The sequence below is a fragment of the Sciurus vulgaris genome (genome assembly GCF_902686455.1).
Source record: "Sciurus vulgaris genome assembly, chromosome: 12".
Lineage (NCBI taxonomy): Eukaryota > Metazoa > Chordata > Mammalia > Rodentia > Sciuridae > Sciurus > Sciurus vulgaris.
In genome coordinates, this window is record NC_136473.1 from 33,376,654 (window position 1) to 33,434,898 (window position 58,245).

Genomic DNA, 58,245 nt, shown 5'->3' on the forward strand with positions numbered 1-58,245 from the left:
CTCTCGAGCCAGTGGGATTACAGGCATTAGTCTTGCAAGAAGAAAAAAGACCCAAGTTAGCTTGTTTGCTGTCTTACCATGTGTTATTGCCCTCTGCCATGTTATGATGTGGCATGATGCTGGTGCCATGCTCTTGGATTTCTAGAATTTTGAGAAATAATTTTTTGGTCTTTATGAAGTACCTAGTTCTTAGATATTTTGTTACAGCAATTGAAAATGAGCTAAAGTACACTCAAACAAAGTTCAGACATACAATGAATATTCATTGTTTAAATGAAGCTTTCCACAGTGGGAGAATGGTATAGCTGTAATTTTATTGATGACATATTTTGATGCAAGATTTAAAGTAGCTATTTGTGAGCTACCTCATGAACCAAACCACTACTTACAGTATCATATGATTGTATTTTTTTTAATCATGATTGTGGAATGTCTCCTTCAAAACGACTCCCTCTTATTTGTCTGAAAATGTTTCAGAAAAGAATATCATTATAATGTCATAGGAGTCAATGTTAGAAAAGAAAAATGATCCAGTTGATATGTCAAGGATATATATTAGGTAGCAGGAACATGAGACAGGCTTCAAGTTTGTACCTTCCACAAATTACTATTGCTCTCCTGCTATCATATCCTTCTATTAGGTTGTAGAACAAAAGCTAGAAAATTCCAGCTTCTGCATTCAGAAAGTTCACATGAGAGACAGACAAATGAATATAAATCATAAAATAGTGTGATGGGTGTTCCTCTAGTGGGTACTAAGTAATGGCTGCATGGCAGTGGTATTTTAGAGAACATGAAGCATTTAGAATCTATAAATAGTTCTGGACAACTGCTAAGGCAAAAGATAAACAATCAGAAATCAGCTACCTTTGAGTCACAGAAGAAGAGATCTCTGGAGATCAAAGAAAAAAGTCAGCCAAGGACAGATCCTGCAGAGGAATCGCAAGTCAAAGAGGAGGAGGTGGGAGGTAGAAGAGAAGCCAGAGGAGAAGAGGCCAGAGATAGATGATGTCATGATGCACCAGGAAGGCCCTTCCCAGATGCCAGTGCATCTGGAGGACTTCTCAGCCTCCAGAAGCAAATTTATTTTTAAAAAATAAATTTAAATACCAAAATAAAAATAAATATCAGTCTTGGGTATTTTGAGAAAAAGGGACACTTTTAATTTTCAAGGATAAAAGGGAAGAACAAAGAGAATTTTGATACAGAAAAAAAAAAATTAGAAATTTCATGTTTATGACCTTGACTCTGTGAATAAATTTGGAGATGAGATCATCTCCCCAAAGTGAGGAGGTTTAGAGCAGATGATGAAAAAGGAAGAATGGAAAAGCTTTTGAAGAACCATGTGAGGAATGCAACAATCACCCAGAAGAAAAGGGACTATAATTAAACAGGAATGAGCCAGGCAAGGACAATAAAGTGGGGAGGGGTCCTGCAGTGGGGAAAGATGGGGGAGGGATCAAGTTATGAAAATAAGGTACAATGAAGACAGAGAGCAAGTTTAGAGAAGCTGCAGTGAAGACAAGGAGGAAAAACAATGCATCTCCTAAATATCTTAAAAAAGATTGCCACCAGCATACTGGACACGGTTCACCGAAGTCCCCATGGCCCAGCTTGCCTCTTTGGCAGGACCATGGTCACATGACATGGCAGCTCCCTCCCTCCTCTACAATGCCCTTCCACAGGTGGCTTTCTCAGTGCCAGACTTTTTTATTTATCACATGCTCAATCTTGTTTCATTGGCGAATCATTTTCTGACCCAAAGACCATTTTCCAACCACATTTCCTCAGTAGCAGTTACCACTTGCCATTGTGATTTTACATTTATTTTTGTGAATCTCTGATGAATGTCTTTCCCACAGACAGACTGAAAGTTCTGTGGGGCAGAGGGATTATCTAAATCCTATCATCTTAGCCTAGTGATGGCACACCTAAGAAGGACCAGAGAAATTTTGCACCTGAACTCATTCAGCAAGCACCAGATTAAAACAGTATCAGAGAAACACAAAATCTCAGTTGCAGGTGCGGGGGGGATAACAGAATGAATAAAAATCTATTACCCTAGGTAAATGTATGATCACAAAAGCAGTATTCCTCTACTTCATGTACAAACAGAAAAACAAGATGTATCCCATTTGTTTACAATAAAAATGAATAAGAAAAATAAATATGTGAAATGCCCCACCTGTTTCAATCTCTTTCCGAGAAGATTAAACATAAAGCACTGTGATTAATTTTTTATATTTTATTGCTTCAAATGCTTCAAACTATGGGAAATCTTTGGCAAAAAAAAGACAATAAAGGAGGTTTCACAATAACTTTACACAAAGCATTGCACAACAATGTTCTTCAGTACACGTGAAATAACATAGGAATGTTCAGAATCCTCAGTGAGGAAATTAACTGTACAATATTCATAGTTCATTGTAAAACAAAACCGTTTCATAAATATTTAAAATATTTCCTAGGGTCTCATCACATATTAACATTTGTACTGCAATCAGTATTGTTGAACTTTTGAAGTATTTTTATTACTTAAAAATTAATAAACAGGTTTTTTAAGATTTCTGTTGTCTACCACAGCATCAAGACCCCTCCCCCCAATTCTGCTTATTTCACATAAAACTAGAGGGAGGTAACTAAAATAAAAATCAATATGGTTCTCAGTCAAGCCCTCTGTGGAAAAGAGGAAAACGTTTCATGTCTATTATTACAGACATTTCTCTGGTGGTTTATTTGTGCAGTCTCAAACTTGAGCAGCTTTAAGTTGATCTAAATGAGTTCTCAGCTCAGGACACAGTTCAATTAGCAGCAACTCCATCAGCACCTAAACAAACAAACAAACAAACAAAAAAAAAAAACTCAGTTGCAAAGAACCACAAGGCCGTTTTCTTTAGCAGTTCTCCATTTTTTGGAGTCAGGATGCTTTCACTTCTAAAAACTATGTAAGATTCCAAGGAATTTTGGGGACTTGTGGATTATATTTTTCATTATTTACCATGTTAGGTATTAAAACTGAGAAAAGTGTAAAATATCTAATTTATTCAAATAATCATAAAAACCTATTACATATTACTGTAAATAACATACATAATTTTTAAAAATTATACTTTAAGGGAATAGCAATGTTTTACAATTGTTTAGTATCTGGTCTAATATCTGGGACTTTTATCTGATTTTGCATTCCATTTCTTGTGACTTGTCATTTGAAAGAAGCTTAGAAAGAAAATCCAGCTTCACGCAGGCAGGTAGTTAAAAGGGTGAATGTTACTTAAGTTTTGTTTGCTACATTAAGTTCCTTGAAATGTGGAATATAAAACTGTTGTCAATTAATATTTTATACTGTGTTACATAAAAATGTATTCTCTCCTACAATTGGAATGATCATTTGCAAAATGTTGGTTTGCTGAGAAACATACAGAGGCTCCAAAGTTTTAAAATACAATAAACAAAATCAGTTCTTTTAAAATATCACCTCTAATATCATCAAGCCTTACATAATAAAGAAACTGTCAATCTCACGGAGGGGAAACATAAGATTTCAAAACATCTAATTTTTGCTTCAGAACTTGAATTTTATCTTTGGCAACAAATACTGTGTTTTTTTTTTTGTTTTTGTTTTTGTTTTCCCCCTCTTGAAGTAACAATTACTTTGTTCAAGAAAATGTCTGGCAAACATCAAGGCACGCATAACCACAGTTTAATAGTCATGTTTTCAAATACAAATGGTATTTATTGAAGACAATGTAAGTTTGAATAACAACTTTAACACGTGCTTTTATATAAAAACAGCTATTGTATTTTGCTATTTGTAAAAACACTTCATATGTACTGTCCACGTTGTTACAGAGAATATTACAAAAATGCACTCAAGTGTGGAGTTTTCATAAAATGAGTAATTCTGATGGGCCCTTCACAGAAACTGGCTTTTTCCCTGTGAGTGAACAGCAGTGAAGAATTACAATGACAACTTGATTTGGAGTTATCACTTTGATTTATGTTGAGGTGCCAGGCGTTTAACCTACCATTGCCATGTTAGTCAGTTTTCCATTACTATCACCAAAACCTGAGATAATCAACTTACAAAGAAAAAAGGTTTATTTTGGATCACTGTTTTAGAGGTTATCTATGACTGATTGGCTCCACTATTTGAGGCCTGTGGCGGCACATGATGGCAAAGTACGTAGTCGAGCAAAACCACTCACTTCATGGATAGGAAACAAAGCAGAGTGAGGAAGGAGTCAGTCTTACAATCCTCCTCAAGGGCATGCCCCCATGACCTTAGGACCTTCCACTAGGCCCCATTTTTCAAGGCTCCATCACCATTTTCCAAAAGTACAACTTTGGGAACCAAACCATTTACTCATAAGCCTTGGGGAGAGAGTCAAGACTCACGGCTTTTCTACAATCAGTGCAAATGTCTTTACCACTTAAGAGTCAAACAAGATCTCAGTGTTGTTATGAGAATGGATTTGACCTTGCTGCTCTCATGGAAAAGACTACAGTAATCCCTGGGTATCCATGGAGCAGACTCTGAAAAAGCAGGGTCTGGCATAATTTTCCTATCTAGCTTACAATTCAATTCTCCTCCACCACCCTCACCCTTAAGTGCTTTGGGTGGCAAGTTTCAGACTGTTTACTGCATCTTTAAAGAACACTGTCCAAAATCAAAATCAAAATGAATTTTAAAAAATATGAAACAAAAAGCCAAGTGTGGAGGCACATACCTATAATCCCAGCACTTGAGAAGCTGAGCTATGAGGATTGCAAGTTCAAAGTCAGCCTCATCAACTTTGCAAGGCTCTGAAGCAACACAGTGAGACCCTGTCTCAAAGTAAAATATAAAAAAGGGCTGGGGAATCTTCACGCTGCTTTCCAGAGTGGCTGCACCAATTTGCAACACCACCAGTAATGTAAAAGTGTGCCCTTTTCCCCACATTCATGCCAACATCTGTTATTATTTGTGTTCTTGATTATAGTCATTCTAATTGGAGTAAGATGAAATCATAGAGTTGTTTTAATTTGCATTTCTTTAATTACTAGATGTTGAACCCTTTTTCATATATTTATTAATTGCCTGTATATCTTCTTCTGTAAAGTATCTGTCCAGTTCCTTGGCCCATTTATTGATTGGGTTCTTTGTATTTTTGGTGTAAAGTTTTGTAAGTTCTTCATAAATTTTGGAGATTAGTGCTGTATCTGAAGTGCATGTGGAAAAGATTTTCTCCCACTCTGTAGGCTCTCTTTTCACATTATTGATTGTATCCTTTGCTGAGAAAAAGCATTTTAGTTTGAATCCATTCCATTCACTGGTTCTTGCTTTGATATAAAAATAAGTAAATAGCTGGGAATTATCAAGAATACAGCAACAATAAATGTTGGTGAGGATGTGAGGGAAAAGGAATACTCACACATTGCTGGTGGGGCTGCAAATTGGTGCAATCACTATGGAAAGCACTACAGATATTTCTCAGAAAATTTGGAATGGAACCACCATTTGACCCAGCTATCCCCCTCCTCAGAATTTATCCAAAGGACTTAAAATCATCATACTACAGTGACTCAGTCACATCAATGTCTATAGTAGCTCAATTCACAATAGTTAAACTATGGAACCAACGTAGATGTCCTTCAACAGATGAATGGATAAAGAAAATGTGGTACATATGCACAATGGAATATAACTCAGCTATAAAGAAGAATGAAATTATGGCCTTTGCCAGTAAATAAATGAGTTGGAGAATATCATGCTAAGTGAAATAAGCCAATCACAATAAACCAAAAGTCAAATCTTTTCTCTGCTATACAGATGCTAATTCACAATAGAGGGCAGTGCTAGGAAAGAAGAGAGTTACTTTATATTAAGCAGAGGGGAGTGATGGGAGGGGAGGGGATATGGGGATAGGAATGATAGTAGAATGAAACAGACATTATCACCTTATGTACATATGTGACTACATGACTGATATGACACTACAACATGTATGAGACAAAGGAGAAATTGTAACCCATTTACGTATCAATGTGCATAAATCATTCTGTCAAGTATAACTAATTAGAAAAACTTAAGAATTAAAAAAAAAGAAAAAAAGGTTGGATGTATAGCTCAGTGGTAGAACTTGTGTACAGCATGAGTTCAGGTTACAGCAAGATTATGTTCTGGTTATGAAACAGAAAGTGCACCATTACCAGACATCAAAGAGTCCAGTGCCTTGATACTAAACTTCTGAGGATATCAAACTGTGAAATATAAATATCTATTGTTTATAAACCACCTAGTTTGTGGTATTCTGTTATACTAGTCCAAACAAAGAGTACATGTTCTTTCTTGGAGTATGATTATAAGAAGGTAGACAGTAGTGACAGCAACACAGCAAAAATAGGAGGTAGCCATCTTCACTAAATTCAATCAGCAACCATATACAAACAAGAACACCTTGATGAAAACACTCAAAATTGGGAATAAGTATGAGTCACTAGTGTGGTCCAAAGAATGGGTAACAAAAAATATACAAAAGATAAGAAAAATGGTCTCTGACCCTCTTCTCTCCCTCTCTCCCAGGTCAGCATAGTATCATATAGAGATGATTCCCTTGGGACTAGTTTCTACAGAGGGAAAACAACAAGAGGTGAACATCCAATTTCCCCAGCATTCCAAGATGCTTCCTAGGAATTCTACTCTGGTCTCATCACATGGGGAATGCAGGGGGAAAATGGCACAAACTAGATGAGATCAGGTATAAACAAAGCAAGGAGGCAGAGACCACAGCAACTAGAAGGCAGATCTTGGCAGTAACTCTTTGTACCTGACAGGGGAAGCACTCAAACAGAGGTATCTAACAGTACAGTTCTGCAAAGTTGTGCTGGTTGCCCCCAAAGTGGTAGAAGTTCACCTGGCTTGCCTCCAGAAGCAGCCTTGAACCCTAAATCTAAGTCTAAGAGAGGAAGACAACCACCGTAGTGAATTACAGCAAAGAGCAGTGGCTAGCTCTGCAGCACATGGGAGTTTAAAATGGGCCCAGTCAAGCCTCAGAATGTGCACCGAGGCCCAACTGAGGCATGGAAGCAAACCTCAACTATGTATTTCTACTGAACATAGCAGCTGGTCCCACTTATCCTGATCAGCCATTCCATCTAACACCAGGGCCCCTCATATAACCCTTTCTAATTGCTAAACAAAAGTAGTGGTGTCATCTGCCTAAGGAACATACCCTGTGGCCTGGTCCATCTGAAGTGACTGCAATGCACATCCAACAACCCACTTTGATTGGAAAGTCTAAACAGCTGCCTGAGCTTATCTGCGAGCAAAGGCAGCAACATAGCCATCTAGAAAGCTGAAAGCAAGCTCTGCCTGCCCAAGATCATTACCAGCTAGCCCATGAGAATCACAAGCTAGACTAAACAGTGAGGGTTTACCCCTGCTAAAGAACACTGTAAAAGTTGAAAAACGTGGCTGTCTCCTCAAATGCACAAACACCAATGCAAGGACACATATTGCAAAGACTCAGGAAAGTTTGACACCTTCGAGGAAAAAAAAAAAGAAAGAAAAACAGACTAAACAAATCTCCAACAATGCATCCTAAAGAAAGGAAAATCTATGAAATGATAGGCAAAATTTTCAGAATTATTTTCTTCCAGTGTAGTGAACTATAAGACAGATAAAAATTTAAATAAGATTTAGAAAACACAAAAACAAGACAGTATGAAAAAGAAATAGAAATTTATAAAGCAAATCCAAGAGGTGAACAATACAATGACTAAATTCTAAAATGCAATACAGAGCTACGCAGCAGGCTAAATTGAACTGAAGAATCAGTGAACTTGAAGACATTTTCAATCATCCAATCAGAGGAGCATAAAGAAGAAATCCCACAGGAGTTGTGAGACTCAATCAAGAGACTTAACCAATGAATAACAGGAATCCAAAAACATGAGAAAAGGGGAGAAAAAGCATACTTAAAGAAATAATTGGGAGGTGGGGCTAAGATAGTAAAGCAGCAATAGGCTTTATTTTACAGTTTCTCTATGGACATTGAAGTAGTTGGAGAACAGCTACTCAGGGAACAGTAGAGACTACAGTAAATACTGTGATGTAGTCCTGGCCAGTACCTACTATGAGGCTCAGAGCAGCCCATGTAAAATGTCAGTGAAAGAGGCACAGAGAAGACTATACAGAATGGAATCTGGGTCAGAGATGGGAGTACAGCTGCTTTCCCCTTGAGTCTGGTAACTCTGTGACTACCTGGAAAGGGTCAGGAAACTAAAACAATACATGACTGCATGTAGTAATTGAGCCCGAGAAGGCCATAGTCATGCGTGTGTGGTAGAGTAGATAGGAACCCCTCCACCCAGGGCAGTTGGTTACTCCATGCTATAAGTAGGATTCTCAGGAGGCACCAAACATCCAGATGGGCAGAAGAGACAGGTACTGGTCAGTTCCTACAGGTCAATATAATCTGGAGTATATTCCACCCAAGAACATTTCCATCACACTTGGCATCAGTTGCTCGAACATCCCGTTTAGAATTCCACCTTTAACCTGGGAGTGCACTGATATAATCTGTCCAAAGTAAACTCCAATAGATGGTACATCTCATTATTAGCTACTGTGCAGTAGTGAGCAAGGAATCTAAGAGTCATTTCAATCAACTTTGATCCCAGGCCACTCCAGCTGGCAGTCTGGTGAGCAAAATAAAAGGAAAAAGGGTTTAACAACCCTAAGGGGTACATAACCCAAGAAGAAATGGAAAGAAGTTGTTATAGATTGGATATGAGGTGTCTCCAAAAACTTCCTCTGTTAATGGAGAAATATCCAGAGGTAAAACGATCAGATTATGAAGGATACAACTTAATCAGTCCATCGCAGTTTGGAACTACAAGCAGGTGGATTATGGCTGGAGGAGGTGGATAACTGGGGGTGTACCCTAGAAGGGTTGCTCTTCCATGCAGTCCTTTCTCCTTTCTCTCTGTTTCTTGGCTGCCATGATCTTCTACTGCATGCTTCCACCATGATGTTCTCTCTCCCTTCAGTCCCAGAGCAAAGGAGTCAACCAATCCTGGACTGAACCTCCAAAATCATGAACCAAAATAAACTTTTCCTCCTCCAAGTTGTTCTTGTCAGGTATTTTGGTCATAGAGATATAAAAACCAAACACAGAAGTGTAGAATGGCATAGGTAGTAAATATTCATTCTTGTTCACAGTTTTGACCACATCAGTGAAGATAATTATTTCATTAAGATTATTATTATTTTTTTTTTTTTTTTTTGCTGATTGGTTCCTGCATATATATACACACACATTTTTTTTTTCCTTTTTCCTTTTCTTTTTGGTGATTACTTCTCTTTTTATTAGCCTTTTTATTTGGGGGGGGTTCGTGTATTTTGAAGGGTTTTCCATTTTTTTTGTGGTGTTTATTTTGGTTATTCTTTGTTTTCTTCTAATAGGCAAATTTTCTTGCTCTCTGTATGTATACATATTAAAATTTTATCTTATTCATTTTTCTTTCTACTTCTCTTCTGCTTTCTATTTTCACTCTAACTCCTCTAAACCTTCTTGTGCCTTCCCTTCCTAATTTCTTCTCTTTTAATTAAACTGGATATTTAATGTGCTTTAAAACTGTTTATACAATTTTGCTCCATATCATTCCTGTTGTGGTGGTTGCTAGTGCTTTGTATGTTACTGTTGGTACCTGGTGTTTACTCCGGGTATCTGATTCAGTGTAGTTTGTTGTCATTGCTGTTGTTCATTTGCCCTTTCCATGTGAGGTGCTACGGATCCAGCATGGCTTTTCAAGTTTCTGGGGTCAAGGATCTGTGGTTGAACTACACACCCAACCAAGCTAAGATACAGCACACACTGTACCACACAAAACCAACCCCACTTAAATTTCACCAATGCTTTTAACACAAAGAATACAGGAATCTGCTAGGCACAGCGGTGTATACTTGCAATTCCAGTGACTTGGGAGACTAAGGCAGGAGTATTGCAAATTCAAAGTCAGCCTCAGTAACTAAATGGGACCTTCAGCAACTTAAAAAGAATATGTCTCAAAATAAAAAATAAATAAATAAAAAAAAAAAAGAAATGGGAATGTATATTAGTGGTAAAGTGCCCCTGGATTTAATCTCCAGGACCAAAGCAAACAAATCAAAACAGAATAAGGCCTCAAAATCAAAACAAAAACAAACAAAAAAATCTTGGAAATCAAACAAAAAAAAAAAAAAGAGGTAAAATAAATCTACAATGAAAACTATGGAACATTAAAGAAAGAAATTAAATAAGACTTTAGAAAATGGAAAGGCCTCTCATGTTCTTGGATAGGGAGAATTAATATTGTTAAAATGGCCATACTATCAAAAGCACCAAGCAGAATTAATACAATTCCCATTAAAATTTCGATGATGTTATTCACAAACATAGAAAAAGCAGTCATGAAATTCATTTGGAAAAATAAGAAGTTCATAGTAGCCAAAGCAATCCTTAGTGATAAAAGTAATGCAAGAGGCATCACAATGCCAGACCTTAATTATATTACAGAACTAGAGTAACAAAAATCATGGTATTGGCATAAAAACAGAATTGAAGACCAATGGAACATAATGGAAGACACAATGACATACCCACATTAATACAGTTATCTCATACTAGACAAAGGTGCCATAAAAAATACGTTGAAGAAAAAGACAGCCTCTTAAACAAATGGTGCAAGGAAAACTGGAAATCCCTATGTAGTAGATTAAATTGAACCCCTATATCTTAGCCTGCACAAAACTCAACTCCAAGTGGATACTAGAAGGACCCTGGCATTAGGCCAGAGACTGGCTATTGTGAACTGAGCTGCTATAAACATTGATGTTGCTAAGTCACTGTTGTATGCTGATTTTAAGTTTTTTGGGTATAAACCAAGGAGTGGGATAGCTGGGTCAAACTACTAGAAGAAAAAATAGGCCAACTCTCCATCATATCAGCTCAGGAACAGACTTCCTCAATAAGACTCCTAAAGCAAAAAAAGTAAAATCAAGAATCAATAAATGGGATGGCATCAAACCCAAAAGCTTCTTCACAGCAAAGGAAACAATCAAGAGCATGAACAGAGAGCCTACAAAAAAGGAGAAAGTCTTTACTACCTTCACCTCAGATAGAGCATTAATCTCCAGGATATACGAAGAACTCAAGAAAACACCAAGAAACAAATAATCAATGAATGGGTAGAGGAACTGAACAGACACTTCACAGAAGAAATACAATCAATCAATCAACAAATATATGAAAAAATTTTTCAACATCTCTAGTAATTAGAGAAATGCAAACTAAAACTACACTGAGATTCCATCTCGCGCCAATAAGAAGGGCAATTATCAAGAATACAAGTAACAATAAATGTTGGTGAGGATGTGGGGAAAAGGTTCAATTATACATTTATGGTGTGACTGCAAACTGGTGAAACCAGTCTGGAAAGCAGTATGGAGATTCCTTAGACAACTTGGAATGGAACCACCATTTGACCCAGCTATCCTATTCCTTGGTTTATACTCAAGACTTAAAATCAGCATTCAACAGTGACTTAGCAACATCAATGTTTATAGCAGCTCAATTCACAACAGCCAAGCTATGGAACCAACCTAGGTGTCCTTCAACAGATGAATGGATAAGGAAAATGTGGTAAATATAGACAATGGAATATTACTCAGCTAAAGAATTAAATTTTGGCATTTGCTAGTAAATGATTGGAAATGGAGACTATCATGCTAAGTGAAGTAAGCCAGTAACCCAAAACCAAAGGTAGAATGCTCTCCAATGTGTGGGTGCTAACCCATAACAAAAAAGGGGAAGGAGAGGAAATATAGAAGTTCACTAGAGTAGACAAAGGGGAATGAAGGGAAGTGAGGGGGAATGGGAATAAGACAGTACAATGAATGAGACATAACTTTCCTATGCTTATATATGAAAACACTGCCAGTGTTACTCCACATCATGTTCAACCAAAAGAATGTGATCAAAATTGTAATGGGTTGCACCCATGTATGTACAGTACGTTAAAATAACACAGTACTACCCTCTATATCTTAAAAAATAAAAAAAGACAGACTTGCAGCCTGAATTTTTTTTAAAAGACCCAAGTGTATCTTTTCTGAAAGAAACATTTCATAAGTAAAAACATCTATAGGCTAAAAGTGAACAGAGGGAAAATGTTTCATGCAAAGACTATGAAAGTGAGCACATGACTATTCTCATATTCTTCGAAGCAGACTTCAAGTCAAAATTAAGTCAGAAGAAATAAAGAAGGTCAATATACATTGGGATAGTGAACAATCTAACAAGATAAAATGATATTATGTATTTATGCCCCAAACACTGCTGCATCCAATTTTATAAAACAAAAATAACAACACACACTTTCACTTGGAAAACTGTCTTTTGCAAATGAAGGAAAAATAACTAAGAAGTTGATAACCACTGACCTCCCCTACAGGAACTGTCAAAAGGACTTTGTTAAGATGAAATAAAATTGTGTTAATTAGTAACATAAATCATACAAAAATCAGAAAACTGAGAGATATAATACACAGCCATAATCAGAACCCTCCAAGTTTATAATGACAGTATGTAACTTTATCCATGGCATGATTATTAAAAGCTATAACTATTAATAACAATTATAGTTAACAAATTTGCAACAGATACATATTATGAAGTGATACAAATTCTGACATCAAGAACAGAGTATATATTAGCCAAAATATGGAAAGGAACTTTATAGAAAGAAAAAAAAAATCCAGCTAAAACAATGGTCAAGGGACCTTTTTCTCAAAAGACATACAAAAGGCCAGCAAAAAAAAAAAAATTGGGGGGGGGGGGGCAGGGGGGCGCTGGGGATTGAAACCAGGGCCTTGTGCTTGCAAGGCAAACACTCTACCAACTGAGCTATATCTCCAGTCCAAGGCCAGCAAATTTATCAAAACATCACTCATCATTAGAGAAATGCAAACTTAAACCACAATGTATATCATTTCACAGCTGTCAGAATGGTTACGAATTTAAAAACAAAAACGAAAAAAGCTGATGGTAAGGATGCAGAAAAAAGGGAACTCTTGTATACTGTTGGAGGGTATGTAAATTAGTACAACCATTGTGGAAAACTTGAATGGATGTTCCTCAATAAAACAAAAAATAGGGCTGATGGTGTCAATGGTGGAATGTTTGCCTAGCAAGTGCCCAGGTTGTGGTTTCAATCCCAAACACCACAAAACAGAAACAAAAGCAAAAAAAAAAAAAAAAAATAGAAATAGAATTACTGTATGATCCAGAAGTCCTACTTTTGTTTATATACCTAAAAGATTTGAAATCACCATGTTGAGGAGATATGTATATCCATGTCCATTGCAACTCTGTTCACAATAGCAAGGTAAAAGAATCAACCTAAATGCCCACCAAAGAATGGAAAAAGAAAATGTGGTACATATACACAATGAATACACAGTCTTCAAAGAATTTTTTTCATTTAAAACAACATGGATGGAACTGAACAACATTATGCTAAGTATATGAAATAAGCCAGGCACAAAAAGAAAAATACTGCATGTTTATTTTTTATTTGTGGAATCGCGGAACTCAAAAAAAGCAGAAAGAAGAATGGTAGTCACCAGGACAGAGTTGTAGGGATAATATGAAGAAGATGATCAGAGAGTACAAAGGCTCAGTTAAACAGGAGGAATAAGATCTTCTTAGAAACATTAAACAGTATGAAAAATATAGTAAATATATTGGACATTTAAAAATTGCTAAGAAGTAGCACATGCCTGGAATCCCAGCAGCTCGGATAGAGAGTTCAAAGCCAGTCTCAGCAACTCAGCAAGGCCCTAAGAAACTTAGTGAACCCCTGTCTCTAAATTAAATATAAAAAATGGCTTGGAGATGTGGCTCAGTAGTTAAGCACACCTGGGTTCGATCCCTGGTAACCGCCATACCCTTCCCCGCCAAAAAAAAAAAAAGAATATATAGAGAGAGTGAGTGCTAAGAGACTACATTTCTAATATTCTTACCACAAAAAAATTATTTGAGATCATGGCTATATTAATTAGCTTGATATAATTTTTTCTTCTTACATTCACAAATCGACATTATTTTTTACCTCACAAATATGTATAATTATAAATTGCCTCTTACAATAAAACTTAAAGAAATTGCACTGAACAAGTTGTTCTGAAGAACTTAGATGCACTAAGTAGCTATAGAGCTTGTCCCAAGTCAGAAATTTATATTTTGTGAAATTAAACTACTTTGAAATGCTAAAAACTACCAAATAAAATATTCTAAATCAGTATAAAAATATATTTATAAATATACTTGTCATCAATGTTCTCTTTTTCATATTTCTACACATAAGATATACCAGGTTTATATAAGACATTTATTCACCATAATATATATATGTATATGTAATGTATATGCAGGATAGACAAACACACACATTTTAGCTCATTATGATCTTCTATAGCAATTACTTTCAAATGGTATTTCCTCACTTTTTCCATATGGCCCACATGGGTGAGAAAGAGTTAGTATGAAAGACAAAAAAAATAGAAATTCTCTGTACCTCCAAACAAACAAGGATGATTACCCATGTAAAAGTATGAATTCTTATCATTGTACAGATATAGAACCAAATGCATATGCTCTAATCTTGGTTTTTTCCCCTCATCAATTTTGTGGCTTTAGGCAAATTACTGTTAACCTCCTATAAACCACTTCTCTGTATCAGTGAAATGTGAATTATAACAATTGTTTTAATGAATTATTGTGAGGATTACACAATATATAATACAGTAAAACTACTAATATATAATACAGTAAGTACTAATGTACTTACACAGTAGGTTGATAATTCTAGTTCCTTGTATCCACTTTATGGTCAGTCACTTAGGCTCCTGTGAAACATACATCATTTAAGAAACAAGCCAGTCCATTAAAAACAATTATAACAAGGAGTTAATGTTTCCAGAAGTTAGTCATGTTATTGTTGTGTTCTTAATCTTAACTGCTTCCAAAGATTATTACCTCTCAATTAATTTATCATATTTCCTGACTTCTAGACACCTCATTATCAAAGAAAGAATACTTATTTGATCTATTTCGCCCTTAAGTCTCTGTTTTTAAACCCCCCAGTCCACCAGATTTTCTTCTTATTGCAATATAATTTACCATAGTCCATAGCTCAAAGAAAACAGAAAATCGTGAAATAATTTTACACGAGCCAGGTGCAGTAACAAGTGCCTGTAATCCCAGCAACTCAGGAAGCTGAGGCAGAAGGATCCCAGGTTCAAGGCCAGTCTCAGTAATTCAGCAAGGTCCTAAGCAATTTAGCGAGACCCTGACTCAAAATTTTAAAAATCAATTAAAATAAAAAGGGATGGGGTCAGGTGACGTGAACCATGCCTTTATTGCCCAGCAGCCTGGGAGGCTGAGGCAGGAGAATTTCAAGTTTAAAGACAGCCTCGGGAACTTAGTGAGACTGTCTCTAAACAAAATATTAAAAAGGGCTGGGAATGTGGTTCAGAGATTAAGTGCCCCTGGTTCATCCCTGGTATGTATGTATAGATAGATGATAGATAGATGATAGATAGATAGATAGATAGATAGATAGATAGATAGATAGATAGATAGATAGATAGATAGATAATGTATCTTAGGGATAAAGTGACCCTGGATTCAGACCCCAGTTCCAAAAACAAATAATAAATAATTTTACATGAATGTGTATCTTAAGATATTATAACTATAATCTTAATATAGAGAACAGTGTTGTACATTTTATCATGGTTGTTATTACAGAATAGTTCTTGTCCAGGTTCTCTTTGGCAGTATGATATACAACAAATAATTCTGCCAAATATTCCTTCAACATAAAATTTAGAATAATTTAACATTTTCTTTCAGATAATAATTTAACCATGCCTGCCCTTAACACAAAAAGGCATTCTTTTTCTTAATTGTTATTGAATTTACTATTTCTCTTTTCCTTCTTTTTAGCTTTATCTGATTTACTGTTGGTTAGTCATTGTGGCTAATTAAATAAGCTAAGCCCTCCATGCCACTCCAAGTGCCCCTCGGGTGATGTAGGTCCCACCTATGACAAAAATGTAAGCTGAGAAAACTTCCTTTTTTTAACACTACCCTTAAGAGCAGATTTGCTTTTAATGATAATAGTCCATCTATTGCATTTTTGTGCAGCAACCAAGAAGTATTTTCTCAGTTAATGTTATGCCCCATTTCTCCACCAGGGGGTGCATGACATTCATGTATGGTGCAAGGCTTCTTTTTCAAGTGGGAAGTTAGTTTATGCTTTTTAAAATTTTTTTCTTTATTTTTTATTAGTCCACCTTGGTTACACATAACACTAGGATTCATTTTTAAAAATTATAAATACATGGAATATCATATCCATAATTATGAAAACAGGAATATCAGTCCCTAGTACTTGCCCTTAGCCTTACCCTCCTTCCTCCTATTCTCTTTTCTACTGATCTTTGTTATTTACTTACATTTATTTTATTTTTAATTTAGTGTCTTGTAGATATACATAATGTTGAGATTCACTGGGGTATTCATATATGTACGCAGGAAAGTTAGATCAGATTCATTCCACTATTTTTCCCTTATCCCATCCTTCCTCCCTCCCTCTCAATCCCCTTCCTTCCTCTACATATGTCATCACATACTAACCAGAAACAGATCTGGGTGTAGAACCCAGGTATGAGTCCTCTTTTTCTCTGCTAGACCACACTCAAGAGAACAGAACACACATTCCCTTTACTGTTGGTTTCTAACAGCACTAAGTTATTTCCAGAAGCATACTTGGACAAAAGTATAAATAAATTAAACAAAAGACTTTATATCCAAGCTGGGCACGGGGACACATGCCTGTAATCCCAGTGGCTCTGGAGGCTGAGACAGGAGGATTGAGAGTTCAAAGCCAGTCTCAGCAATAGTGAGGCGCTAAGCAACCCAGTGAGATTCTACCCCTAAATAAAATACAAAATAGAGCTGGGGATATGGCTCAGTGTTTGAGTGCCTCTGAGTTCAATCCCCAGTTACCCGCCCCAAAAAAAAGATTTTATATCCAAAATATCAATTGCTATCCACAATTATTGTTCCACAAAAACATTACCTTCCTGGACTTTTTTTTTTTTTTTTTTTAATAAGTCCATTTAAGCACAAGAAAGAAAAAAAAGAATTTTTAGCTGCTTCTGTAACAGAAAAAAGTCTCCATGGATTTAAACAGACACTATTGTTTTATCCACCAAAGCAATTTAAAAATCTTAGGGGCTGGGGATATAGCTCGTGGTAGATTGCTTACTTAGCACAGACAAGGACCTAAATTCCACTTCCAGCACCAGAGGAGGGGAAAAAGCCTTATTTGATTTTAGAAAGACTCTGAAATACTTTTTAAAGAAAGTATCCATGAAACTATTCAGCCAGGCCAATCTCAGCCCAGAAGTCTCCTACAACAAATATACAACAAATAGTTCAGTGGCCAGATTTTCTGCTGAAGACAGCTGTTGTTGGGTCCAGACCTTTGGCTGGATATAAAATGATGTAGCTTCTGAAAAGCTTGTACTCAGTTCCGCTTCAAGGCCAATTTCCATCTAAAATACAAATGGAAGAAAATATTCCCTTCTGCCTGACTGGTCCCCCTAAAGGTTTAGGGAAATAAGGGTAACTTAGCCAGTAGGGCAGATTGGAAGATAAATCACACAGCTTGTCATGATTTTAAGATAAATAAGAGATGAGGATTTGATATCCTAATAAGATCTCCTTACCTGCTAGGCAGCATCTGAACTTTTTTTTGGAGTTTCCAAAATAGCAGATTGAGAGTCTAGATTGGAAAGGAAGCAAGCAGTTCATATCTTAAAAAAAACAAAAATCCTCAGTCAAAAAATTAAAATCTTCACTAAAATATATCTTTAACTATAGCACTAAAAATATCTAGTCTTTCTTCCAAATATATTAATGGATTATGAGAATAAGACTATATTCAGCATATAGCACACATATGACAAACACTCATGTCATTCATTATTTTGAAAAACTGGAATAGTCCTTCTCTGCACATCAACCATAACTATTTTTCTCAGTGCTAATCTCTATACTATTGTTCTAGGAGTACTGGCTAAGACTTTTATTTATATTGGTCACTTAGTTAAAATTTGTTCATGATGGAGGCCACCTCCATCTTGAAGGATAGGATCTCAAAAGCCTTATCTGTTGACATATTACCTTCTGATTTCAATGAAAGAATACAAATAACACTCAATCGAGAGCACGGTAATAATGGATTCTGAAGAGATGCTGTCATTTGAAATTCTATGAGACTACAAATTCTTCACACTGAGCATTTTGTTTAAGCCAAGGGGTACTTTCTTCTAAGTGAAACCTGAATGCAAATTTAAAAACTTAAATATAAAAATAAAGCTGGGAATGGTGATGCACACCTATAATCCCAGTGACTTTTAAGGCTGAAGCAGGAGGATTCCAAGTTTGAGGCCAACCTCAACAACCCTGCCTCAAAATAAAAAATAAAAAGGACTGGGGATATAGCTCAGTGGTAAAGTGCCCCTGGGTTCAATCCCGAGTATAAAAAACAAATAAATATTTTGAAAAATTAAAAGGGCCTTTAGGAGTTCCCAACACTCTATGAATCAGAATCTGAAAACCACTGATCTCACCCATCCTCTGTATTTTAGAGATGAGAAGCCGCAGGTTCCTAACACAAGCAGTTGGTGGCAGGATGAAGACTAAAGGTTATGTCTCTTGCCTATCACATTGCTCCCCCTGGCTGACAGGCAGACCAGATACAGGACACAAAGTACAGCAGTCAATTTTCACAACTCTTTGGACATTCCCAATTTAACAGCATTGTAACTGATGCATATGACAATACTACAGAAAAATAAAAAGTACTTAGTATTTAAACAGATAACATACCATTAAGTGACACTGAAAAGGTTTCATTGCAGGATCTCAACACAGATCCATGGGCCTTGTTTGATCTGCCCATGCTACGGAATGGGTTTAACTTCCTTTGCCTTTTCCCCTTGCTCACTATGATCCAGCCACCATGGCCAGCCTGTCCTCCTCTAATATTCCAGTGATTGCCCCCTCCACCAGGCCTCCAAAGCCACAGCAACTCTTCTTTACAGCCCAGAGTGCTCATTCTTCAAGATAGCTGCATGCCCTGCTTCCCTGACCCCATCCCTCAGGACTTTGCTCCAGCCTCCCAGAGCACTCGATTTAAAGTAGCAACCCCCTACCCCCAACAATCCCTATTTCCAGTCCTTTCTCCATAACATGGACCATCACATCATATATTCCATAATTCACTAGAACATAAGTTCCATGAAAGCAGGATTGGTGTCAGAATTATTCCCGTCACAGTCCAAAACATCTAGCACATAGCAGGAGCTTAAAATACTTACTGAGTAATTATAGGAATGAATAAAAGAATAAGTGAAAGATCAAAAGAATGATCAAGACTAGGTGTCACCATGAAAAGTGGGGCAAGCTAGGAAAGAGAGTAAGGACTTTATTAAGAGGCAGCAGAGATACACTTGTCTTTGGCTATTTCCTGAACTTTAGCTAAGAGTAGTTTTTTAACAACAAAATCATTGAGAATACCATGAAGTAGTCAACAATAGATGTCATGGTGACAGAGAACATAAACAAGTAGACTTAAAATACAACCACTTTTCCAGACAACAGTGTTTCACTGAGCCAATCAAAAATAGATTCTTCCCTACTCAAGAGTTTAACACCAGAGTTAACCAAATTTGAATAAGACCTTTAACATCAAAGCTAGTCAACAGTTAAGAAAGCAAATCCCAAATTGTAAGAATCTTGTTTTCTACCATTTTTCATTATTTCCAAATCCTCCCAAATAATAGATTCAAGACAAATCCTGGCTTTGTACACATGGAAGAAAGTTTCTTTTCTTATTTCTATTTCGACAGCACAATAACTTTCAAGGGATCGCCTAGTAGTTCTTTACATTAGAAATGCTTATAGTACTTCATAGCTTTTTTTCTGTAGTCTATGACTGGATAATCTGTTCCCAAAACAAAACTTCTGAGGTCTGGTGTCAATAAGAGCACGTGCAGTTTATTAGAACAATGTATTCAGAAAACAATGCTTGTTAGGTCATTCGTCCAACATTCAGAACACCTATACCCAAATTCCCAGTTTTCCTCTAATCCATACTTACTTGAATGGAATTCATTCTCCCATTCTACCCTTTATCCCTTTCACTGTTCTCTTCATTTCCTTGAAGTCATGTGCTCAACACTTAAGAGAAATTTATATCTCAAAATGCTCTCTTCAAAATCAGAAGCTGGAATGTAGGAATCTACAGTATCAGCATTTTAAAATCAAAGAGATGAATGGACTAACTGGTGCAAAATAAAGGATGAGTGAATGAAAACAAATAAGAAAAAAAACCAGGAAATAGAAGAAAAATAATAGAGAATAAAAGACAAAAAAAATAGGGTAAAGAAAGTATAGGAAGAAAAAAGAATAAAGAAAAGAACAAGATATGGTGAAAGCAGCCTAGAAAAGTTGGCATGGTAGGAACAAATAAGTGAACTGGCTCCAAAGTAAGGGCTCAACACTAGAATCACCATGCAGGTAGATTTGAGAACTCAGTTTTGTCTTAACACTCACAGGGGTCCCTAGATGAAAGTGACCACCCCTCATATAAACCAATTTACTTGTTACTAACACTCTACTCCTCCCAGGATCCAGGGGCACTTTCAGAATTGCCTTAAACCCAGCTCTCAGACTGACAGGGAATCTCCACTAAACATTCATTCAGTAGAATGGTTATTTTTAGAGAATAACTCAGTGAGAGGGCTCTAAACAATGCGAAGAAAACTGCTACCTCCTTCAATTGCCCTTTTTAAAATTTAAGAAACTAAACTCTTTTGTTTTTTAAATCACTGTGAAGAAAAAAGGGAAAGAGAAATTCCTCACAGAACTTTAAATGTTCCATTTTTTAAAAAAGTTACTTCCCATAATTCTGAGCATAATCTAAAATTCTAGGATACATACAATTCTAATAGTTTCAGAAGTAATTTGTCATAAAATGAGATCACTCACAAGAAAAAAATATGAGCTTCATATTTGTACAGAGAGCAATGAGATAATGAACAAGATACACATCTTTGATAAAAAAGGAAAATAAAATTTCCCCTTTCAGCTATATCAACTATGCCTTCTAAAAAATAAGTGGTCTTAAGCAAGTTTACATTTTAAGTAAAAATACATTTTACTTAAATTTACTTAATGTAAATTTACTGAATGTAAAATTTACTTAAATGTAAATTTTAAAATACATGTAAAATTATTAAATTCAGCTTATTTAATGGTATACATCAATTTGACTCAGACCTAATAAGTTTAATTGAAAGAAAATTCATTAAACTTTATTTAAACAGCTTGCCTTCCTTATGACTGGGTCACCTAGTAAATGGTGTATGTTTGTAATCTGATATACTATGTCCTCAAGAAATGAAAACAGGGCTAAACATTGAAATTTTCCTAAATGAGATCGACCCTATGTTCTGCTTACTTATCTAAGAGCATAAATCTGCTCCTCATTGTCAACAAAAGATAGCCACACTCAGAATTCAGCTAGCTAAAGAGAAATTGTTCAGTTTTACTGGCCCCTAAATACACACACCCATAGACACAGGCAATCTCTGCTGGAAACACAGTTCATCTATTCTAGTATATTTTATGTTTTGATTAAATGAGTAGCTCAGAGGGATAGAACACTTTCAAATCACCCTCTGTCACAAAATTCCTGTGAACATGTGTTAAAGCATTAAGACAAAACATGTAAACAAGTTGATGATACTATGATTGCATTACATCACACAAAATCTCTTTTCGTAGGGACCATCAGAAGCATTTTTTGTGTGTGTGGGGGAAGTTATTAGAGGCCATCAAAGTTGTGTTTCTCATGAACACTGAGAATGATACAGAATTGTTCATATTCCCCCTTCTTCTTTGAACCTAAGTGATAAATTTCCAATCACCCCTAAAATAAACTACAGGAATTTCTTAAATTTTCGTGTTAAAGCTTAACTTTGCTTCTTTTTATTGTTCTATTCTAAATTTCTTTTAGTTGATCCATTTCCTTTTGTGATCCTTTTAGACATAGATATTTAAAAGCTACTCAGATCCTTTGTAGAGCAAAGGTGGGTTACAATTCATCCAGCCAGCATGGAAACAGACTTTTCTTTTTTAGGATATCTGCAGAAAATTTTTCTGTCTTGTTTCTACCAGATCAGCTTCCATATAATTTCTTTCTTTCTCTTTTGGCACAACTGGGTATCCAACCCAGGATCTTGTGCACACTAGGCAAATGTTCTACCTCTGAGCTACACTCCAAGTCATGTATACATATATATATATATATATATATATATATGCATACGTATATACATATATTGGTTTTTCATTCTAGAATTTTCTGTAACTGGACTGCCTTTCTAAAATCAGTCTTCTATTTGCTCTCTGGGCATTGACATTTTCAAAGAAAGGTAAGGGATCTGATTTTCCACCAATGAAATAAAATCGATAACATTCATGTCTACACAGTTTGATTTTTTCCTCCATGAATTTGAAAATTCAAGTTAATTATCTCTTTGATTTTGTATGTAGCCATCAAATGACCTTTAAAACTTTGTACTTGAGCCTTTAAAATGGTCAAGAAACTGTTTCAACACATACATAAAACTTTCCTTCTAGGAACTGAGGGGAGGGGAGGGGACAGGGGTGGGAAGAAAGATGGTGGAATGAGACAAACTTCAGTACCCTATGTACATGTGTATGATTATACGAATGGTGTGACTCTACATTGTGTACAACCAGAGAAATGAAAAGTTATGCTCCATTTGTGTACAATGAATCAAAATGCATTCTGCTGTCATGTATAACTAAATAGAACAAACATAAAACGAAACTTTCCCTCTAATCTTTCACTCATCTGTTAAGTAGATATTTAAATCTTTTCCAACAGAAAGATCTTCATTCATTCAAATATTTAAGTATATACTATGTGCCAAAAGGTCTTGAAATGATGGGGTTCTACAGGAAGGTATGTATGTAAAAAGAATTAAAATTATAATCCACAGATACTGCAAATGATGGAAATATGAATAAAATATCACAGGGTTCCAGGAAAGAAAACAACCAGGGATGGGGTAGGGTGGTTGCATCCTATATGTTAAGGAGAAAAAGAGAAAATAAGATAAATGGGAAGGTTTTCTTCTTATGAAATGCTTCCATCACCAATAATAATACAGCACATCACTGCCTAACTTCCCTTCCAGCCAGCCCATGCTTCCAGGAGGCCTTCTATAGAATTCACAAGGTCAGTTGATATACCATAAGCCCATCTGTGGAAGCATGTGGACTGCACAGTGTCAGGAGGGAAGCAAGGATTCACACTGTAGCTCATTGGTAAGAGGTGGCATCAAGGTATCACCTCAGCCTTAGCACTTCAAACTCATATGAAGAAGGGTTAATTCTTTCATTAATATATAAAGGTAAAGAAAAATTTCTTTTACAGATGGTATCATGAAAAAAATTAAAGTGAGATACATGAAAAAACAAAGATAGTTAATATGAATTAGTAGGACACATGAATTAATGACCAATTGTTTAAAAGAGCTAAGAGGAAAAAAAGGTCAAAAAAAAAGTTCTCGATTTTCTAAGATGGACCTGCAAATCTGTCTTCTTCAAAAAGAAGTTACTGGGCATAGTGGTACACATCTGTAACTTCATCTAACAGGGAGGCTAAGGAAGGAGAAAGGCAATTTGAGCCCAGCCTCAGCAACTTAGTGAGATCCAGTCTCAAAATAAAATAAAAAAGGGATGGAATGTAGCTCAATGGTAGAAAATTTGCCTAGCATGTATGAGGACCCGGGTTCCATCCCCAGTACTACAAAATAAAAAGAAAAAGAAAAACATAATTGAACTATTTTACTTTAAATTCAAATTGAAATGGGCCACATATTGCACTGGGTGATTTTTAACATGATGTCAATGCATCCATCTGGGTGAAAAGCCAACCTGAGGTCAGTTCAATGTTTAGTTTCTGCCATACCCAACTCCAAGGCAGAGCTAATATTTATTCATTATCTGCCACCTCAGCTGGCTTTCCACAAACATGCCTTGTTATTATATTCAGCACTCACTCCAGTACTTTTGGTGTTCAAATAAAACATGTTTCACATGGTAACTGTTAAGTGCCCAACCCCCAAATGTCTCTTCGCCCTCTGCAAAGGAAGAAGCCCATTTCAGAGATGAAACAAGACAGGCAACACTCAAAAGGCCAAGTGCATCTGTGGCCTACTCGCCTCAGCTTGCCCCAGCAGTCTTTATTTCCACACATAGGTGTTCTTATCCCTGGCCTAAGCCAATCCTCCACCTGTACCCTATTCCCATCCCTTTTGGTCTCTCAAGACCACATGTTATCAATTATCCTTCCTCTCCTCAGTCTTCCACATTCCCTCTCTATTCCCTTTGGTATCTAAAAATGCTATAAACACTCCTGGGCTTTGAAAGAAAAAAAAGAGATTTTTCTCCCTTCACCCTTCTTTTCTTCTAAACTACTCCAATTTCCTTTACCCCTGAAGCAAAAGCTCCTGAGCTAATCACATACCTTTGCTGATTCCATCACCACAACACACCTTGCTTGCTCTTTCCTTTCAGTCTGAAATCCAGATAGTGGTCTGGGTACTCAGATTTCTCTCTATGAGGATATTCAGTGCAGCTTTTAGTAAATTCGATGACTACTTTTCAGATTTAATCTTACTTAATCTCTTGGCAACATTTCTCATTACTTAGTGTTACCTTTTTTCCCCCTCCAATACTTTTCTGTCCTTACTGTTCTCCTTGCAGTTTGTTCTCTCCTGCCCATTGCATAGATGCCCATCTACACATCAGGCCGTTCTCACTCTATGGGAATAACAGCTCACACTGACTCAATCTCTCTCCTCCAGACTCACTCTTCTGAACCCCAGATACAAATGACCAATTGCTTTTGTTTTATTTTGGTTTCTTTTGGTACTAGGGATTGAATCCAAGGTCACTTAACCACTGAACCACATCCCCAGCCCTTTCTATTTTTTTATTTTAAAACAGGGTCTTGAAAAGTTGCTGAGGCTGGTTTTGAACTTTCGATCCTCCTGCCTCAATCTCCCCGAGTCGCTGGGATTATAGGCATGCACCACCACACCTCGCTAACCAATTGCTTTTTGCAAGTTTAAGTAGATGCCCTCAAATTCAATATGACCAAAGTCGAACTAACTGTCCCCACAATCTGTTTCTTCTCCTGTGTTTTGTTTTTGCAGTGCTGGGAATGGAACCCAGGGTCTCCTGTATACTAGGCACTGAGCCACTCTCCTGTATTTATACACAGTAAATAGCATCACACTGTACCTTAATGCTCAACTCAGAATCTTGGACATATGCTCCTCATCTCCGCCCTCTCCCTCATCATCATACAAACAATCAAATCTCCAAGGTTTTTCATTTCTACTTTCTGAAGCAGTCCTTTTCAAAGTATGGTCCCTGGACCAGCAGAATCAGGATCATCTGGGAACTTGTTAGAAACTAAATACTCCAGCCCCACCTCAGACCTCCTGAATTAGCAATTTGTGTTTTAACAAGCCCTCCAGGGGATTCTGACTCAATCTAGAGTTTGGGCTTGGCATTAGTAACAATTCTAAACTAAATATCCTTAGAATCCGCTCTTCTCATCCCAAATTTCTTTCCCAAATATAAGATTTTATAATTAACTACTGTGGTAATGAGGTAGGACAGAAAAGAAACAAAAGGTATGTAGAAAGGAGACAAAAGGGAAGGAAAAAGACACTACATCTTTAAATCTAAAAGCACCATGATCTGAGTTCCTTTATTCCTCAGGCCTGTTCTCCTTCCTGGACTGTCACCCCACATTCCTGAGAAATCTATAAACTGAGTTACTATACGTTCACCCGTATAAAAAAAATTGCCTTGTTTTAATGCTTATGAGGACTGTTAAAATACACAATGTATTTTTAGATTAGAGAGCACAAAGGGAAATGCATTTTAAGAAACTTATAATATGGGTACATTCCAAACATTATATAATAATCAGAGGAGACGATGTCAAACTAAAGATTCTAAAACAAAGACCAGACCACCATAAATGTCTTGTGATTACCAGGCTGATGCCATTCTCACATGCCTTCCCACGCTCATACCCCACAAAGAGCTTTTACCTGAAAATACTCATCCTCAAGACAGCTGCATTCTATTCTGAAAATATATACCCTCACTTTCTTTTTTAAAATATTTTTTTAGTTGTTGATGGACCTTTATTTTGTTTTTTGTTTTTTGTTTTTTTTTTTTTTTTTTTTTTTTTGAGGTGCTGAGGATCGAACACAGTGCCCTCACATACGCCAGGCAAGCACTCTACCATGGAACTATAATCCCAGCTCCTCCCTACCCTCACTTTCTGTAATAAACTTCCGTCTTTGCTCCTGAAACCTGACTCATCCTTAATCCCCCCACAACTGGGAATTGAATCTATGGGTGCTTTACCACTGAGCTACACCCATAATCCTTTTTATTGTTTATATATTTATTTTTTGAGACTGGCTTCACTAAGTTACTGAGGCTGGCCATGAACTTGAAATGCTTCTGCATCAGCCTCCAGAGTCACTGGGATTACAGGTATGCTCCACTGGGTCAGTCTCTTAAATTCTTTTCTGCAACAAGTCAAGAACCTGGAAGATCCCAGTAAAGGTCTTTTCTGCTTATAGAAAGACCTCCTCAAACCTCTTATATGGTGACAGTAATATGTAAAGAAAAATTAGATTGTAATTTATTAAAGAAAAAGATAAATTTCTTATCGTAGTGCAACTCCCTGAATATTTTGAAGTCTTTTCAAAGGAGAGGGGTAGGTTCAGGTAAAGGAGTCAAAATGTGGTTAGAGATTCTTCCAGGACTTGACATCATGGGTGTGTGCTTGCTTACCCCAAGTGGTCACTTTGTACATGCACAAGTTCACTGACAGGAATAAAGAAAAAAAAGTTGCCCACTTTCCCTATCAGTAGAGTTTCCTGGAAACAGGTACATCCCTGGAGTTCATCGTTATTTTGCATCTAAGGGTTTGAAAAACACTGGTTAAGGAAGCAGTTTTCTGAATGAAGAAGAAAACCTTTAGATATGGTCATCTATCCTTGCCAGAAGATTATGCAACATATCAAGTAGCATGCAATGTCGCCGCCCACGGCAACAGTCGCGCAGATATTGTTACCGCCTGCAGCAACAACTGCACGGGTATTTATCGGAGATGGAGTGGAAACTGAGCTACTTCTATTATCTTTCTCTTTAGTGCGCTGCTCTCTTGCTTGTTCCTTAGCTTACAGAGGAAGAGAGGCTTTGTATAAGAGAGAAAGAGAGACTTTGCTTAAGAGAGAGAGACTACACTTTCAGAGATCTGTATCTTCTTAAAGTCCTGCATCCTGCAAACTAAAGGTGCGTGCTATCAGAGGTGCTTCTTCTGTGATGTGCCATCTGCGATCTATCAGAGGTGCTGCTTATAGGATGCTTATCCGGTTATCCGTGGTGCTTCGTATAGGTGTGTGTTATATACCTAAGGCAGCCAATCAGCTTAGGATTAAGTAGCACGGTTGGAGCATGCGCCAAGGTACCAATCAAGAAAGAATGAGGAATATCTGTTGACTAGCGCAGAGGAGACATTAACTAATTAGGCAAAGGTACATCACACCGTGTTAACATTAATTATGCGCCACCTCTTAGCTCAATGCCAGCCGCCATCTTAGGGTTACCCAAACATGTCTTCTGCAGTGTAGAGTGTTACATCATACAAAGTCAAAATAAGATGAAAGAGAGGTACTTGGAATGTGCCTCAGTGGTAGAGCACTTGCCTGGCATGTGCAAGGCCCTGATTTCAATTCCCAATACCATAAATCAGAAGGACTGCAGCGTGCACCTGTAATCCAAGCAACTTGGGAGGCTGAAGCAGGATTGCCAAGGAGGATTGCCAAGTTTGAAACCACTCTCAGCAACTTTGTGAGGTCTTAAGCAACTTAGGGAGACCCTGTCTCAAAAGAAAAAGAGCTGGGATGTGGTTCAGTGGTTAAGTGTCCCTAGGTTAAATCCCTAGTACCAAAAAAAAAAAAAAAAAAAAAGGATTGGGGAAATTGGAAGCACATATACTATTTTTTAATAATTTTCAAAAGTCCAGCTAACAATGAAAAAAATAACAATCTTCTACAACCCACACCTTCTTCACAGTTGAAGCCAATACTTCTCTCTCCTGCATCAATTATAACAGTTCCCTTAGTCTGCCCATCTCCAAGCCATACCCAGAGCATACCTCCTAGTCACTACACCACACAATGTTCCCTCTGATACATAAATCTGATCGTCCCACACTCCTCCATCTAACACCCTCCAGTGGCTTCCTACCATTCTTGCAATTAAGGTTCAGTTCCTAAACCCTTCTTCCATAAGCCTTCTTAAAAGAATGACCCAGCATTGATTCCTAAGGTGGCTCCTCTGTGCCTCCCCAACTCCCTACCAAGGCTGACTCAGCTACAGTCATACTGACCACACAAAGCTTTCTACCGCCTCCCACTAAATACCGTGTCACTGTGTTTGTTCATCTACAAGTCTCTTTTGCAGTAAGCCACATAAAAATGGAAAGAGGATATGCATTTTTCACAATAGAAAGAAGATATGCATTTTTTTCATAGAAAAGTTTAATAAAATTTATGTGATTGGCTGTTGACCACACATAGTTGAAGGCAGAAAAGTCAAACTCACCAAATGATTCACTTTCTAAATATTGCCTGAGTATAAACTAGAGGTCAGTCAACTACAGCCTACAAGACAAATATGTTTTGTAAGTAAGAGTTTTATTAGGACACACAGTCACATTTATTCATCGTGAATTGTCTGTGGCTGATTTCATGGTATACAGCAGAGGTGAGTAGTTTGCATCTCTAAGATAGTTACTAAAACTAAAATGCTTTCTATCTGGCTCCTTAAGAAAATCTTTGCCAGCTTCTGAATAAACCTTCCTTCAAGTTTCCTAAGTCCAGCAAATACTGGGAGGGGAAGGGGAAACTCCAAAAGCTCCTGGCTTGAGTGATGTTCTCATAGTATAAGGTACCTTCACTGTCACAGTTTCCCAATGCTACACTTCTCCTGGTTCTTGAGATAAGGGAAAGAAGGTCACAAGAAATGCAAGTTCCATCAACAAAACTGATTTGATATTCAGTGCACACTCAGCAGAAGGATAAGAAAAGGAAATCACAACAGAAAAGTTGGGCTGAGTCACCCATTTTAATAAAAGTCCATCATAGAAATTCAAAATGAATTCTGAGTTACCCAACACTATTTGCCAAATGGGTGATAAAAAGTACCTGCTTCTGAAAGCCAAACAGATATCTGCAACACCACAGTCATCTTATATGAGAAAAAAAAAAGTACACCCTCCTTTAAAAGGTGTGACTGCCACAAATGTCTTTTAAAAATTCATTTTTCTAAACTTCAATGAACTTCATGTTTGGGTAACATTTTAAAGTCCAAACCAATATTGAATGGCTGCATTTCCTGAGCTCAGAAAATGTGGTGAGAGAAATAAAAATAATTACCATTACTACTTCTGCAACGACACTTTTTGGTTCTTGTTCTCAGATTGAACACATGACCTTACACATGCTAAGCACATGTGCCACTTAGGAATAAGACTGCAATAAGATTTCTAAACTGAACATAATGCAGAAGATCACCTATTTTCCCTTCTGAAATAAAATACACAAAAAGCAGCATGTATTAGAAATTTATTAAATCACATATCAGACAGAAAAATAATCTCAAAAGAAGCTCAAATGTAGTATTCTCAAAGTACAGATAAAATATATGCTCAAACACATATGTAGAAAAACTTGGGGCTGGGCTTGTAGCTTAGTAACAGAGTGCTTGCCTTGCACATGGGAGGCACCAGGTTCAATTCTCAGTACCACATAAAAATAAATACATAAAATTAAGGTATTGTATCCATCTAAAACTAAACATATATATATATATATACACACACACACACACGTGCGCACACACACACGCACTAAATATATATATTTGGATACTAATTGCTATAGGATTCAGTTACATAAACATTCACTTAGTGGTAACGGGACAAATTATAGACAAAAAAGAAACATGACAGTAATTTTCAAAATCATAGAATCCAAAAAATTAATAATTTTTAAAATATATAATAAAAACTCTATATCACACTGAACTATCTAACTACAAACACAGAGGATACATCAATCAATCCTGTGGTTAAAAACAATTACTAGGAGCTGGGATCATGGCTCAGTAGTAGGGCACTTGCCTCACACGTGTGAAGCACTGGGTTCAATCCTCAGGACCACATAAAATGAATAAAATAAAATAAAGGTATTGTGTCTATCTACCAAAAAAAAAAAAAAAAAAGCTATTACTAGGCAGGCACCATGGCACACACCTATAGTCTCAGCTACTCAGGAGGCTAAGGCAGGAGGACTGCAAGTTTAAGGCCAGCTGCAGTATAATTTTTGAAACCCTGTGTAAAAATAGAGAAAAGGGGCTGGAAATGTAGCTCAGTGATGGAGTGCCCCTGAATTCAATCCCCAGTACTTCGAGGAAATAAAGGAAGAAAGAAAAGAAAGATCGATTATGAGAAACTACTTTGCTTGACTATATTTGTTTAAAAAAAAATAGAGAAATTTTTCCAAAACCATGTAAGTGGTAAGTGTACAACCTTCAAAGAATGAAATCAAGTAATATATATCTACTTATATTCTTTATAAAACATATCCATTTTATAACTAAACATGAAACTAGATGAAAAATGGCTCTTGGAGAAAACTTAGCAAATTTCTTCCTAGAGATATTTTTACTTGTTCCCATCAGTAACCTATCCCATGAGAATCGTCCAAGTAAGAATATCAAACTTATTCCATGTAGAAGAGTTCTTTGAAACAGAAGAGCAATGCTACATAGGAAGTCAATCTCCAGGCCATTCTGGTTCCTCTCTCTGTCTTAGGAATTCTGGGTGAAAGAGATGTCTTTATTCTTGGGTGAGGTGTTATAGAAAGCACTGTATTTCATTTCTTCATGCCACGTCATCTAGAAAGTATGCCCTACACACATGCATACATAAAGCTAAATAAGTTAGTCATATATCAATATTTGAGTGGTCACAATCTATAGATAAAACTAGGAAAGTTGGTCACTATGGAATGGTCATGAAAATGACCTCAGGTAGGCAGGCATGACAGGTGCACCTTCACAATTTGCAGTTACTTCCCCATAGCTTTTCTTATTCTTTCCATTTCCATTCTACTCTCTCCATAAAGATGTGGAGGAGCAAGCATTGGAGCAAGAATGTGGTAATTAGAGCAGTAAAATCAAGAATAGTAAACAGAATAAGAAAGAAGGATGGCAATGAGCCCAGAAGTAGAGATCCAACAGAGTCAATTCTCAAACCAACTAATTCCAAAGCAAATTCATATCCCATCACATCTTCCTTCCCTCCCTCCATGGGTTTCCATGATTATTAAATATAGGCAAGCCTTGATCATTCAAGACAATTCACTCTATACACCTCCAGTTTCTCCTCTCTTTGTTCGCCCTGGATTCCTGACAGCCCTCTTCTCAAATCAAGACATTTGTTGAATGGCTATGCCAGATTCTGTGATAGGAACTTTAAAGACAATAATTAAAAGTAGTAATTGTTAATAATTGCATGGCCCTTATGTGTCAGGTATTGCACTAAATGTTTGCTTGACAAATTAATTTCATTTAATCTTCAAGATACCCCAGAAGTAAACATTATTATTATACACAAAAATTTTACTGTGACCTTGGATAAACATTCTAACAGCTTACCTAAGTAGGAGAAATGGGATTAGAACACAGGACTAGAGTCCACTTTTAACCACTCTGAGTAGACCTGTTAGTTAAACACAGGGACTCAGCATTGCACTGTTCAAGGGGACACCTTTACACAAAATTTAATTTACCCAATTTAATTTGGGTAAACAGTTGATTGTAATATGTGCAATAGGTCCTTTGAGAGAAACAATGTAGAGTTAGATGGCTAAAGAAGGTGTATGAGAAAGAGGATACCTAACTATGAACGGCATCCTATGAAAAAGAATATAACTTAATGGAGAAAGAACAGAAGCAGAGAAACCCACAGTTGTGAGAAAACATGGACAGTCAGGAAAGCTGCTAGCACTTCAGCATGGTGAAGGACAAAATCTGTAGGAGCAGAAAGAGGAGCAAGTCAGAAACTAGAAAAGTAGAATGGGTTGGAGGCAAGAGAAAGATCATGAGATCCAAGGAATTTGGACTTTATTTAAACAGAGAAACCAATGAATGCTTTATGAATAAAAAATGATATGATCAGATATAGATTAAAGGGTTTCTCAATCTCAGGGCTATAGCCATTAGTACTGGATAAATCTTGATGGGGGATGGATGGAGTATCCTGTGCACTGTAGAATGCTTCACAGCATCTCTGGCCTCTGCCTCTAGATGCCAGCTGCAGCCCTCCCCACACTGTGACAATCAAAAATTTCTTCTGACATTGTCAAATATCCTCTGGAGGACAACATGGCCATGAAATGAGAACCACAGGAGATTAAGGAAACTGGACTGGAGACTAGGCAAACCCAAGGAGACTAGGTCCTGTGTGTGCTTCACAGCTCACTCTTCTACAACTCAATGGAATGTAAAGCTCCAGTCAACACTCCCGAGTGTCCTAATGACAGTGAGTATTCTCTCTACCATGAAGTGGACTTCGGAGTCAGTGGAACACCTCCATCTCTGAAATTCTTAACAACATTACCATCCCTCTGGCCACAAGCTTCAGTGAATCCATTTGCTGTATATTCTCACTTATTCTTATTCTTTTTTTTTTTTTTTTTTTTTTTTTTTTGCAGTGCTGTGGATTGAACCCAGGGCCTTGTGCTTGTGAGGCAAGTACTCTGTCAACTAAGCTATATCCCCAGTCCCTCTCACTTATTCTTCATTGTCTCAAAAACTTTAATCTTGGGGATGAGGAAATGGCTCAGTGGTAAACCACTTGCCTACCATATGAGGCCCTGGGTTGGATCCCCAGTTATCACACACACAGAGACACACACCTCCAAAAGAAAAAAGAAAAATCTAAAAGAAAATGAATCTGATTCATTAACTTTCTCTTAATCTATTGATTCACTTATTTTTTTTAAGCACATAATCTATGGTATATGCCAGCAATATCAGTTTCTTTGCCCTCTATCAACTGACACCATGATGTCTTAAAGAATAAATTCTACATGTCCAGAAAAGAATTATCATCTTCCCTAAAACCTATTCCCTCTTTAGCATTTTGGCTCTTAGTAGATTATCTCAGAAACACAAATCAGAAACCTAAAGAAATCTTCTATTCTACTTCCCCACATCCAATCAAATGGTAACTCCCATCAATCCTAAATATTCCTCATACCTATCTTTTTCCAGTCCCACTACATGTTTTCAGTTTAGGTTCTTTTCTGATCACCTGGATGCTAATTTTAACTTTATTCAATCTCTTCTATACTCTGCCACCACCAAAATAATATTTTATAAATACCTGTTTATGACTTAACAATTCAAAGTTATTCAAAAGCATCCCCAGGGTGACATAAATGTTCTTGTTTGCATGTCTGGCCTCCTTCCTACCCATCATTCTATCAACTTACACTTGAGGAAATACTTATAAACCATGCTCTCATGAATCTCCATGATTTCACATGTGCTATCTAGTGCACAGACTTCTCCTTTTAAAGCTGCTCCCTGAAGTAAACGCCTACGTTCTTTAAGTCTTGCCCCAAGAATTGTCTCCTGAGCTACCAAAGAGACCCTGTTAATGTTTCCCCTTTGCTCCTGCTAGTGTATATATCTCCAGTGGGGCCCCAAATATGAGTAGGATCTCTGGTGATGGCAAACACATTGAACACTCTCTATATGCTCTATAGTATGCAAAATGCTTTACTTATATCATGCTTCCTCCTTACTCAGAAACTACTGTATTATTCCTCCCTTTACAGAGAAGAAATAACTTTGAGAAACTAAGTCACTAAGTACACACAGGAAGTGGGATATCCAGGATAGTCTATGAAACCCACTTCAACTGCGCTACAAGAATTATTTTGCATGTCTTATTCTATATAGCATACTATAAGCCAGTAGAGAACTGAGCCTTTCTATTCATTTGTGTCCCTAGTAACTGGAATGGTAGGGATGGAGAGGGCAGGAAGAGAAGGAAAGAGGTGAAAAAAGGAAACATCTAAATAACTCAGTGAAAGAGTGCCACCCAGAACTCACCTTGCATGCTAGAGAACCTGGGTTGGTTGGGGGTGGTGGTAAGGAATTTCATTAAATGGAAACTCAAAGACATTAAGCAGATTGAAGGAGGGGAGTCATGTTTCTTCTCCCCAAAAAGAAAATAAGAGGCAATCAAAAACCCTGTTCTGCCAAGTGCAGTGATCCATGCCTGTGATCCTAGCTACTAGGAAGGTAATTTAGCAAGACCGTATCTCATTAAATAAAACAGAAAAGGACTGGTGCTGTAGCTCAGTGGTAGAGCATCCTGGTTCAATTCAATTCCCAATACAGCAAAATAAATAAATAAAAAACAAACAAAGAAGAGAAGAAAAGCAACAACAAATTCTTGTGCCAGGTGGGTAATGCCTGCAGAAGAAAGGGACAAACTAAATGTAAACTAAACTAAACTAAACACAGAATACCTGGAACACTTTTGAGCAAGTGATGTAAAATTCATTTGAACTTCACCTGAAAACCAACTCTTGGTGCAGACCATTTAGCTCATCTCGTAGAGTTCCTGACTCTCATGCTGGAGGCCTGGGTTCGAGTCCCAGCATTCTGGGATTGTGGAAATAACAAACGAAAATAAAAAAGTCATTGTTAAAAAAAAAAAAAAGAAAACCAACTCTTTTGAGTGTCATCTATAATACTGGGATAGTGAGAAGGAAACAGAATCAGAACACATTAGCTACCTCTGCAAAGCAATATTTAAAAGCAGTTCATGTTTCCCAACTTTTAGAATAAATGTACTGATAAAACATTAACCTTAAAAGTATGCCCTAGGGCTGGGAATGTAGCTTGGTGGTAAAGCTCATGTTTATGATATAGAAAGTTCTCGGATCCAGCCCTAGCACTGCCTCCACCCAAATCCCCCCCAACCCCCACCAGATAAAAAAGAGCATCTGGTAGAAACTGGAAGGCAGATGTGGCTCAGATTCAGGAGAGCAAAAGATGAGGTATAATTTCATAAGGTAAGTGGGACAGCAAGAGATATTATCCAAAGTTGATGGACAATAGTAAAAAACTATAGGCATATATTTAAAATTCAAAGAAAGATTGCTAAAGAGAAACTAAAGAAGCAATATTAACTATATCATAAAGAACAGGGAGGGATTATAATGGGATTATAAAGAACATGGGTATAAGTGAGCTAAATCCTCACCTGTGACAGCCAGAAGGCAATGGCAATGCTAAGAATGGCATCAGCGAATGTAAATACCCAAGGTCCACAGGGTTACACAAGAGCAGGGGGCACAGGGAGTCACACTCAATGGAGCAGGGCTAGGGCAAGGAGCAGGGCCCGTTGCTTGTCATGCAGCTCACTTGGTTATCAGGAATTTTTCTAAGTTCTTAAAATTAAAACCTAAAATAAAATGAGTCAAATTGAAGGAAGGGATTTCAGTTTAAATCTATTTTTGTCACCTCATTAACACAGATCCTGGAAACCTGCCTAATGGAATAGTTTTAATACATGTTTATGAAATGAATTCCAATAAATAAAATCTTAAATTTTACCAGTGACTTCTAAGCTGAGATTAGAAATATCTGTAAGGAAAAGAAATGTTAGCTAAAAAAATTTAGGGCTGGGGTTGTGGTTCAGTGTTGGAGCAGTCGCTCAGCATGTGTGAGGCCCTGGGTTCCATCCTCAACACTGCATAAAAATAAAATAATGGTACTGTGTCCACCTACAACTAAAACAAAATATATATTTAATTTAAAGCTGGTCTAAAAAGTATCGTTTAATTCCACATTTAAAATAAAAAACTTGCTCTGAGAGTCATTACTATACACAAAAATGTTTCAAAAATATATAGTAAAATGTGTATATACAAATCAGCCTGGGTTCTGTAAATTCAACAAACCTTGAATTAGAAGTATTCGAAACAAAACAAAAAAAAAAAAAACTGCATCTGTGCTGAACATTTACAAACATTTTTATCATTCTTCCCTAAATAATTCGGTATAATAACTATTTACATAGCATTTACATTCTATTTGGTATTATAAGTAATCCAAAGATGATTTTAAGTATACAGGAAGATGTGCATAGGTTAGATGAAAACACTTTATATAAGACACGAGCATCTGCAGAATTTGGTATCGTGAAAGGTCCTGGAACAAATTCCCAGCAGATACTGAGGAACAGTTGTATGTATGTATATATGTATATTCCCTCAGAACTGAAAGATGTGTCATAGCTTTTACTGTTTCTCAAGAAAAAAACTGTGTCGGGTGGGGCTTTTGTAATCATCAGAATTCAAGCAAGTTTGTATTTAATCTATAAAGACAAATGAAAATGAATCTATTTTTCAGAATGAATAAATAGCTTCTAAATATTCTTCCTAGGGCTGGGGAGATAGATCAGTTGGTAGAGAGCTTGCTTGCAAGCACAAGGCTGTGGGTTCAATCCCCAGCACCACCACCAAAAAAAGTATATTCTTCCTGCTCTGAAAAAAAATGAATTCAAAGAAAAATAATCACTTTTGTTTATTCACTTTTGTCTTGGCTATTGGTGACAATGAGTAGATTACATTTCATTAGTTTACTTATAGTTGCTCTTGGTTTTGATTAATGACACCTTTCAGCAAGTTTAAGATCTTGTTTTAGTCTTTTACGGCTTGAATTTTCATGTCTTCTTTACTCACACACTCATCCAAACCTATGCTCTTTTACACACACACCAAGGAGCTCTTGCCCATCTGGTAAACATGGGAATCACCTCATATTTACCAAAATCAGCAGATCTGGCTGGGTACAGTGGTACACAACTGTAATTGCAGCAATTTGGGAGGCTGGGACAGAAGGATTACAAATTTGAGGCCAATACTGGCAATTCAGGAAAGCCCTGTTTCAAACTATAAGAAAGGTTAGGGAGGGCTAGGGAGATAGCTCAGTCGGTAGAGTGCTTGCCTTGCAAGCATGAGGCCCTGGGTTCATCCCCAGCACCACAAAAAAGATAAAAAAAGGGTTAGGGATATAGCTAAGTGGTAGAGTACCCCAGGGTACTATCCCTATCCCCCACACAAACTAAAGACCAGGCTTGGCAACTTAGCACTTGTCTCAAAAAAAAAAAAAAAAAAAAAAGAGGGGAGGAGATGGGGTGCTGAGGATATATAGTTCAGTGGAGCACCACTGGGTCTAATCATCAGCACTGCAAAACAAAAAGCAAAAAATAACACATCAACAAATCTGTCAAAGTCAAGTTAAGTGCAGCAATCCAAAACATAAATCCAAATAGATTCCACTACACAGGCATTTGAGATCAGGATCAGTTCATGAATGACTGAGTAGCTATGAACACATACTCTTTCAAGAATGGCTCAGGCCAAATACACTTGCCTAATTTTTGTGATATTTAACATAGTTATGAATGAAGAAATCCTAGAAAGCCTTATCAATAGACAACTATTATGCAAGATAAGTGTGGCTGGTTTGAAAACGGCTGACAGTGAATATAAGATAGAAAAAGGAATCTCACTATAAATACATTAAGAGGAAAAGCAATATTAAGGGGACCATATGCTGGACTTGTTCTTGCAATATGACCTCCACTCACATGTAAGAGGTAAAAACCCTGGACTCTTGCTCAGCGATAGGTTGAAGACAGGTATGCTTCTCCACAGTGACATGGCAATGGCCTGAAACTGCAAATGATAAGGAATTTGTTTTCTCTAGATAACTTTGGAATAGCTCTAGCTTAGAATTCTATTCAAAATACAAAGCGGGGGGACCACAAAAGCAAAAGGCAAATGTGAGTATACTAGCAAAAAAAAAGTAAAGTGATAGTTTCTGGAAATAGAATGAAGTATCAGACCACTTGGAAATAGAATGAAGTATCAGAACATTTTTAGGCTCTTAAAGGATGACAGACAGTGTTTATATCTACCAGTCTTTTTGACGGCTGAAACCATTTTAAGTATCCTGGTGTTAATTTTGACCAGCTAAGAAAACCAACATCATTCTACTCAGAAAAAAAAAAAAAAAAAAAAAAAAAAAAAGGTCATGTTTATCACAGAATAAACTAGGTATTAGAAAAAAATAAAAAGAATTTGTTGGGAATCAATCTAACCAAAAAGGTGAAAGATCTCTACAATGAAACCTACAAAACACTGAAGAAAGAAATTGAGGAAGACCTTAGAAGATGGAAAGATCACCCATGTTCTTGGATAGGCAGAATTAATATGATCAAAATGGCCATACTTCCAAAGGCACTATACAGATTTAATGCAATTCCAATTAAAATCCCTATGATATTTCTCAAAGAAACGGAAAAAGCAAACATGATATTCATCTGGAAGAACAAAAGACCCAGAGTAGCCAAAGCAATACTGGGCAGGAAGAGTGATACAGGAGGTATCACAATACCATACCTTAAACTCTACTGTAGAGCAACAGTAACAAAAACGGCATGGTATTGGCACCGAAATAGACAGGTACGTCAATGGTACAGGATAGAAGACACAGAGACATACCCACATAAGTACAGTAACCTCAAACTAGACAAAGGTGCCAAAAACTTACAATGGAGAAAAGATAGCCTGTTCAACAAATGGTGCTTGCAAAACTGGAAATCCATATGCAGTAAAATGAAATTAAACTCCTCTCACTCTGTACAAAATTCAACTCAAAATGGATCAAATGCAGGGGCGCCTGGCTCTCCGTGCAGTGCCTGACAGAGTTCCACTGAAGGATGACTGCAGAGTCTCATCCTAAAAGGATTGCATGCCAGATGTATGCCTCCCTAGCTTGGATGTTATTCTGTGGAGTTTTCCTAATAATATATTACTCACTTCAGTCTGAGGATCTTGCTAGAGGTGATGGGAATAATTCTACAAATTTCCAGAAAAACATCATGAAGACAAAACACATGTTGAAACCCAGTGATGTTAACCTCACTACAGGAGAATGTTTTTATTATGTTAAAAATCAAACACTGCATTTACTGGCACAGCCAGAACCTGTTGGGGAACAGAAACTTATAGATAACAATGTTTCCCCAAGTTCTAAGCACAAAGCACCTCCCACAGTAGCTACTAGATATGGACCAGCTTATTTTATCAATGGCAAGCCCTGGTACCCCCCTAAAGGCAAGCCCTTAGAGAAGGTAGATATAGATCTCCCCCTGTCTCCTACAGGGTGGTTTAATCCAGATGATGGTTTTGTTTATGTGTGGTGGTAAGGTAGAAGGATAAGGTTTCACAACATTCCTTCCTTCCTACGAAGAATATGTCACCCCTATAATAAATGTTGGTACATAATAACCATTGGGACCCCTGCCCTCCTGTAGCCCTTAACTCAGCAATTTACATATTAACCAGATGGACCTAGTAGAAATGGTCACGTGAGATTATTTGTCTATCGCTTTACCACAAAAGTAATAAGAATAATCTTAGGTCACATAGAGTTTAGATATTAAGGAAATAAACATTGTATTAGCTCATTGACGTAATTAGATATGCTTAAAACAATTGTGATTAGGTAAGGATGATCTGTAAGGTTACTGTTTTCTCATAATCTTTTGGTAAAAACAATTTCTGCCTATGCTTTGGAAATTTCTTTGATTTTATTAATCATAAAACTGTCATGAAAGCCTGAAGAAAAATGTATATAAACCCAGCCTTCCCCAGAATAAAGTGGGATTGATTGCACCAGAACTAAAGTCTGCGTCTTTCATTCTCCATCCATCGCCGACTGTCTCCCCGCACCTCGTTTACCAGTGTGGAACCCATGGACTCCTGCTAGGGCTGGACCCCAGCAATCAAAGATCTAGGAATTAGACTTGAGACCCTTCACCAAATAGAAGAAAAATTAGGCCCAAATCTCCATCACATTGGCTTACGAAAGACTTCCTTAACAAGACCCCCATAGAGCAAGAAATAAAAGCAAGAATCAATAAATAGGATAGATTCAAACTAAAAAGTTTTATCTCAGCACAGGAAACAATCAACAATGTGAAGAGAGAGCCTACAGAGTGGGAGAAATCTTTTCCATACATAATTCAGACAGAGCACTCATCTCTAAAGTTTATGAAGAACTTAAAAAACTTTACACCCAAAATAAAAAGAACCCAATCAATAAATGGGCTAAGGATCTGAGCAGACACTTCACAAAAGAAGATATACAGGTGATCAACAAATATATGAAAAAATGCTCATCATCCCTAGTAATTAGAGAAATGCAATTTAAAACCACCCTAAGTTCATGTAACTCCAATTAGAATGGCTATTATCAAGAACACAAGCAATAATAAGTGTTGGCATGGATGTGAGAAAAAAGGCACACTCATGCATTGCTGGTAGGACTGCAAATTGGTACAGCCACTCTGGAAAGCAGCATGGAGATTCCTCAGACAACTTGGAATGGACCCACCATTTGACCCAGCAATCCCACTCCTCAGTTTATACCCCAACGACTGAAAATCAGCATACTACAGTGATGCAGCCACATCAATGTTCATAACAGCTCAATTCACAATAGCTAGATTGTGGAACCAACCTAGATGCCCTTCAACTGACGAATGGATAAAGAAACTTTGGTATATATACACAATGGAATATTACTCAGCCATAAAGAAGAATAAAATCATGGCATTTGCTGGTAAATGGATGAAGTTGGAAAATAGCATGCTAAGTGAAATAGGCCAAGCCCAAAAAACCAAAGGCCGAATGTTTTCTCTGATAAGACCATGACGAAAGAAAATGAGGGGTGGTGATGGGGGGGAAGAGAAGAATGAAGGAATTTGGATGGTGTAGAGGAAAATGGGGTGGGATGGGGTGGGGGATGGAAAGACAGTAAAATGAAACAGTATTACCCTATGTGTAGGTATGATTACATAAATTGTGTGGATCTACATTGTGTACAACCATAGAAATGAAAAGTTGTACCCCTTTTGTGTACAATGAATCAAAATGTGTCTGTAAAAATAAGATTTTAATTAAAAAAAATAATAATAAAATAAAATGCTAAGGCTGGCTTTGAACTTGTGATCATCTTGCCTCAGTTTCCTGAGCTGCTGGAATTACAGGCATGTGCCAATCCACCTGGCTCTCTAATTATGTGGCTAGTTTGAAATATTCTTCTGTTAAGTCACCATCTAGTTGCTCTCACAGTTTCTGTTACCTGCCTTCTTTTCTGGTAAACAGATTTTCTTTTCCTGTTTCTTTTTGTGTCTAGTTAAATTTTTTTTGGAAAGTGGAAAATAATTTAATTCAAGGAAGGTATATAACAAATACGAGTTCTGTTCCTATATTTTTCCTCCTAAAATTGACCTGTCTTCACCATCCTCAGCAAATGGTACAACCATCCATTTGCCCAGCTATTTCAAACCCAAACCATGAAGTCATCCTTGATTTCTTCTTTTTCCTTGGTCCTCACTTCTGACAGACCAGAAGTCTTAACACCAGAAATCCCATCAGATTCACCTCCAGAATCCATCCTGAAATATAACTATCTCTCTGGCCACCACTCTACCCCAAGCTGCTGGCACCTCCTCCCACTCAAGTACTGCAACAGCCCACCTGGTATTCCTGCTTCTACTGCAATCCCTACATCCTAGTATCCAAAGACTAGGCAGAGTGATCTACATGAAATATAAAGCAAATATTTTAATTTCTTCCCTGTACAAAGCCTCCCAGAAGCTCCCGCTTTCAGATTTAAAACAAAACAAAAATATTCCTTCCATGTAGACTGACTGATGTTTTTTGGTACTGGGGATTTAACCCAGGGGCACTTAACCACTGAGTCACATCCCCATCCCTTTTTATTTTTCATTTTCAGAAGGGCCTAGTTAAATTGCTTAGGGCCTTGCTAAATTGCTCAGGCTGGCCTAGAATTTGCAGTCCTCCTGACTCAGCATCCTGAATCCCTGGGATTATAGGCATGTGCCACCAGGCCAGCTTTTCCATGGATTTCAAGACAGTGCTTTTCTGGCTCCTGGAGACCTTTCTGTCCCTATCTCACTAAGCTTCAGCTACACAGACCCTCTCATGCTGTGCCCGCACAGGTCATGCTTGTGCTCCTTCATTGCACTATGGATTTATCTGGAGCTGCCTTAAATGACCCTTCCCACTTTGGGCCTCATAGGTCCCACTTTTCCTCACATCGGGCCTCATAGGTCCCCAGAAAGACCCCACTCTGCATTCATCCTACGCCATCCTGTTAGTGCTAGTAAGTTATTCAGGTTTATTTCCTTCATAGCACTTGTTGTAATCTGGAAAAAAAAAAAAAAAAAAAAAATTAACCTATGCTTTCATCTGTTGTTTCATTCCCCCCCTAAATAGGATGTACATTTCAAGTGAACGGGAATACCATTTCTCTTGCTTGCTAACATATCTCAGAAGCCTAAAACATTGCCCACGTGAACTTCAAGAAAAACTGAATCTTACTTGTGTACAAGGGTATATGCCTGTAATCCCAGCTACTTGGGAAGCTGGGGCAGGAAGATTTCAAGTTCCAGGCCAGCCATGGCAAGTTCAAGAAAAGCCTTGTAACCAAGGCTTTGCAAGACCTTGGCTCAAAATAAAAAATGAAAAGGGCTGAGAGATGTAGCTCGGCAAAGCATTCCTGAGTTCAACCCTCAGTGCCCCCCCCACCCACCAAAGAAAGGAAAAGTTGAATCTCCAACAAGGATCCCAAGTGGTAAACTGTGCCTAAAATTAAAAATGGCACCTGACAGCCATTTGCTGACTGTGGGGTCACACATGTACTCTGTGTTCCTGGAGGAACCATTCACTGATCTTTGTGGTCCTCATCTGAGGCATTTTACTGGAAAGTCTCATTTTGCTGCTAAGACCTACACAGAGTCATATGCAAATATCGACCAATCAGGAATGGTCATGATTGCAACCCTTCATTTAGATAAAACCAATCAATCATCCCTCATTTGCATAGGCAGCAGAGTAAGAGCCCGGAGAGAAACTTTCTCTAATATGCCCCCTCACCCAACCTTGTTCCTTCTAGATTTATTTTCCTTTATTATTTTTTTTTTGGTACCAATGGCTGCTTCTTCCTGGTCTGCAAACTTTGCGGGGCAGCATGAGGGTGGGGGACAGTTGCTGCTGGGGATTGAACCCAGGGTCTCACACATGGTTAGCAAGCGACTTACAGCTGAGCTATACCCACCACCAACCACCCCCATCGCCTTTTTTTTTTTTTTAATACAGTCTTGCTAAATTGACCAGACTAACCCCAAATTTGTGATCCTGCTATCTCAGCTTTCTCAGTATCTGGGAGGCTGAGGGGTTGGTGACCACAATGGGCTCTTTTCTTCTGTTGCTTCTTTTTATTCTTGTTTTTTTTTTTTTGTTTGTTTGTTTTTGTTTTTGTTTTTTTAGGTCTCCCACATTTATTGTATTATTTTATAATGATTTTTGTTACACCTGTCACATAGAATATATTTAATAAACACGTGTAAATAAATTAACATGATTACTGAAACCTATTTGTGTCTTTTAAAGTTCTTAAAAACTGAAGTTAAAATGTCAGCAACAATGGGAATTCCATTCATATTTTCTATAGTGCTCAATAATCCAAAACGTATATGATAACATGGGACTAAAATCAAAAGGCTTAACTGAAGTAGGCCAGTCCACAAACTGCACCTGTAATATCCCCACATCAAAATTCTTTTTTATTAGCCATGTGTGGTGCAGCACACCTGCAATCCCAGCAATTTAGGAGGTTGAAACAAGAGCATGGCAAGTTTGAGGCTAACCTGGGCAATTTAAGGAGCGCCTGTCTCAAAATAAAAAATAAAAAAAAGGGCTAGGGACTTGGCTCAGTAACAAAGTGGTCCCAAGATCAATCCCCAGTACCAAACAAACAAACAAAAAAACACTTTTTTACTTTAATTATAGAAAGGAGAGGGGCAGGTTACTGTTAGGAAAGGAAATAAAGTTTACAAAGCTAGGAGTGGGAAAGGTGCCAATTATGAGCTTATTCCTATGGGGCACTCCTTTTTGAAGAGCAACTAACTACAAGAGAATTACTGGTTAGAAATGCTCCCCAAAGTTACTTTCAACAGAGAGACTAATTATCTCAAACTTCTCTCCCTAGAGAAAAGCACCTTCCTTCCATCCTCCATTGATACCTCCGTCTTCGTGGCCCCCTGTATTATTACTTCTCTGGGTTTTAAAGAAAATCTTTGTGTTTAATAAATGTATGGTTCTGTTGCTGAACTGCTATTTAAATGCATTAAAAAACACTCTGAGAATGCCTTTAATTTCTTAGTTTGTGTTCTGTTTGGTGGAGGGAGGAGAGAATGAATGAACGTGGTAAGGAGAAAATAAAATTACATCAAAATAGGGTAAAGAAACTCCATTTTGAGGAGTTTCTTGCCTAGGATATTAAAGGATGTTATTTGTGTGTTTTCCTCTCATTATGCCACACCCAACTGTCCCCGAGAATAACATAGCTTAAAAAAAAATTATTAATCTCTTAAGATAAGGATGGAATAGGGTGAGACTTAAAGAAGTAAGCAGGATAGGATAGTTGATTTTTAAAAAGACAAAGTCCAGGGGTACAGTACAGTGGTAGAGCACTTGCCTAGCATGCAGGAGGCCCTGGATTCACCTCCAGTACCACAAAAACAAAAACATAATAAGAAAAATTTAAAAAAAGAAAAATAAGGTTATCTTATTTACTCTAATCCCACATTTGACAAGACTACTGAGCTTTAACAGAAGAAAATAAAATTTGGAAATAGTTTTAATCAAAAAGCCAGTGCTAGACCTAGCTAGCATTTGCCTTTCTCAGTACTATATTTATTATAATTCCAACTTGATAAATTGTGTTCAATTTGGTGGGGGGAGGAGAGAACACAGCGCTACAACACTTAAGACACCATAGTCCTCCCATTCTGTCTCTACAATAATACAGATCTCTCAGAGAAGAGAAGGGAGGAAAATATTAAAATTATCCAATTCTTCCAATAGGAAGACAACATCTACCTAGCAATGACTGGCTACCAGGTCATTAAAAACAAACAAACTGCAGTAGGAAATATTTAAATTAATTTTTTTTTGAAGTGCTGGGGATTGAAATTGAAAGGTAAGCACCCTAGAACTGAGCTATATTCCAAGCCCTAAATTAATCTTAAGAAGGAAGCCACAAGTTGTAGCATTACCTGAAGATTTTTCTTTCAGATGGGAAGAACCAAGAAGACCTCAGAATATTTTATCCAATTTATTTGGCAAATACAGAAGGGAGATAGAGGAAGTCTGCAGGTTGTAGGGAGTAAGAAGAGGAAGAACCATAATAAATGTATGGTTTTATTGCTGAACTGCTATTTAAATGCATTAAAAATTGCCCTATTTTTACTCTCCTTTAAAAGTCCCCATTCACTTCCTGAATCACAGCATATTTGTTGAAGAAGGTTGATAAGAGGGGATAGTTGGCAACAATGGAACAAATAATGTTAACCCTTGTGGATGAGAACCCTTGCTCTCAAATACTCAAATCCTGGGCTCTGCACAAGTGAACCAACCAGACTTTCCATTTTCTCATAAGAAATTCACATGTATCTTATGTATCATAATCCATGTCACACATGCTCCACATACCTAAGAAGGATCAGCAGTACTCTGACTTGACAATGATAATCCAGCTGTATTGATGTTCGTTATGAATTATGGATATACCTTTCAAACTACTATTTAGCAGTATTAATTCTTAGTGAATGGGAGCTGAGGGAGAAAGCAGACAATGCTGCTTCATGATAATATTTAGTACATAAATGAGTTGGGAATGCATTGAAACAGCATTCTAGGGCCCATGGAAACAGGCGGCACACTGGGAATACTTTGTCCTATGGAGCTGCTTCTGAAGAAATGCCTACGACCAGCAAAGTCAGAAATACTGACTGACAGTCATTTTAAAATCTCCCTGACGGGCTGTGGGTGCAGCTCGGTGGTAGAACACTTGCCTAGTGTCTGGATTTGATCCCCAGCGTCACAAAAAAAAATTTAAATGTCATCTTAAAATCACTGCTGATTAGAGCAGGATAGAAAACTGTTAAAAAAAAAAAAAAGGAGGTTTGACAAATGCACTTAATGCTCTAGTCAAAAAGAAAGCATAGAAACAGACAAACTGAACTATTGAGTGGCCCAGGAGAAGAAGGCTTGTGTCACATGTTTTTATGAATTATCAGGTGAGCTGGCAGACACACATCACAGTTGCTATTTTGACTGCAATCCACCACGCAAACAGAATGAATTCTCCTACTTACATCAAATGGAGCAAAACTTGACTGGGCATTCTAATGACATGGTTCCCTGAAGCAGTCACTACGAGGAAGTAGAAGACTCATGGCAATGATCAGTGAGCAAAATTTTTCTGCTTCTTCTGGACCAGTTCTCCTGCTGACTGAACAGCTTCTCCAACAGAGTTCGCCCTGTGGATAAAACAAAGGCATTAGGCAGGAACACTGGTAGATCACCTGGCTAGAAGCTCTCCAGTGAAGAGAGGAGGTAAACACAAGCAGGGAGCAGCACTGTTTCCAAGACTGCTGCAGCACAGAAAGGAACCTCTCAAACACTGCATAACTGCAGTACAAGGCCTGACATACCACAAAGAAAAGGGTTGCAGGTCTTTCCTCTCCCATCCCAGTGAATAACTCCTGCCTCAAAAGAGAATGGCCCAAGTTACCAGCTGTACATTCTCCCTCTAAATGAACACCTTCCTCTTTAAGATTTAATTAGCAATCCTCCTTTCTTTTTTGTTTACCCTGAAGATGTTTCTCTAAGCAAGCAGTTAGTAATCTCAAGGAGCCATCATTTGGACCTAGAAATGTCAGTGACTGACATTCATGGTCTCAGACCTGGGAATGGAGAAGGATGAAGAATGAGGAGACAAGGAGACAGGCAAAGACTCATGGAAAAGGGAAGAGAGTTTTCCAAGGAAAATGCTCTAGAGTGCTCCTCAGATGTATAATTCTACTATGAGTCTATATTTAAGGGATTTTTTATTATTGTGCCCCAAAAAGAGAGAAAATAAGACAACACTGTCTGAGGACCCTACAGAACATGGGTCCCCCACTCCAAGGTTCTCAATCTTGGTTGTCACTAATGCATTGAGGACACGGTTTTGAGAAAAAAGAAGTTTTATTGCTTTGCTAGAAAAGAGAAGCAAAGGAGATCCCTGTCCCAGATGCTGTGATTCTGCTCATCAGGGAGAACACAGGGTTTTTAAAGAAGAGATTCACGCCAGGTGTTCCCTGTGGGGGATTTTGATTCCCTTGTTAATTTGGAAGACAGCCATTTCTTAGATCTTCTGGCCCTATCCCAGAAGTCTGAATTACTTGGTTCCTGTGGTGGGTGTGTGTTCATAGGCAGACAATTTGGCTAGGATGGGGAAAAAAGGTAATTCTTTTCCCCACCCCCAGGTTAGGGAAGAGAGAGAGAAAAGGAAACATGTCCATTTTAAAATCAGCCTCGCTGGCAGACCAAGTATGAGGTGGCCACTGTTACAATTGTGCCTTAGATCACCTGGGGAGAACAGAATTTTTGAAAGGCTGGGCTTCAGTATTTTATTGGTCACCAGTTGATTTTGTTAACCAGATGTGAGAACCGTGGATGCAATTCCTAATCTATTTCTGACATAAATAGCTCTCTATTCTTCAGAAATATATATAGTTTGTGTCTGTATTCATAAGCTACAGCAAAGGAAATGCAACATCTCAGACTCCCTTCCAGGGTCACTACTGCTCCACAGTTCTTGCCTTACTGCTACCCCTCCCTCTCATCTCTAATTAGTGTATTATATTTCAACTTTAGATAAAAATCACTGATCCAGAAAAGTCTCCAATGACCTCGTTCCACACCCTTTTGTAACCCTTAATAAAAGCTCCTTTAGGTAATTAAGCATTTTAGTTAATGAAGTGGTTGTGAAACCTTTTATTTTGAAAAATGTCTACTTGTAAAGGTGGTCCACTTCATGCTTTGAATATAGCCCTTGCTGCTCTGCCACTGTGACTTATTTTTAAAATGGACACATTCCTTTCTCTTCCTCTCTCCATGCTCCTCCCTAATCTCCCACCCCACCCCCAATCTCAAACAGAAAGGGATTACCTTTCCTCCCCATCCTAGCCAGAGTTCTCTGTCCTTGAGCACACCCCCACCATAGAAGGAAGTAATTCAGATTTGGGGGATGGCACTAGAAGATAGCAGAAATGACTATGACCAGGCCCAGCAGTGCACACTTGTAATACCAGTGACTTGGAAGGCGATTTCAAAGCCAGCCTCACAATTTAGCGGGCCCTAAGGAATTTCCCGAGACCCTGTCTCTGAATTAAAAAAAAAAAAAAAAAAAACATCAGTGGTTAAGTGCCCCTGGGTTCAATCCCCAGTACCAAAAAAAAAAAGAGAGAGGAAGAAATGACAGTCTCCCAAATTATAACTCTAGACAGAACATATGGCATACAGCCTTTGAATCAACTCCTTAAAAGCCCCCTGATCCCCTTGATGGGCAGAATCACAGCCTCCAGGACAGGAGTCACATGTGCTCCTCCTTTGCTAGCAAAGCAAAAAAACATTTTTTCTCAAAACCATGTCCCCCTTAATGGATTGGCATCCAGGACAAGGACCAAGCTTTCAATAACATAGTGTCTTACTTAAATTGTAAACTGACAGCCAGTTTATAGCCTGCAAATCTGGCCACTTGCATGTGAAAAGTACTGACAAATATTTGGAAAAATTCTGGATGTACACAATGCTCTGATTAGGTGACAGATTCATTGACATCATGATCAGAATGTAACAGAGGATATGTCCTCCATTTCCCTTACTTTTTGTCTTTTCTGCCCCTCCCTAGTTCCTTTTGCCTGATATTCTAAATCTAAAGAGAGACCTCACCTAAATAGTTCAGACATAACTGCTAAATGAGCTTTCTTTAGAACCCAGAAAATCTGGTGACCCCTGAAATACCCCCTCCTTTCTTTAATTCTATGGTAAGGTACATTTTTTATCAACTAACGCAAAGCATATAAATTAAATGAGGGGAGAAAAATAGTCTATCTGAAAAGAAAATCCAGGCACTGACCCCAGTGGGTGGTTGTTCACTGCCAGGCTTGGGAGTAGACACATGCCCTACCTGACAAAGCCTTCACCCAGCCTGTAGCCTCACTGTACCTCCTCTCCCTCCCCATGAAAGTCCTTTGTGCCCTTCACCTCTCTCCCCATGCAGAAGGGCTTTGTGACAGTGAAATCCTCTTCTCCTTAAGCTGGCTTTACCAAAAATCTATTTCCTTGCCTCAATACCTTCTCTCTCAACTTAATTGGCTGGTTGTGAGTCAAGCAGCCAGAACTTAATTTGGTTAATAAGAATGAGAAATGAAATGTCGATCTATATCATCAAATTATTTCCATAAATGACCAAACAGTAAATATTTTTGACTTTGAAAGAAACATAAGCTCGCTGTTGCATTCTTCCAAATTCTTCTCTGGTGTGAGTTTTTTGTTTGTGTTTCTGTTTTGATACTAGGCATTGAACCCAGGGGTACCCTACCACTTAGTTAAATCCCCAGGCATTTTTTTTTGGGGGGGGACAGGTTCTCACTAAATTATCCAGGCTGACCTCAAACTTGCAATCCTCCTGCCTCAGGCTCCAAGTAATTGGGATTACAGGAGAGTGCCCCAAGCCCAGTTTTTTATAATTATTATTATTATTATTATAGTTGTCAACTATATTATTATAGTTGTCAATGGACATTTATTTTATTTATTTATACCTGGTGCTGAGAATCGAACTCAATGCCTCACACATGCTAGGCAAGTGCTCTACCACTGTGCCACAACCCCAGCCCCCAAGCCCAGCTTCTTCTGGTTTGGTTGTTTAAAAACAGTTTTATGAATTTGACAACCATTCTTGCTTAGGGCTGTACAAAAACCCAGGCTAGAATTTATACTTTAGTTATAACTAAATTATAACTATTAGTTATAACTAATTTATAACTATTTAGTGATAAATTTCAAACATAAATGTACAATTCTGTCAACACAACAATCATACAATTTTATACCTCTCCCTATTTCTGCCTACAAAACAAAACTAATCTCAAAAGCTGCCTTTAATATGCGTAGTGGGTCTGGGGATGTTGCTCTGTAGTAAAGCACATGCAGAAAGCCCTAGGTTCAATCCCTGACCAAAAAAAATTGGAGTGACAAAGCACCCCCCTACAGAACATAAGTTTGCCTGTACCTAACTGGAACTAAACACCTAGGTTCACACCCCTCAATTCTCAAGAGATTATCATAAAAATATATCCATTGTATTAAGGGAGGGGAGGGGAGTAAAAGGCTACAAATTTCAGTAAGGACATCAGACATGTACATCAAAGAGGTCATAGGTCACAAGACTGGGAGTAACTGGGAACACAATCGAAACTAAACCCCCCCAGTCATAGTTAATTACAACCCCTTAAAGGAGCTATTGTTTTAAGATCATGACATACCCACTCGCTGTGACCAGGTCTTCAACACCCTCCCCTTGGTACTAGGTTACCAAGACCCTCACAAAGGAAATTCCCTGAGGGCTATACAAAGGGTAACAAACCATATACATGAAGGTTCTTTTTATGTAATTTTTAGTTGTAGATGAACACAATATCTTTATTTTATTTACTTATTTTTTATGTGGTACTGAGGATCGAACTCAATGCCCCACACTGAGCCACAACCCCAGCCCCCATGAAGATTTTTTTTTAAAAGAACTCTTGAAATATCATACAAAAGTTTATGAATGGGGCTGAGGGTGTAGCTCAGTGGTAGATGGCTTGCTTAGCATGGCATAAGGTCCTAAGTTTAATCACAAGCATTAAACAAAAACAAAAAACAACAAAAAAAATTTTATGATCATTTTATCTTTTTTGGGGGTACCAGGGATTGAACCTAAGGGTGCTTAACCACTGAGTCACATCCACAGTCCTTTTTATTTTGAGACAGGGTCTTGCTAAGTTTGCTGAGGTTGGCTTTGAACTTGTGATCCTCCTGCTTCAGCCTCCAGAGCAACTGGGATCACAGGAGGGCATAACCATGCCTGGTTTGCTATCTTAAACTGTTTTTATTTTTCACTTAATTTTTTTGGTGCTAGGGATTGAACCCAGTGCCTCATGCATCATAAGCAAGTCTTAAACCTTACCACTGAGCTACATTCCCCAGCCCTGAAAACGGTTAATAGGAATCTTGTTTTGCAGTTTGTTTTCTCCAACTGATCTAAATTAGCAGTTACAAACTAGTTCTTACCCCTTTTTAGAAGCACACCATTAACTGCCATTGGTGGTTACCAACTTGCCAACATTCATAGATTTTGCCTAACAATTTGGATTATGGCTTCTTAAAAAAAAAAAATGGAGTTCGAAAACTACTATTATACCTGCACAGCAACAAAGGTCTGGAGCAGAGCAGCAACTAACACTTTATCTTATGGCCATCATCTCTACCACTCTCCATTGTCTTCTAAATACTAAAGCCAAGTGTCAGTTGTCATTTAGTTTCCCAGTTTGGGAGTTTGTGATCCCTAATGTAAACAAAGACCTTCTACCTTTCTTATTACTGCTGATAAATTCAATGTAATCATGTGTGATTAATTTTTGCTAACTGAAAAGGTAAAAATCATGATAGTGACCCTACAATTGAATATTAGTTCATGCTGTATAAACCAAAGTGAAATAATTCGAGGGGAAAAAAATCATGTGTCTAACTCCTACAGACAGAAAACAAATTATTTTCATTTTATTTACAATTAAAAATTATTTCCATCTACTGATAAACAGAATGTAGTAATTACTTCTTATAACCATAATTACATGTCAGCACAAAATGAGAGAACGCTGTTTTCACTCAAATTTTTGAATTATATGAGAACTGCTTTATTTACTCATTTGTTTTATATTTAAGCCATCTAGAATCCTCCTAATACTTATTAGCATGAAGAAAGCCCTTACCCATTTATAGTTTCTATGTATTAAAACATATTTTACAAAGCTGGAAGAAAACAAAATACACGGTGCATACTGAAACAGACCTAGAAAACCAGATTCTACTACCTCCTATCTCAAGTGTATATAAGGCTTTTGAGTCAGAAGCTATGTCAAGTACCTTCCAACTTTAAAATTCTCTGTACTTATTGAGATCTTCTTTCCTCCAAATAAAGTAATTCATCGAGCTGACTTGCTTTTCCTGCAGATGGGAAAAGTTAACAAGTATTTGCATTCCATTTCACTTTTATTATCACTTTTAACAGCCAATAAAATATCAACGTAAGATGATTGCTAGAAACAGGTATTCCCTTTAAACCATGCAAAACAAATTCATTCTTCAAAATCCTTCAAAACAGAGACCATATAGACCAATTATTTAGTAGGAGAGAGATAAATCTCAATATTTCCTTCCAGTCAGCCCATTTAATTAACTTGTCCAAGTATTCTCAAATTTACAGGTTTTAAAGAACAGTATCACCACCAAATATTAGTAGGTATCATGTAAAATGGCACTACTATCACAACTGCTCCATATTTGCATATTTGAGTGCAAAGATGCAACTCAACTTCATTTCCAACTGAAATCCTGTTTCTGTTTAAACCTTATGGCAAATAAAATAGTCCTAAAAGTCCACTAAATTCCTAATGCACACAATAATCTACAACACAAAAATAACTTTTTCAAAAGCGAAAGATTAGAAATAAAAATGAAAGTACAAAATCCTACTAAATTGGTAAAAGTTCATGGAAAACCTACACCTAAACCTTGAGTTTCATTCTGTTAAGAGTATAATGTACACTGACTGGAAGGGAATTAGATATGGTTTATACTTTAACTGTTATTAACAGTGTTGTCTGATAAAACTTTGTGGAAAATTCTAAGTGTTCTTTACCTGTCCTGTTCAATACAATAATCAACAGCTATTGTGGCTACTGAGTTTTTGAGATATGAATAGCATAACTATGGAACACAACTTATTTGTTAAATTTAACTTCCGACGTGTGGTTAATGGTTAACATACTGTATACCTAATTTGAATACAAAGTATAAACTTTAGTTTTTCAAAATATCATGACCTGATGTTACCAACGCCAGTTAAAATTCTCCTGATACGAAATAATACTTAGGGCCAATCATCACTCTAAACATAAAATCACTTTGCAAGTGAGAATTCATGGTGTTAACTAGATTTAGAATTTAAGGTACGCTATTTGCTAAGAGTCCCCCATTGTTTTTGTAAAAAGGGGTACTCACTTTTGAAACAGTTTCCCACTGCATGCAAGCTACTTTCCCTTCAAACCTGTTCAATATCTTCTGTTCAGAAAATAGCAAAATTAAGTTCTCGGCACTATTAAGTTCCCGTGACTCGGTACATTTCACGTTAATTACTTATTTTCTTAAAAGTCAGATACAAATACCTGAAAACGTCTGCACCTTTTCCCAGAGCTTTAGGTATACGACTATCTCAGGTATAGTTGCGATTTCATTCCTAGACACAAAGTATTTATTTCAGTTCCCAAGTGTCAGAGTCTCTGGCACTTGGAGTATTTGACCACCTCTTCCTAAGTCAAGAAAAGTAACCAAGATGGTGCACAAAATGTCAAACGAAAACAGTCTGAGGACTTGCACACTTGAGCAACAACGAATCCCTAGCAGAATCAACCAGGCTTTTTTTGCTTTTTGGTTCCCCCTCCCCCCCACACCACCACCACCTTTCCGGGAGAGAGTATGTGCCTCCAGCTGTACCACGAAGCAAACAGGAGAGCAAGGTGGTGACCCCAGGTCACGGTCGCTAGCACATCTCCAGTCCGGCAGCGGAAAGCCACCGGTTAAGCCCGAGCCTCACGAGACAGGAAAGAGGAGGCGCCTAACCGGCAGCGCGCCCGACGCGAGCGAGGCCAGCGCGGTACCCGCCCCTCTCAGCGCGGCGGCTACAGCCCGGGCGGCACGTGGGCTCCCCGGGCGCGAGCTACACTGAAAAACAAGCCGCCCGCAGCCTCGCGCCGGACCCGGCCCAGGATCCCGCTTCCCTCGCAGCAGGACCGCCAAGCGGACGCCCTGGCGACTCACACCGCTGGCCCGCCCTCTTTCCCTTCCTCCCCGAGCGGCGCGATCCCGCCCTGCGGCCCCTCACCTACCTGGTCGCGAGGTTTGAGAAACGCCCTGGCGGTCGCCTCAGCGCCCACTCCAGCCTCCGCCCAGCCCGCTGTTCCGGCCCCAGTAGCGTCGACCGCTGCCCGAAGCCGGCGGGTCGGCGAACGTCTGCGCTAAAGGGACCGCGGGGCAGGGGGCGGCACCGCCTCCGGACACCGCCTCCGAGGGAGGAGCTTAGCCGCCCCGCCTCCTCCTGGGAGGACTCCCCGCCCTCTTCCTTCCTTTCTCTCAGTCGCCCCCCAACCCGGCCGCGCGCTCCCGCCCCGGGGCTGAGGCGACTCAGAGTCGGAGCTCCACACGAAGGCGGTGGCCGTGGCTGCAGCGGAGAGGCCCTGGAGGTCGCTCCGCCCGCGCTTTCCGGGCCCACCTACCTCACTCCAGCCACCTGCCCGGCTGCCCACCCGCGGGTCTAAGATGGCGGTGGCGAAAGAGACCAAGCAAGCGGCAGTCCCGAGCGGAAAGCGCCGGAGAGGCCACCGCTGCCCGGCTTCGAATTCCCGGACCCTGGCTCGGCTCGCGGCGAGGCCATTGCTTCCTGGGGCTCTTACCTGCCCGGAGCGGACTGAAGGAGACGCGGCTACACGTTCTGCTCGACCTCCCCCTTTGCCGTTGCCGCCATCTCGAGTGTGGCAGGGTCGGCTGGCTCTCCCACCTTCCTTGTTTCAGACCCCCTCCCCTTCCTTCCGTTCTTTCCTGCTGTCCCGTGCGTTTTTGTTTTTTGGTGTTTTGTTGTTTTTGTTTTTGTTTTGCGGTACTGGGGAATCGAACTCGGGGCCTTGTGCTTGCAGGGCAAGCACTCTACCAGCTGAGCTATCTCCCCAGCCCTCCCGTGCGTTTTTGAGGAGAGGGAAAACAGCTTTGCTGTCCCCGGGTTGGGGACTGAGGGAGAAGTGAATTCACAAACGCCCTCGCCTCAGTTTACTCGGAGTACACCTGCAGGGTCCGAAGGACCCGGTTGGGCGCGCTGGGGGACACGGGGCCGATTTGGAATCTTATGGGGGCTCCGGCTCAGCCGCGGACCCGGGGACGGAGACCAGGTGACGCAGGCTTAACGTAGCAGGGACCTGGGTCCTAGCCTCCGTGGGTCTCCACGGCCTCAAGCCAGCCTCTTGTCCTCCCTGGACCAGTGTCGCTAAGGTACCATGGTGTATCCCCGCCTTGCCCCCGTGTCCTTGCCTACGTGCGTGAACCTCCGGTTACAAGCCCGCACTGGTCTTGAGTAGAAGACAGCCGTGGATGGGGGATGAAGATGGCTTTGGGCAGAGTTAGGAAATTCCATCCTAAACGCATCTGCGGGTCTTTAGTTAGAGCCCATGGGCCTCAGGGAGGCTGGGATGTAGCTCAGTGTTGAGCGCTTGCCAAGCATGAGCAAGGCCCCGGGTGCCATCACCAGCGCCGCAGAAACACTCGAGGCAGCCTCACTGAGTCCTCAAAGCCTAGCAAGAGCACAAGAGTTGGGCATTTGTTGGGTACCCCTTGCCCAACAATTGTAATACGTGCCCCATCCCTCGGGCCTGCTAAGTGAGCCCAGTGCCAGGGGTAGCTTGAAAGGACAAGTTTGCCCTCTGCTGTTAGACTAGCGCTGGTGTAGAACCAGTCAATCAGCGCAGGTGCTGCAGCTGGGCAGCCTCTGATGCCTCTGAGGTTGGCTGCCTGCAGATGGGGACCCGGCCAGGGAGGTCCAGAAAAAACGGAGGTAAATAGTATCAAGAGTAACTAGGGATCTCAGCAGTCTGGTTTCAGATCCCTGCCCTTCCATACAAGATGTGACCCTGAAGAATTTAACCTCTTTAAACTTTCATTTTTTCTGTGTAAGATAATAAACTCGCCCACCTCCTTAAGGTTTGGAGAGCCCACTGAGGTGATGCCAGTGATGTACTCAGCACAGTGCCCTACACTTAGTGCTTGGTAAATGTTAGCTGTAATGATCTCAGGTTTGCGAGGCTTGCTTCAAGTAGGTCTGATCAACTCTGCGAGCACAGTGATGCAGCAGTTCCTGTCCTCACCTTTCGATGGAAGATGGTAGGAAGCCACGTGCCTGGGCTATACCACAAACCAGTATAGGAGGACCAAGTGGCATGCCTTGTCTGGGACATGGGGTTGTAGTCACGGCAGGTCTACAGAATGCCAGATTTACAAGCCCAAGGGCTAGTTCTTACACAAAGGTGTAAGAACCATGCAGTGATTGTTACCTGGTCTTTATGTTTTCTCATTCATTGTTAATTGGTAACCAAGGGACCATACATCCCAAGTACCTATTCCAGATTTGCCAGAAGTTCTGTGAGGAATTATAACTTCAGACTCTGTGCATGGGGAAACTGAGGCTAGGAGGGCAGGGATGAAGTAATTGTTCAAGATCAAATAACCGTGAAGTAACAGAACTGGAGTTTTAAACCCAGTGTTCTTCAGTGTCAGAATCATCAACCTCACTGACTTGCCTCCTGTGGGGAATGGAATATGAACTCTGAATAAGCAACTTCTCTGACTTCACACAGCAGCCATGGACCTTACCACTTCAGTATCACAGGTGTCCTCTAACCAGAGTGTTCAACACTACTCTTCATGTTTGTTTGTTTGTTTGTTTTTTGTGGTTCTGAGGACTGAACCCAGGCCCCTCGGCCTGCTGTTCATCTTAATCTGCCTCCCCTTCTGATGTATTCCTTATCTCTTCCCTCTACCCATTTTTCAGAGTCAAAAATCAGCCACCTTCCTCCATCTTCATTTCCACTACTGTAGAGAGCATCATTACTTTTTAAACCTTTTAATAACAGCACACATGAGCTGGGCATGCTTGCATGCCCTGTAGTCTTGGCTAGTGGGGAGGCTGAGGCAAGAGGATAGCAAGCCCAGCAGATTCCAGACCAGCTTGGGAAACACAATGAGACCCTGTCTCAAAAAAAAAAAAAAAAAAGTACAGAAAAGTATACAAAATAAATGTGAAGCTTAATAATGATTAAAAAAAAAAAAAGATTGTGCATTCCTTTAGTTTGTTATTTCAGGGCCTTCATCTATCCCAGTGAATCTTAAATTTGGTCTTTTAATGTTATCCCAGATTTCTTGAATATTCTGTACAGCCTTTTAACATCTCTATGGTCAACTTTATTTTCAACATTACATAAGTTTGTCTTCAAGTTCTGAAAATCAATATTCAGAGTGGTCTAATCTATTGATGATGATTTCCATTGAATTTTTAATTTGGCATTGATTTTTTTCATTTTAAGGATTTCCATTTGGTTCTTTTTCAGAATCTCTATCTCTTTATTGGAGTGACCTTTCACTTCCTTTATTTTCTTTGATTTTACTCCTTTCATCTTATTTTCCCTCACAGAACAGTATAACTATGAACTTTCTAAATTCCATCTCCAACATTTCCTCCACTGTGGTGTCAATGAAATCTATTGTTGAAGCATTATGGGCTGTTTGGGATGGTTTCTTCCCTTGCTTTTCCATTGCTTTTTCATCTTTTGGTATACTTCTTTTAAGTGAAGGAGTACTTTGTGAGCTTCCTTTTCTTAAGAGCCCTGGGTTGCATGAATATCCAGATAATGATATTTTAAGTCGATGTGTGTCCTCTGCTGATCCCAATATCAGCAACACCATAAGAGATGCCACTGTGCCCTGTTTACTATAATCAC

General features: G+C 38.5%; 2 long non-coding RNA genes across 9 annotated transcripts; one reads left to right on the forward strand and one right to left on the reverse strand.

The window, feature by feature from the left end:
- Positions 1-2,109: 2,109 nt before the first annotated feature.
- On the reverse strand, positions 2,110-55,327 carry LOC306642443. Of its 8 annotated transcripts, none has more exons than XR_013758514.1 (5): positions 54,595-54,750; positions 53,711-53,770; positions 52,574-52,654; positions 46,708-46,872; positions 2,110-2,827 (listed from the first exon to the last, which is right to left on the reverse strand). It is a non-coding gene; the product is annotated as an uncharacterized lncRNA (long non-coding RNA). The 8 variants fall into 8 exon arrangements; XR_013758515.1 differs by having other exon boundaries at positions 52,574-52,648; positions 53,707-53,770; XR_013758516.1 differs by lacking the exons at positions 53,711-53,770; positions 54,595-54,750 and adding an exon at positions 55,159-55,258 and having other exon boundaries at positions 2,111-2,827.
- On the forward strand, positions 10,210-13,090 carry LOC306642451. The gene is made up of 2 exons (XR_013758531.1): positions 10,210-12,012; positions 12,725-13,090. It is a non-coding gene; the product is annotated as an uncharacterized lncRNA (long non-coding RNA).
- Positions 55,328-58,245: the final 2,918 nt, after the last annotated feature.